General features: G+C 46.4%; 5 protein-coding genes across 5 annotated transcripts; 3 read left to right on the top strand and 2 right to left on the bottom strand.

Moving 5' to 3' along the window:
- Positions 1-6,639: 6,639 nt before the first annotated feature.
- Positions 6,640-7,380, bottom strand: LOC109786444 (putative F-box protein At1g53370). Its single transcript, XM_020345012.1, has one exon. The coding sequence runs from the start codon at positions 7,378-7,380 to the stop codon at positions 6,640-6,642; it is 741 nt and encodes a 246-aa protein (XP_020200601.1).
- Positions 7,381-19,117: 11,737 nt separating this feature from the next.
- On the top strand, positions 19,118-23,368 carry LOC109786450 (uncharacterized). Its single transcript, XM_020345023.4, has 2 exons — positions 19,118-19,394; positions 20,859-23,368. Exon 2 carries the CDS (start codon positions 21,205-21,207, stop codon positions 23,161-23,163), a length of 1,959 nt encoding a protein of 652 aa, XP_020200612.1. The 5' UTR covers positions 19,118-19,394; positions 20,859-21,204; the 3' UTR covers positions 23,164-23,368.
- A 240-nt stretch (positions 23,369-23,608) lies between these two features.
- On the top strand, positions 23,609-24,766 carry LOC109786442 (F-box protein At3g07870). The gene has a single exon (XM_020345011.1). It carries the CDS (start codon positions 23,609-23,611, stop codon positions 24,764-24,766), a length of 1,158 nt encoding a protein of 385 aa, XP_020200600.1.
- Positions 24,767-29,508: 4,742 nt separating this feature from the next.
- Positions 29,509-32,375, bottom strand: LOC109786449 (uncharacterized). The gene is made up of 7 exons (XM_020345021.4): positions 32,104-32,375; positions 31,779-31,862; positions 31,454-31,545; positions 31,022-31,341; positions 30,719-30,947; positions 30,403-30,607; positions 29,509-29,804 (listed from the first exon to the last, which is right to left on the bottom strand). The coding sequence occupies exons 1-7, from the start codon at positions 32,197-32,199 to the stop codon at positions 29,703-29,705; spliced, it is 1,128 nt and encodes a 375-aa protein (XP_020200610.1). The 5' UTR covers positions 32,200-32,375; the 3' UTR covers positions 29,509-29,702.
- An 8,371-nt stretch (positions 32,376-40,746) lies between these two features.
- On the top strand, positions 40,747-47,738 carry LOC109786448 (beta-D-xylosidase 4). Its single transcript, XM_020345020.4, has 7 exons — positions 40,747-41,402; positions 43,468-43,761; positions 44,887-45,056; positions 45,172-45,269; positions 45,875-46,222; positions 46,318-46,734; positions 46,847-47,738. The coding sequence occupies exons 1-7, from the start codon at positions 40,974-40,976 to the stop codon at positions 47,419-47,421; spliced, it is 2,331 nt and encodes a 776-aa protein (XP_020200609.1). The 5' UTR covers positions 40,747-40,973; the 3' UTR covers positions 47,422-47,738.
- Positions 47,739-71,356: the final 23,618 nt, after the last annotated feature.

Genomic DNA, 71,356 nt, shown 5'->3' on the forward strand with positions numbered 1-71,356 from the left:
ACGTCAATTGGACTCCGTTTGGTATTCCTTTTCTGTAAAACTCAAAAACAAGGAAAAAACAGAAACTGGCACTGGGCTCTAGGTTAATAGGTTAGTCCCAAAAATCTTATAAAACAGCATATAAATGTATATAAAACATCCAAGATGGATAATATAATAGCATGAAACAATCAAAAATTATAGATACGTTGGAGACGTATCATTCCTCCAGTATTCGGGAGTTGCATAATCTCATAGTCATAGGAACATGTATATGTCATGAAGAAAGCAATAGCAAATAAACTAAACGATCAAGTGCTAGGCTAACGGAATGGGTCAAGTCAATCACATCATTCTCCAATGATGGGATCCCGTTAATCAAATGACAACTCATGTCTATGGCTAGGAAACTTAACCATCTTTGATTCAACGAGCTAGTCAAGTAGAAGCATACTAGTGACACTCTGTTTGTCTATGTATTCACACATGTACTAAGTTTCCGGTTAATACAATTCTAGCATGAATAATAAACATTTATCATGATATAAGGAAATATAAATAACAACTTTATTATTGCCTCTAGGCCATATTTCCTTCATCTCTTCATTAGCGGCGGTTGTTGTACTGGTGGCTGGTCCTTTGGGACCTTAGCACGATAACTTTTTTTGACTATCTACTATAATAAGGTTTCCCCGCTCCGGTGACGGAGGGGCGATGACAGCGGCACGCCTTCGACTCGCTCCGCTGCTTATAGTCGTTTCTATGTGGTTCACGGACCTCGATGCATTTTTTACTTCTGGTGTTTTTTGTACTACCTTGACAGTTGTGAATAGATCAGAAGTTTTCATCACGAAAAAAACAGAGTACCCCGAGATAAATAAATAAAGAAAAAGGTACCTAAAAGGCCTACTAGAAAATATATTCCCAAAATATAAAAGTAAATCTATATACCTACAAATAAAGTACGGATTGCTTCTAGCCATTCACCGTTGTGGTATTTTTTTGTAAAACCCCTTATGTTTTGAAGAATCAACTCGCAGTACATCTTACTTGAAGCGAATTGTTTTTCTAATCTTACGGAAAACCCACTACAGTTTCGGTTAGGTAACCTGCAGTTCACTTTTAAGCAACAACATGAATCTTTTTTTGTTTTTACAGAAAACCCCTACAATTTCTGGTAATTAACCAGCAATTCAGTTTTAATTACAAAACATGCTTTTTGAAATATTCATATGTTTTATAACTTAACTCCAATTTTAACATGTTATATATAAAATTTGATTGGAAAAATGTTTAGAATGCAAATATGATGTTATTTTACCCATTCTCTATTTTCGAAATGCTATTTGCAGGTGAAACCTTAATCAATAGTGTGCGATCCGTCTTTCCTTCGTACGAGCGTCAGTCTCAATTGCAAATGAACACCTCGACAAACAAAATTGGAGATGAAAGAAACCATCGATAAGCATGCATGCAAGCCTTGGCAAACCTTTTTTTTAGAGAAAAGGCGATCGCCCGACTTTATAGATAAAGCCACCAGGCAGAGTCATAACACCAGCACAAAACACACATAAGTTTAGCAGACTAGGGATAAGAAGTACGAGGACAAGGCATCCAGCCTAACATGGCACACAGGCCAGCATGTCGAGCAGCAGAGACAATTAGGAATCCGTCCTCCTAGAGCACCGCAGCAGGGAAGACGTCGTAGATTTCATTTTAGATAACATGTCGCCGAAAGCCTCTAGGTCCCCTTCCTTAGTCAATGATCTCCACTGCTGCAAAAAGACATTGGCTTTAAATAAGCAACTCACAGGGTTAGCCGGGAAAATGTGTTCGATAGTGAACTTGTTTCTAGTAGTCCATAGTGACCAACAAATCGCAGCCCAGCCCACCAAGAATACCCTCTTAGACCGGCCTGATAGAGGATTAATACAACGCCGCAAATCCTCAAAAGGAGAAGGGTTCCAATTAACACGAAGCCAAAGTCTAATGCAACTCCAAATGAATTTAGCTAGAGAGCAATGGAAAAAATATGTTCGGTATTCTCAAGAGCACCACATAACTCGCATCTATCAGAGCCCGGTCCGTTCCTCTTCTTAATTTGATCAGCCGCAGGGAGTTTACGACGGAAAGCTTGCCATAGGAAGATTTTAATCTTAGGAGGAATACAAGCTGACCAGATATCCTTAAACTTAGCAGTGCGTCCGCCGGAGATAAGTTTTGAGTACGCCGACTTAACAGAGAAACGCCCCGAAGAGGAATGGGGCCAAACAACGGAGTCCTCTTCCTCCGAAAGCAAGGGGAAGCAGGCAGTAAGGCGTTGCCAATCTTCCAACTCCACAGGGGAAAGAGAACGTCGAAAATCTAAAACCCAGTCCTGAACCGAGAGCTCAAAGATAGAGATCTCAGGACCAGCACAGTACGAAAACAAAGTCGGATAGGCCACCGCAAGCGTGGTATCCCCTACCCACCAGTCCAACAAAAAACGAGTAGATTTACCATTCCGGACTACAAATTTAACAAGAGATCGGAAAATCAGTCGAACTTTAACAAGCTGATGCCAAAATTGAGAACCACCAGAAGAAGGGGCGAACATAGGGCTCAAGGAAGGGAAGTATTTAGCTTTGAGAAGAGAGAGCCAAGTAGGACGATCCTCAAGGTACATTATCTTCCACCACCATTTTAACATAAGGCACTTGTTCATGACCAGAGTATTTATGATGCCAAGGCCCCCCATGTTCTTAGGTCTACAAATGAGGTCCCACTTAACCATCCTATATTTGCGTTTATTTTCGGAGGAATTCCAATAAAAAGCACCCCTGTGCTTGTCGAAACCAGAGTGAATCCCTCTGGATAGAAGATAGAAGCCCATTAGAAACATCGGAAGGGAGGAGAGGCACGAGTTTGTAAGGGCAACCTTGCCCGCCTGAGAGTTATAACGGCCTCTCCACGGCAAAACTCTGTTGCCAACTTTAGTCACTGCCGGGGCGAAATCTTTTGCCAGAAGCTTGAGAGGGGAAATAGGTAAGCCCAAATATTTGAGAGGGTAAGACCCAAGAGAACAGTTCAGAAGATGAGCCACCCGCTGAGCTTCCGAATCAGACACCCCAGTAACAATGACCTCGCTCTTAGAGAAGTTAATTTGAAGACCCGAAAGAGCTTCAAAGCATAGAAGAAGAAATTTTAAATTTGTGAGACTGCTCTCATTAAGTTCAACCATAATGATGGTATCATCCGCATACTGGAGGTGAGTGATACCATTAGGGATAAGGTGAGAGCTAACAGGCGAAATGTGTCCAGCAGACGCAGCACGAGATAGGATATGAGATAGAGCATCGGCTACAAAATTAAAAAAGCAACGGGGACGCCGGATCCCCTTGTCTAAGGCCCCTACCATTAGCAAAAAAGTTACTAGTTTGACCATTCACAGCCACAGCCGTGTGCCCACCGGAGACAAGCTGCATCAGGCAGTGCACCACCGAACCTCAAAGCCCTTAGCCAGCAGAACTTGGCGGAGGAAATTCCAACTCACCGAATCATACGCCTTTTCGAAATCAAGCTTAAGGACCACGGCCTTAGTGCCCTTAATCCGCAGATCATGAATTATCTCATGAAGGCAAAGCACCCCATCCAGAATGAATCTCCCCTTTATGAACGCAGATTGGAAAGGGCTAATGACCCGATGGGCGATCGGAGAAACCCTAGTAGCCATGCCCTTAGCGGGAATCTTCGCAAAGTTGTTAATTAAAGCAATGGGCCTAAATTGGGAGATTAGATCAGCACCTTTGACCTTAGGAATGAGGGTGAGAACCGCGTAGTTGAGTCTCGAGATGTCAACAGTTCCCAGCCAAAACCCTTGTGTAATAGCCTTGAGGAGGCCTTTTAACTGAGGCCAGAATTGCCGAAAGAAAGGCATGGAGAAGCCGTCAGGTCCTGAAGCCGCATTATAGTTGGCAGTATGAATCGTCTCGAAGATTTCCTCTTCGGAAGGGGTGATCAGCAGACAATCATTTTCGGCGCTCGAAATCTGATCGAGAGGAGACCAGAAGGACAGTGCTAACCTAAAACCCAGCTCAAGTTTAGCCGCTAACAGGTTAGAAAAGAATTGAACCACATGGCGCAGAATCACCGAAGGGTCAGAGACCCTGACACCGTCAATAAGGAGGCTATCAATCAGGCATCTCCGACGTCTGCCATTAGCAATAGCGAAGAAATAGGCCATGGGCGAATCACCCTTTAATGTCCAGTTGATAGTGCCTCTCTGCCTCCAGTACACTTCCTCCTGCCGATGAATACCCAAGAGAGCCTCTTCTAAGCCATAGCGGATCTGCCATTCGGCCACGGATAGACCAGAAATGTCCGCGCGATCGTCAAGCTCGCCAATTTGAGCAGCCAGCCTAGCTTTGTCTCGCCTTGACTCGGCATAGTGATTTTTGGACCAACCTCTAAGGAATCTACGAAGAAAATAGGAGCATTGATGCCAGTCATCCATCGGGCCAAAAGAGCGTCTATTAGAAGATAGGAAAGCCTAAATCTTTTGCGCCAACAAGTCATTGAAGCCCTCCACTTGTAGCCAGGAAGCATCGAACTGAAACCTCGGGAAACCAACCGAGCGCGAGCCATCGTCAAGAATCAGGGGGGCGTGATCAAAGCCCACAATGGCAAGAGCTCTGAGACTCACACGGGGGAACAGCGAATCCCAACTAGGACATAAAAAAACCCTATCAAGGACAGAACGAATGGGGGAGATTTGGCGGTTAGTCCAAGTGTAACGGGCCCCAACCCTAGGGATTTCACGAATAGCCGTGTCCCTAATGAAAGCATTGAAGGCATCAGCCAGAGGCCAAGAGAATTAGAGGAGCTCTTATCAGAAGGATATCGCATCAAATTAAAATCACCCCCAATCAGGAGAGGCAGCTGACAGGATTCAATTTTATTACTAAGTTCATCCAGAAAAATGTACGACAAAGAGTGGTCAGCCGGACCATAGACCACCATGATTTCTAGTAAAGAGTTGAGAGTTCGATGAGGAACCACCGTGCTAGCCCAAAAGATGCCATGGTCAAAAGCAACAAAATCGAAAACATCTTTTTTGGTACCAAGGAGGATACCACCTGAATGTCCAGCAGAGGCCACAAAGTTCCAATTAAATCTATCTATCCCAGCAACGGCCGAGAGTTCGCTAGGGGAGAAAGAGGATTTGAGAGTCTCGACAAGGCCAATAAAATCAACATTTTCAGACCGCACCAGATCTTTAAGTTGGTCCCTGCGCCCCCTAGCGCCAAAACCTCTAATGTTCCAGAATAAGGCCTTCATCTGAAGGATAAGTTTTTAATTCTAAGACTCGACCTGCTCGGAGCCTTGCAGGGTTTAGCACGTTTCCCAGCCCTACGTTTAGGAACCACCGGGGAAGCCTGACACCTGTCATCTCCCCCCTCATCCCCACCGGCCACAACCAGTGGGGCAATCGTACCCACCCCAGCCTCCTTAGCTTTAGCAATGTCAGCCTGAGCTACTTCATTAGCCCTAATCAACCCAAGTAAAGAAGAGGGGGATCCCAAACTAGAATCTAAGCAAATGCCCACGTCATCTAAAATTTTAAGCAAATGATCATCGGATTGCGACGGAAGAACTAAACGAACAGGGGAGTGAACAGCGGGGAGGGAAGAGGAGGGGACTAGGCGCGAACCTGAAGGGGGCAGATCCCGAGCCGCAGCGCGCCGAGCAGCCCGATCCGCCACCCGCTCGCCGCAATTGGAGACGCGGCCACTCTTGCGAGCAGTGGAGGCAGGCGAACGCACAGGCACAGGGGGAGCACGGCTGGGGGAAGCGGCAGCAGAAGACGGGCCCGAGGCCGTACCCAAGTCAGTATCAAGTCTGCGGCAAAGCCCAGCCTAGCAAGGAAAACATATTCTCATCTTATGTCGAGAGAGACACGACTTAGGATTGACCACATTCAAACCCGTTGTGGTTCTGTAGGCACTAAGATCATCATAGGCGAGGACGGGACGGAAGACAAATGACAACATAAATGGGATTGGATGTTTAAATAAAGAACGTTGGCCTATTGGGGTCTTGACTCATGATTGGGCACGTGCTATATTTTTCTCTCATTGCAACGCACGTGCACGGGCTCTTTGCTAGTAAAAATCTAATTAACAACTAATTAACATGCACAATAGGAGAACAACATGATAGTCAAAAAATGCTGGAAGCCGAGAAGAAAATCATTCGCCTAAAGATAGCACTTCTAAAAGAAAACCAACAGGGCAAGGGGCTCTCTTCCTTCTAGCAGAGAACTAATTCCTCATTAGGCATTAAGAGTCAACGGAATAAATGCTAAGTGGTTCCAACGTCTCAACGTAGGGAAATGTCTGGTACCAGTCACCCTTTATCTTGGCGAGTCGCGTCCCCTGAGCCCTGTGGCTGACCCGCACCGGCACCGCCTTGTTTGATGACCACATGTCTTTCCGTCTATAGTGCCCGCATATCCATCCCTTCTTCTTTGTCAAGATGTATTCGCCACACACGAACTGTGACCCCGGAAGGTCCTGCCGCCTGAGACTGTACCGGCACGTCCACTTCCGCCCCTTATCAAGAATCCACACCTCAGTCGTCATCGAAAGGTCACGGGTCACGAGGCCCAACCTCCCATGCACCTCAGTTAGGTGGTACGTTAGCTATATGCGCAGGTAGCTCCTCGAGGAAGGTGACACGCTCATGCTCGAGATCAAACGCCACGACCAGTGCTATAGCGCCATAACTCAAGACCCAATAAGTAGTGCCATCGACGCTGACGATGCCGGCGCTCAGGTCGCACTTGCACCATCCGTCGTGCTCAGGAACCTCCCGCCACGATGCCTCCCCAAGTGTGAGCACATGTACGGTGTCGAACACGTGCGGCAAGTCGAAGCTGCAGGGAACGTGCACCACCTTATACTGACCGGACGTAGGGTGGTATCCGAAGCTGTACGCCTCGTACCATTTCTCCGGGACACATCTCCTCTTATCTACACACGGCAGCGGCGGTACAGGCAACGTCTCACCGGTGGCCGGGTTGACCAAGGTGACGGCGCCGCCTGGTGTCACCATGTCGCACAAGCAGAGCAGGCCGTTGCACGTACCGACAAGTTGTCCGTATTTGCCCCACTTCCACAACTTTCTGCACTTCCCTGTTGACGACTTGGACAGGTCATCGACGACATAGGCGGTGCGGTCCCAGATGTCCCAGAGAAGGGCCGTGGCGCAGCTGTGCATCTCCGTGGTGCGCTCGTCGATGATGTCGCGCCAGAGCCTGCAAACGAGACGGACCCGGCGCCGGGAGCTCGGGGGCAGCCGCAGCAAAATCTCCACCAGGACGTCCGTGGGCAACTCCCGGCGTCCCGCGTCGTCCATGGCCATGGGCTGCAATCTATTTCCCTTGTTTCCTTTCTCTTTCTCCCGGTTGCTTACCACACGATGCGCTGCCGTTGCACAGTCGTTTTCGTTTGCTTTTAACGTCACCACGATGCGGTTTGATTCCGACTTGGTTACCGACTTCTTCTTTTTTGCTGGAGTTACGGATTTTTTGCTTTATGTTGTACTTGTGCTCCTACTACTGTTTGGAAAGTTTCTTTGGTGGGAATATGAGAACGTGATGAAATCCAAACAGGTTTGATACAACACGGGATCCCGGGCACGGCTGCTGGAGTTCGTGCAGGAGGCAGAGGCGTGGCTGCCTGCGAGCAGCAGAGGGCCGAGGTGGACGTGCAGGGCTGCCAGGGGCGGAGGGGCTCGGTGGGTGGCCGGGCTAGCCGGAGCAGGAGCTGCAAGCGGCGGTTGGTGGCCGAGTACCCATGGACGGCGAGCGGTGCGAGGACAGAGGAGGCCGAGCTGCCGGCGGATGGCAGGGGTGGTGACCACGGCAGATACGGCTCCGATATTCAGCATGCGTCAATTTTTTGCACCTTGCAAAATGACAACACCTGACACTATTCAAAGCATAATTAGTTTTTAAAGTATATACTCCCTCCATCCCGAAATACTTGTCGGGAAATGCATAAAAATGGATGTATCTATAACTAAAATACGTCTAGATACATCCATTCCTCCGACAAGTATTTCCGGACGAAGAGGGTACATGATTAATACACACGACTAAGTGGGTACAGTTGCAATGCTTGTTTTAAGCACTTTAGCTCGATTTCAGTCGACTTTTAGTTTTATGGCCAGTTGATTTTCCAGACGTTGGATTATGCTTTAAGATTTGTGTAGTATTTCTTTTTTTCTGTCATGTTTTGCTGGGGTTTTCTTTTTTGAGGAAATGTCATGTTTTGATGGTGTATTGGGCTGTTTGGATTTGACTGACTCCTATTTTGGGTCAGTCAATTTCCTTCTTGGGCTGGATTTTCGGATGTGCATGCTTTTTTTATGGGATTGCTTTTGTTTTCTGTATGTGTACACTTTTGTTTTTAATTTTTCAGTTGAGTTTTGTTTTTTTTATTTACGTATTTTTGGATGTTGGGTGTGTGTAAACCTATACATGTATAAATTACATTAGAGTACGGCAACTTCATTCTTATATATTTATTTTATATATTATAAAAAGTGCATTTTTTGTGCTAATTGTGTGAAAAATTATGTTTTTTTATTTTCTTTATTCTTTAAGGATAATAACAATGCTATTTTTTTGCTAATTAAATACAGTTTTCTATTATTATGTGTATGTATGCATCAAATTACTATACAATATTTGTGTAAATTATACTAGACTGCTAAAGTTGCATTATTAAATGTATATTCACTGCATATTATAAAAAGTGCTATTTCACTGCAAAGTTGTGTGCAAGTTTTTTTATTTTCTCTCTTCTTAAGAGTAATACCAATCTCACTAATTTACTCTCTCTTAGAAAACTTTATTTGTTTTATTATGTTTAGTTTTTAATTCATTTCTTGTTTTTGAGGACGTTACCAATGCCACTAATTCATTCCTTATTTAAAAACTTTATTTTTATGTAAAATTCACTATTATATGTTTATTCTTACATAACTAAAAAGTGCAATTTATGTGTAAATTGTGTGCAAATTGTATCACTGTTATTTTTACTTTCATTCTTCTTAAAGGGTGGTACAAATGCCACTATACTTGATTTCTTTTTAGAAAAATTTATTTTTATTTTTGTGTTTGTAAGTAAGTATACACGCAAGTATGATACATCATGTGTGTAAATTATAGTAGAGAGCAAAAATTGCACTGCAAATGCTTATTTTTTGCATATTACAAAAATGCAATTTCAGGGCATACTTGTGTGCAAGTTATTTTTTATTTTCTTTCTTCCTAAATGGTTTCATTTTCCTCAAGAAAACTTCATTATTTTGTGTTTATTTTAGTTTTTACTACTAAATGCGCCCGTGCGTTGCAACAGGGAGTAAAAAGATTTATCTAAGCCGTTATCATTTCTGCTCAATTTTGATTCTCACTCGTCATATTGATGGCAAGTACCTACAACCACACTCAGTCAGCACCTTTGTGGTGCCGTTTGACACTAAGGAGGCCGCGTCCATAGATTAAGTTTATTCAAGAAAGCCAACATGTATCACCATCACATGCAATAGATGGAACACAAATTAAGATTGTATTTATCGGTTCAACTATGAACGTGCATGACTATCACATTAATAGTTCGGATATTTTCAAAATAAACATTCATGTACTTCTGATGTTGATGAATTTGATAAGTGTATATACATCCTATAAAAATTGTTTGTGTATTCACTACAAAAAAGTGTAATCCGATGATAAGTACGTGCGTGGATTTTGCAAAGAAAAGGTATGTACGTAAGGTCTTATCTCATGAAACATGTACAAAGAGAGAATCTGGTGCAAGTACAACATGCCCAAGGATTATAATCTTCCCAATTATGAGCGTTCAATTTTACATGTTGCAATATAGATCCGTGTCGGTACGAAATAAAGACGGACCATGCACCATTGATTAACATTGTATCTTAGATATAATTTTAAAAATATTTAACATGTAAGATAACATCATATTCAAATTCTACATATTTTTTAATCAAAATCGAAGTTATGGTTTAAAAGATATGGTTATTTGAAAATATTTATTTATTTTTAATAGACTGCGGGGTGATTACCGTAGAATCTGGTGTGTTTATGTAAAACTGTAAAAAAACATTCGTTTTGACTCAAATCTGACTGTGGGTTAATTAGTGTAAAATTCAGGGGGTTTTGTGTAAATTACAAAAAAAAGGTTCGTTCTGACTTAACGGCAGACTTTGGGTTAATTATCGGAAAATGCAGGTTTTTTTTTGCAAAAGTATGCGACGGACGACCAGAAGCAATCACTGGTTTATTATTAGGGAGAGATATTTTCTTTCTGCTTAAAGGTTTTCATTCTAGCACAGAAAATTCATTATTTTGTTTTTCTTTTTCTTTTTGTATTTCTTTTCTTAAAGGGTTTCAGTATTCCATAGAAAACTTCATTATTCTGTTTTAGCTTTTTATTTTCCTTCTTCATTTCATTCTTCCCTAGAAAACTTCAGTATCTTGTTTTTGTTTTTTATTTTCTTTCTTTTTAAAGTGTTTCATTATTTTGTTTTTATAATATTTCATTAGTGACGTTTGCATTTCATTTTTTTCTTTTTTAAGGGTAATACCAATTCCACTAATTCATCCCTTCTTTGGAAACTTATATTTTGTGTAAATTCCACAATCATATGCTTATTATTGCATATTATAAATGGCGCAATTTTTGTGTAAATTGTGTGCAAATTTTTACATTTCTTGTTTTAGATTATTTTTTATTTGTAAAGGGTAATATAAATGTCACTAATTCATTCTTCGTTGGGAAACATCATATTTTGTTTTTGTTTTTGTGTTTATTTCACTTTCTTTCTTCTTAAAGGGCAGTAGCATTGTCACTTATTCATTCATTCATATAAAATTCATTATTTTGGCTTAGTTTTAGTTTTTTATTTTCTTTCTTCGTCAATGGTAATAGCGCCACTAATTCATTCCTGTTTAGAAAACTTCTTTTTTTGCAAAACTTTCATTATTATATGCTTATTCTTACAAATTATAAAAAAAAATCAATTTATGTGTAAATGGTATGCAAATTTTGTCTTTGCCGGACTAGTTATATATATTTTTTTGAATGGTAATACCAATGCCACTAATTCATTTTTTTAGAATTTTTTGGTTCAATTATTCTATAAGGTGACAACACCAGAAGTATTAGATGCTCAAGAAACCGACCCTTTTACTTCTTTTGGGTTATCATGTAACAGCTCACAATAATTAAATCTATGGTAATTAAAATAATGTGTTCAAGGAATACTTAGAAAATTTTACCCTTCTCGGGGATTGTCTTTTTTGTGAAAATTCCTCTATTACGTGCTTACTATTGCATATTTTAAAAAGTGTATTTTTGTGTATATTGTGTGCAAATTTAATCATTCTTTGTTAAAGATTTATTTTTTTTCATTTTTTTCTTCTTAAATGATAATAGCAATGCCGCTAATTCATTCTTCATTAGAAAACTTCATTATTTAGATTTTGTTTTAGTTTTTATTTTATTTCCTTTCTTCTTGAAGGGTAATACCAAAGCCACTAATTAATCCTTTCCTAGGAATCTTTATTATTTTGATTTTGATTTTGCTTTTATTTCATCTTTTTCCTTCTTAAAGGGTAATATACCAAAGCCACTAATTCATTCTTTCTTATAAAACTTCATTATTTCAATTTTGTTTTAGCTTTTAGTTTATTTCTTTTCTTCGTTAAGGCTACCAATGCCACTAATCCATTTCTTATTAGGAAACATGTTTTGCGAAAAATCCATTGTTATAGCTTATAGTTGCATATTACAAAAATCGCAATTTCTGTCTAAATTGTGTGCAAATCTTTGCTCATTATTTGTTTTTTCTTAAAGTTAATATCAATGCCACTAATTCATTCTTACTTTGAAAAAAATTATTTTAATTGTTTTAGTTATTATTTTATTTTCTTTCTTTTTTAAGGGTAATACAAATGACACTAATTCATTCATTCTTAGCATTTTTAAAAAATATTCCATTATTATATGCTTATTCTTGCATATTGTGAAAGAGCGCAATTTAAGTGTAACTCGTGTGCAAATTTTGCCATTTTTATTTAGTTTTGTTTCATTTTTATTCTTCCTAAAGGGATACAAATGCCACCAATTCATTTTTCCTTAGCAAACTTTTTTCTTTTAATTTTATTTCAGTTTTAGATTTAATTTTATTTCTAGTTTAAGAGTAATGGCAACGCCACTAATTCATTTTTTTTCTTAGCAATCTTCTTTTTGGCAAAACTTCACCATTATATGCTTATTATTGCATATTATAAAAAAGCATAATTATGTGTAAATTGTGTGCATATTTTGTCATTATTAGTGTTTTAGCTTTGCGAGAGACTCATGCCAAACTTCTTCTTAGGTAATTTTCTCTAAATAACACTGCATTTAGACTGCAGGTATACTGTAGCAAGTTGTGGGACAGAAATATTTTGTTTTGGCCGCATTTGAACCGTCACGGTCAAAAAAGAAAATTACCTCACACTTTGACTCCTTCTCTTATTAAATTTCTCTGCCATGCATGCATCTCTCTCTAATTTTTTTCACATGCATGCTCACATCATAAATCTCTCTCAGTATCTCTCTCTTGCATGTCTGTGCACAGCACCATCTCTCACGAGTGCTCTCTCTCTCTCTCTCATGACAGAGTCCAAATCTCGCAGGCATAGTTGCGGCCGGCCTTATTAGGCTTTTTTTTGCTGTGGCTGCGCATGTCCACACCTACACAAAAAAGTGACTGACCGAATACAATTTTTAGTCGATTGACACCTAGCCGGTCCCTGTTTTAAGCTCGCGCGGCTCTTTCCTTTTGAAACAAGCGTTGTCTCTTTCGATCAACAGAGAGCCAGTGCTGCACGCTTGATTCATTCGAGAGTGTGACCTTGGATTCCTTTTCTCGAATGTCGATACCAATCATCCAATGCCGTCCATGCCTGGGAACCTCCTCCAGAACCTTCTCCAGATTAGCTCGGGAGATTTATCAGTAGATGCCGAAGTACCAATATGATTAATTGAAGTACTCCCATTTTTTTTTGTGATACTCATAATCCATGATAAGCTACATAATTTGTCCATCGTACGCATTATTCCCAACTTTACAACCACGCCGACGTCGATGCTGCATGTTTGCTTGTAGTCTGGTCTTTAAAATGCTTATCATGCTATAGTATACCACATGGAAATAAACGACTCCGCCTCTGCAGATAATGGATGATCAATGGTTCTGCCATGTGCTCCCCGTTTGATTAAGATCAGGAGGATCCCTGGGTAGTAGTACGAAAATGCTAGATATATAAGGCCAACTCCACCGTGCGACTCCAAACGGACGTTCGGATTGGCCGGAATTTGTCTCTTTGGGGCGCCGATGGGTTCGCCAGTGTCCGGCTGTGTCCGGTGGGTCGTGCGCGCGGCCGCACCCCAAATCGTGTCCGGGGTGGACGGGAATAAAAAAATTATAAAAACTAGAATGAAATAACTAAAAAAGCAAATAAACGCATTTAAAAAAAAACATAAAACATATATAGGGGCCGGCCACAAAACGGCCCAGTTTCAACGCCACTTAAAGGCCCAGTTTCATAATTAACATAATAACAAAATAAAAAAAACTCCTCCCGTGCGCTCCTGCCGCGCCCGTCGGTGCCGTGGCCGTCGCCGTCTTCACTGGCCGCCGGTGTCGTCGTCGTCGCTGACGAGGTCGACGTAGTCCGGCGGCGTCCAAAGGTGGGGCGGCGGTGCGTGGTAGACGGGGGCGGACTGGACGGCCGGAGGTGCCAACACCACCTCCTCCCGCGGCGACCCCTCCCGCTCCGGTGACCGCGACAGAGTGGGGCACCAATTCACGCCCACGCCGGCGGCCATCTCCGGAGCAGTGCAGGACCAGCCCCACCCCTGGCCCAGCAACTGCTGGAACGCGGCTGGCGGGTCCTCCTCCATCGGCTCCTCCATGACGGCCGCCAGCTGCAGCTCCGGGAAGGCGACGTCCCCGGCGGCAGAGAGGGCCATGGCCTCCTCCAGGCCGTCCCACTGCCGCTCGTCGTGCGTGTTCATGGAGTCGTCCATGACACGCTGCAGGAGACGGGCCTCCTCCTCCGCTGTCATGCGAGGGGGGGGAGGTGGCGACGGAGACGGGGAAGGCGACGACGTGGGCGTCAGGCCGCGCACCCGCGTACGCCCGCGCGCCTCTGCACGTGGCCTCTGCGGTCCCGACAAGGTGCCGGCGAAGTAGGACGCGCGCCGCACGTCGTGCTCGTCCTGGAGCCATGTGTCCCACAGCGGGGAGTCGGGGGCATACCTGTGGTCATAGTACAGGTCGTCGGGGAGGAGGCGGCGGCGGCGCGCGATCTCATCGCGCCGGGCACGGCCGGTCGCCGGCACCGGCGGGATTGGGACCCGATCCGCGGAGAGGTGCCATCCGTTGGGGAGGTGGGCGTCGCTCCACGGGACCGGCGCCCTCGTTTCCCAGTACCTGCGGCACACGTCCGCGCAGATGTGCTGCCGGTCGCGCTCGCCGGCGGGCCTAGGGGCAATGGTGAAGGGGGCCGGCGCGGGGCTCGACGGGAGGAGCGCGACGGTGACGCGGGCTTCTCCTTTTTCACGGATCTGCGGCGGCGGCCGGAGGAGGAGCCGGCCTCGCGGTCGTGCTTTCCCTTGCGGTTCCAGAGACCCATGGCTGCGGCCGGCCGGCGAGCTCGACGACGGGGAGTGGCTAGGGTTTGGGCGTGTCGGCTTTCGAGGGGCAGAGAGGGGCCGGCGTGGGGAAGTGAAGACGATGACCGGTCCACGGGTCCCATTTAAGAAGGACGGCGACCGTTCGATAGCCGGATGACAGATGGGGCCACCAGCCCGTGCGCATTTATGTTGGCGGGTGGGAGGTAGGTGGCCGCCTGCCACGCGGCCCCGACACGTACGTTCGAAGCGTTTGTTCGCTGTCCGCCGCGACCCAAAACCGGCGCAAGTTTACGCTCGAAATGGGTCGGCCAGGACACAAAACGGACCAAATGGGTCCGGGCTGTCGCACGCTGGGCCGCCTCGTTTGTCCGTTTTGCCCCAAACGAACGGGGCCGGACAAGATAGGGTCGCGCGGTGGAGTTGGCCTAAGTACAGCTCACGGTTCACCACCCAATAATCTTGGTACATGTCGGCGAATGCATCCATTCGCTTGTGCTACTAATCTTCAATAGTGTACGTAGTACTGTATTTTTTAGGGAAATCTGTAATAGTGTATTGATGAGGACACGGGGACGAGAAGATGAGTTCACTGTGGGTGAATCAGCGGTTGCCTTGAGCGTTCATCCACTTCTGTATCATCTTTGTCAACGTTTAATCCGAAGGAAACTAGAGAAAGAAGATGTGTGGCGCCACGTACGGTTTCTCCACGTAGAGTACGACTTTAGCCGGTCGATCGAACTGTGGCGCCTCGATGTTCAACCCATCCCCGACGACACGTCGTGGCCGCGCCCGGGTCCTGCATCCACGTACAGTACTCTCGGCGTCGGCGGGGCACAATCTCCAAAGTCACCGCATGGACCAGCTGAGCGGAGGGACGCAGCCAATCGGGCGCGTCCCGCGGGGCGGCGGCAAAGGCAAGGCAAGCGCGCCGAGCCGGCCAGCCGACCGGAGGAGGCAGGGCTTCGTTCGGCTCAGGCTGTAGCTGGACGGAGCAGCCGCCAGCACTGACTGGATTCCCCGGTGCTCCTTCCTTGCTCTCTCCGCGCCCTTTTCCTTTTCCTCCGTCGCGTCGTTTGACTTTGGGGGCCTCCGTCGTGTGCGGCGGCTGCTCGATGGCGGAAGCGGTGGTTCCGTCGCCGGAGCGGCGGCGGGATTCGCGAGGGCAGATAATGTTCCGTCGTTATCCTGCGCATGCACGTGGCCGCCTCCGCGTCCGCGTGCATGGCGGTGCGCGCCAGGACGGCTTCTCTCTTTCTTGTCACTTGTCAGGACAAAGCGTTGCGGCCGGGTTGCGGCGCCTGCGAGAGGGACGCGGGCACGCCGGCGGTCGCTGTCCGCTGAAAAACGCCCGCCAACCGCCGCGGAGCCAGACCGGCTCGTGGTTCGTACGTGTCGAGGCGCCTCTCGTCGCGCGCGATCGGCCCGAGATCGCTCAGGAAACACATCGCATGGTGGTGAAACCTGGACAGGCTTGGAGATATCGATCCCAACAAGAAGATTCTTCCAAAAGAAATATCGCAACAAGAAGCATCGATGTACTCTAGAATGTACCGTGGCATCGGATGTAGTACACTCGTGTACGGTACGCTCTACTTTTTCTTTGTACACAATACAGACGCAAGCGCTCATATAAACACGCATACACTCACCTCTATGAATGCACACATGCACCCCCTATGAGCACCTCCGAGAGATTGAGCCGGCAAATCATCCTCCCACTGAAAGGGTAAGTGCGAGCACCAGGACTTAAACCCTGGTGGGTTGGGAATACCAGTGTCCACCTAACCATCCCAACCACACGTTGGTTCGAAAAACTCTCTACTTCATTATCATCAAAGGTTTGGTTCAACTTTCATACTTTTTTCACACGCAGTGGATTTCTTTGGTGGTCTACATATTTACATGTATTTTTTTTTGTTATTTTTAGTGTTCGTTGTACTGTTATTACGAAAGACGATTAGATCAAAAGTTTTCCTGCAAAAGGTTTGACATATTTCATTGTTAAGATAAGATAGAAAGTATGTATGAGGGTACGCCGACGCGCGAGAATACAACCACTACTTTCCCATCATTAAGGCCCCTAATATTTTGTCCCAGCAATTCTTCATAAACTCGCCACCTGCTTCACGTTGGTGAACATAACAGTAGGCATGGTGGAAATCTTTCGAAAGATCTGTGTTTTGTTCTTCCCAAATTTCACAAGAGACGAACATGGTCAACATCACAGATTCACAGTAGCCTTCATCAATAGCCCGTCTGCGTTCTATTGACAACCTCACACCATCACTGTTTCACAAAGCTGAAATCGAGTCGAGATTTAAGATCATATCCCCCGCACCCTAACCAATCCTTCTATCATACGAAGTGATTGGTTTTTAGTTACTCGGGTTTGAGATTGTCCAACATATGTAAGTAGGATAATCTAAAATATAAAGAAATTTACGCGAAAAATGTGATCAATTATGTCCACACAAAAACAAAACATGTTCAACTTACTCTTTCCTTCATGATGTAGCTGCAACACAGTTATAGCGCTGCATTGCATCCATTGGTCACCCTTGACTTTGGTAGTTCTTTTCTCTAAGGGGGACATCATGGATCAAATTGTTTAGTGTGTGGTTCTGGTATTAAGTTCTAGTTGTGAGTATCTGTGTCTTTTCCGATGTCTCCACTACGCGGGGGGGGGGGGGGGGGGGGGGGGGGGGGGGGGGGCGACAACGTAGAAAATAAGAGTCTCATGTCTGCCTCTGTGCCATCTGTTCGAGCTAGTCGTGTTTCAAGCGGTCTATCTTGTGCCTCTGTCCCGTACTTTGGCTCTTCTCCAATGATGAACGCGATGGATCTATTCGAGTGAATTGTGTTCAGGGTGGCCCGTCTCATCCCGCACTTCGGCTCTTCTTGATGACCAAACATGTTTGGATGTCTTCGGGTGAATCGTGTTTTAGATGGAACGTCCGTCCCACACTCCAGTTCTTCTTGACGATGAAATATGTTGGATCTCTTCTACCGAGTCATGCTCCCACACTTTGGCTCTTCACAACGACAAAACAACTCTTGAACTCTCTGAGTGAGCATGTTTTAGGTGGATCATCTCATCCCACACTTTGGCTCTTCTCAACAACATAAGGGTTAAATCCCTTCGAGCGAGTCATGTGCAGGTGGGCCAATTTGTCCTGCACATCAATTGTTCTCATCGATGATAGATGTATGGATCTCTCCAAGTGACTCATGTCTTAGGTGATCCGTCTCGTCCCACACTCTGATTTTTCTCAACAATGAAATGGTCCGATTTCTTCGAGCAAGTTGTGTTGCATGTGTCTCATCTTGTCCCGCACTTCGCTCTTCTCAGCGACCAAACATGTATGGATCTCTTCGGACAAGTCATGTTTCAGGTGGGCCATCTCGTCCCGCCTATTGGCTATCAACGATGAGATATGTGCGAATCTCTTTGAGTGAGTTGTGTTTGAGGAGGCTCGTCTCATCACACACTTTTGGTCTCCTCCACATGAAAGCGAGAACAAGGTATGTTAAAAGTCAAGCAAGAAGCATTAGATGCTCCCGAGATCTATGTACTACTATTTTCTAACACGCCCGAGATGCTTCTCCAGCAATTTTCAGGAGGAAGCCTGAGATTGTACCTTCTCTAAGCATGGGTGCTCAGTGAGAGCATCTACAACCGGCATACTCAAATCCTCCTCAAACGCCCGCGGACGCAATCGGTCAGTGACCGGACAGGAGAGAGAATAAAAAAATGACCCAACTAGATCCCTCATATCATCTCTATGTATCTGGGCTGTCTGCGAACCCTCATATCGAGGACAAATGTAGGGAGCATATGAGGCTCCCGAACAGTCCGCTACGTAGGACGCGGTTACCCCGAACCACTTTTTTTCTTTATTCTTTTTTTTTCTTCTCCTTCTTCATCTCCACCAATCACGTGCAAGTGAACGACCGAACATATGAGAAAGAAAAATGAGAAGTGTAGCTGCTTGGACGGACAAAATAAGGGCTCAAACGGACACGCCCTATCACTGACCGGGCATGTCCGCGGGGTTAAGGGGTTCGGATTTGGTAATATTGGCTGTAGATGTTCTCTATGGACCTGACCAAACTCGTATTTTTACTCTTCAAAACAAAGTGGGAATATGTTTGTCAAAATAGAAGAATTTCTAGCGTTGTGCTTGCCAAATGATATATCGTTCTCATAGTTTTGTCTAAATCTACAATCGCATGAAAAAGAATCATGATAAACTATTCCATGATCCACCGTGCCGGCCGATCGGACGGCCAGGAGGGCGCTGACAAACGCGGTGAGCGAGGACCTCTGGCTCACCCGACACCGATGTCAGGGCCAAAAAGCCGAGCTGTCGTCCGCGGCTGGGCTGGGGCGGAGCTGAGCCGACCGTCGGGATCCCCCAATCATATGACATGACGAGTCGATTTCATCCGGCTCTCTCCTCTGGAAGCCCCAAGGGCCAAATTCCATGCCCCCATGGCGAAAAGCTCCCACCTTTTCCTCCCCACGCCTCTTTATTTCCCACCTCCCCTCGTCTCTCCGTCTCTTCGCCCCACTGGCCTCGGCCTGCCCCTCCTCCAAGTCCACCCATTCGCCTCGATCGGCGCCGCCGGGTTCTCCAGCCTCCCTCCAGTCCCGCGGTACGGATCTGCCTGCGCCCCTCACTGGTTCTTGCTTTATTGTCCAGCTCTGTAACTATACTTATTTTCCTGTGGTGATGTGAGTGAGGAGTTCAGAGTTTGTTTGTGCTTGGCTGATGGAGTTGTTTTTGGCTCTGTTTGGGCTCTGCTCGATGATAGTCTGAAGCCTGAAGGCGATAGGAACCATGTGTGTGTGTGTGTGTGTGTGTGTGTGTGTGTGTGTGTGTATAGAGCCTTGAAGTTGCAGGATGCTTTATCTTGATTTACTGGCTCTCCTGGCTAAACGAATGGCTTTTAGTGGTAAAATTGGCAGACTGAAACATTTGTGAATTTAGTCGCAAGGTTGGCAGGCAGATTGATGTCTTTGCAGTAAAGCATGTTAGCTTTTGTTCTCCATATAATCCGTGATGCGTACTGTAAGCTGCTTTGTTTGTCTTGTTTCGGCACTTCCTGTACTTCTTATTAGTTGAGGCTTTAAACCAGGAATTTGTTATCATGAAGTCCTTAGAACTCCTAATAAGAAAATTAAAGGAAGTCTGCTGCCGTGCTTAGCTGGAAACAATCGAGTCATGTTGATGTTATCAGGCATGGTAGATTCTGTTTGGCATGGATTTGGATCAAATTTGCATTCTGAGATAGGTTTGTTTCTGGGATTTTGCTGCTGGTGCTGTACACATGATGCTTGTCATTTTTGCCTCTAGAGTCCACTGATTTTTTTTTCCTGTGGCCACTTCATTTGTATTTTTGGGTCGAATAAATCCTAGTATGAGAAGACCGCATGTGGACATATCTACCAACTTATCACCATATGTATCTATATCCTAGTTTCTCAATTCACCTATAGCATACTAATATAATAAATCCTTTGTTTCCCTAAGAAGTCGAAACTGTAGATGTTGTTAAAAAAATTGTCATATGAAGTCTTCTTCCACTTGTCCCACTAACTGTACCAGGAAGTTTTAACATGTATGACTGCAACTCAAATTTACAGTATAGGTAGTGAAATCAGCTGTATTGGTTTTAAAGTAGCACTGTTATATTAGCTACTAAGCACTAATTCATGTTCCTCTCAAGCAAACACCATGTGAACACCATAGTGCTAATTCTAATCATGATTCACCATTTCCTCATGTACAGTAATGGACTGAAAAAACATGCACCGGCTAATCAGATATATGTTTGATGTATTTCTTTAGCATTTCTGTGCAAGCTCATATGAAATGGTACTTGTTATTCTCATACTTCTGGATTTCCTTACAGGCTCTTGAATCACTTTATTGATTTCAACTGTGGTTCTTGTTCTCTTTCAGAAACATTAAGTTGGTTGTGGATGAGTAGGCTTGATATTTAATCTTTTGGGTTCTCCATCATATTTAAGGAACATTAGCTTCAGTCGGTTGTTTTCTTTTGATGAGTTCTTATCTTGTGTAGCTAAATTTTGCCTGCTACCTGACTTTCTTGCAGATCCCAGAGGACATTTAATTGCGTGATATGAAGTCTGTTTGCGGATTCTTTTTTATGCATAAGCTGCAGTGCACATGATTTTTGCCCGTAGTGCTGCAACATCACCGTTTCTCGTTTTGGACCAGTAAGCCTAATGCTCATGGACAGAGCTGATACTTCAGGCTTTCTCGGTAGTGGCTCGCATTGCAAGAACATTGACGTGTACTTCCATTTTGTGTACACTATATACTTTCTCGGTGGTGAAGTTGTTAAACTGGGGTTCTGATTGGTCAGCAGAAGCTATCGGCCACTGGGCAGCGCTCAAGTCATTTTCTGTCCTAATCCTACCTTATATATATTATCTGGGATGGACCTTACTATGACAAATCTTTGTGTTCGTGGGAAGGAACACATAGCTGCTTCATTCTCTCAAGTTGAACCCGCTGCCGCAAATTGCAGGAGTGAAGCCCTAGATGTAGCATCAGTTAAAGTTGGTTGCCTCGGGAGCTCGGAAGCAGCTGAGACTTCTAGAAAATCATTCGAGCAGAGAAGTCGAAGTTTCCCTGTTCCTGATGATGACTGCAGGCTGGTCCTAGGACTTGGACCAATGCCAAATCTGTATTCTGCTGACAGTCAATCATCTGGTGGGAACAGAGTTAAATTATCTGAAACTTTGTTCACTCCACATTGTACCGCAAGTGATTCTGGATTAGTGTTGGCGGCTTCAAGAGGCAGCTCAAGAAATTTGCAGTCCACGATAGTGCCTGGCCGCAAGGAGCATTCACATAAAAGGAAAAATGGTATTGTGTTCCCACTTATTGATGAGGGATCAACTTCAGCCAAAAGGAGATCAGGTGATTATGAGCTGTCACCTCAGTTTGCTCCAAGATCAGATGTTCTTTTTATTGATAGAACAACGGCAGAGCCTGATGTCCAGCAACACCTTGGAACCGGATATGAGGCCGATCGTGATTTATCTCTTGATCAGCACGGGGTCGAGCTTAGCCCCGAGCCTTCAGCAACAACTGGTTGTTCTTTTGCTGCAACGTCAGACACACTAGATAGCACTGATAACGGGGAGCAGAAAAGTCATCAGCGCCATCTCAAGAAGTGTAGGTTCAATGGGTGTTCCAAGGGCGGAAGGGGTGCATCAGGACTCTGCATTTCCCATGGCGGCGGTCACCGGTGCCAGAAGCCAGGTTGCAACAAAGGGGCCGAGAGCCGAACGGCGTACTGCAAATCTCACGGAGGAGGAAAGCGGTGCCAAGAGCTAGGCTGCACCAAAAGCGCCGAGGGGAAGACAGAGTTCTGCATCGCCCACGGCGGCGGGCACCGGTGCGGGGTTCAGGAGTGCTCCAAAGCAGCACGGGGAAGATCAGGGCTTTGCATAAAACACGGCGGTGGGAAGAGGTGCATGACGGAGGGCTGCACCCGGAGCGCCGAAGGGTATCCCGGGGTGTGCATCGCGCACGGAGGTGGTCGCCGGTGTCAGTTCCCGGACTGCAGCAAGGGAGCACAGGGAGGCACCCTGTTCTGCAAGTCCCATGGCGGAGGCAAACGGTGCGTATCCGAAGGTTGCACCAAAGGGGCCGAGGGCAGCACGTTGCTGTGCAAAGGGCATGGCGGTGGGAAGAGGTGCCTCTTCGAGGGAGACGCGGCGTGTCCTAAGAGTGTTCACGGCGGGACCAGCTTCTGCGTGGTGCACGGAGGGGGCAAGCGCTGCGCCGCGCCAGGGTGCACCAAGAGCGCCCGCGGTCGCACCGATTGCTGCGTCAGGCATGGCGGTGGCAAGCGCTGTAAATCTGATGGGTGCGACAAGAGCGCGCAGGGGAGCACCGACTTCTGCAAGGCGCACGGCGGTGGCAAGCGGTGCGCCTGGAGCGCCGGCTGTGAGAAGTTTGCCAGGGGGAGGAGCGGTCTATGCTCTGCTCATGGAAACCTGACGGCCTCAAAGCAGGGCCTAAGCATGGTCGGGCCTGGCCTCTTCAGCGGGATCGTCGTCTCTTCTTCCTCGACGGTGGGCAGCGGCATGGACCGTGTGATCTCTTCTTCTCTCCCCGGCGCCTCGTCAGATTGCTGCGGCGAGTCGTTGGAACACTTGCAGAGTGGCAGGCTCATACCGCCACAGCTGCTGGTTCCTGGCTCCCTGCAGAAACCATCGTCTTCGTTTAACCCGGCGGGCAATGGCCAAGAAGAAGAAGGTGGCGGTATCCGGAACCAGAGCTTCGGGTTCGTCGTGCCGGAGGGAAGGGTGCACGGCGGAGGGCTCATGTCGATGCTCCGAGCAGGACACCTGGGAAGCAACATCAACAACCCGGAATCCTGAAAATAGCACATCTTCTGTGTGTGCTTTAAGGGAGCTTCAGTGTACTTGCTGTATTATATGATTCTGAGGGAGTAGTAAATACTGTGAGCGTGTAGTCCTTGTGTACAGAGCTTCAGTGTACTTGTTCAGCTGTATTTCATTTGAACTGCTCCATAAACGAAATTGCATTATCATAAACGAAATTACAGTCGTTGAAATTCCGAAATCTTCTATACTTGCTGTATTTGTATCAAAAACTGTTCCGATTTCATCACGTTCTCATATATTCCCACCAAAGGAACTTTCCAAATAGCAGTACAATTAAAGAAGAAATTGGTTACCAAGTCGGAATCAAACCACATCGCCGTGATGTTAAATGCAAACGAAAACGACCGTGCAAAGGCAACGCGTCGTGGTGAACAACCGAGAAAACGAGAAAAGCAAGAAGGGAAAGTAGATTGCACCCATGGCCACGGACGACGCGGGACGCTCGGAGTTGCCCACGGACGTCCTGGTGGAGATCATGCTGCTGCTGCCGCCGATCTGCCGGCGCCGAGTCCGCCTCGTCAGCAGGCTCTGGCGCGACGTCATCGACGAGCACACCATGGAGATGCAGAGCCGCGCCACGGCCCTCCTCTGGGATACCCGGGAAGCGGTCGCCTACGTCGTCGGCGACCTGTCCAAGTCGTCGACGACGAGCTACAAAGAGCTGTGGCGTCGGGACAGAGCGGTACCATACATGCGCCCCAGTAGTAGCCTGCAGCTGATCGGCACGTGCAATGGTCTTCTCTGCTTGTGCGACAACAAGACGGCTCCCGGCGGCGCCGTCACCCTGGTCAACCCGGCCACCGACGAGGTGCTGCCCGTCCCGCCGCTGCCTTGCGCACTCTCGTTTTTCCCGCCTGCTGGGAGATACGCCTCCTGGGAGAACTGGCACGAGGCGTACAGCTTCGGGTACCACCCTACGTCCGGGCAGTACAAGGTGGTGCACGTCCCATGCAGCATTAGCAAGGCATACAAGTTCGACGACATGCAGGTGCTCACTCTAGGGGAGGCGTCGTGGCGGAAGGTTCCGGCTGGCCCTGTGGAGGGAGCAAGGTGCAACCTCGGCGCTGGCATGGTCAGCGTTGACGGCGCGACGTACTGGGTCATAGAGAGTGCCAAATCGAGCTGGGTCGTGTCATTTGACCTCGAGAGCGAGGAGGTCACTCGTGTCAAGGGGCTGCCTGCCCAACCGGCCAGGCCTGATCACTGCCACCTGACGGAGGTGAACGGGAGGCTGGGCATTGTTGTCCGTAGCCTTTCGGGAACAATAAAGGTGTGGGTTCTGGACAAGGGGCGGCGAAAGTGGAGCTATCGGTACAACCTTACGCGGTATCGTGTCCCGCGGCCACACTTCGTGTATGGCGAGTGCATTTTGACACTGCAGGAGTGCTCGATATGTGGGCACTACAGACGGAAAGGCATGTGGTCATCATCCAACTACGCGGTGACGGTGCGGGTCAGACACCATGCTCATGGGACGCTGCTCGCGGCGATAATAGCCGGCTGGTGCCGGACATTCTCCTACGTCAAGACGATGGAGCCACTTAGCGTTTATAAGTTGCCAATAGTTAATGCCTAATGAGGATGTTCGTCTCTTCGTGACAAATTAGTTATTCTACTACTAGTCGAAGGAGACGCCCCTTGCCGTGTCGTTTTCCTTTTAGAACTGTTATCTTTAGGCAAATGATTTTCATCTCGGCTTCCACCGTTTTTTTTTACTCTCCTATTTTTTTTTCTCTGTTGCGCATGTTAGTTGTTAGGTTTCTACTTATTTTTATATTTTGGTTAACAAAAATCCTAGACTTAAGGACCATCTTTGGTTAAGTCTATTTGGTTTATAGGGAACCAAAATCGATTTACCAATGAGTGCCAAATGCTATGGTTCTTCCATATGATTTCTGAATTCATTCAGAAGTAATTCATCGAGATCGTGCACCCTTTTCTTGTTTATCCGAAATAGACAACTCGCACACACTCTCTTTCCAAAAAAACCGAAACACCAACGACAGATATATTTCTAGATTTGTTGGTAAAATATTGATATTAAACCTGAAACTATCAGCCGATGGCTAGTGAGCTAAAAAGAAGAAGAAAAATGGACTGCTATTTTTCTTCTCTATTGTGCATGTTAGTTGTTAGGTTTCTACTTATGTTTATATTTTGGTTATCCGCAAAAAAAATGTTTATATTTTGGTTAAAGAAAATCCTAGACTTACGGAAAAGTTCTACTCATCTTCGGTTAAGTCTATTTGGTTTGTAGAGAATCAAAATTAATTTTCCAATGAGTGCCAAATGCTATGGTTCTTCCATATGCTTTCTGAAAGTAGTAATTCGTCGAGATCGTGCACCCTTTTTTATTTATCCAATTTTTTTATAAAGTGCAACTTGATAGATCCAATCTATTCTTGAAATAGATAACTCACACACACTCCCTATCCAGAAAAAAAAAAAGAACACCAACCACAGTTAGATTTTTTAGATTTGTTGGTAAAATATTGATATTAAACCGGAAACTGTCAACGGATGGCCAGTAAGCTAAAAAAAGGAAAAATGTTTATATTTTTCATATGCTCTCCCCTTATAGATAGAACGAACAAAAAGCAAAGTTTTTTTTATCGCTTACTTTGCTCACCCTTGTTTGATCGGTGGTGAGGACTTCCGTGACTCACTGCGGATGGAACTCCGTCTTGAAGACGGTGGCGGCGGGCGTGCCGGTACTCACATGGCCAATGGTGTTCGAGCAGTTCATCACCGAGAGGCTGCTCGCGGAGGTGCTTCGGATCTGGGAGCGTCTGTGGCTGGGCGGCACTGGCATTTGGAGCACCGGATACCTAGGCATTTGGAGCGTCTGTGGCATGGACATTGACAGAGTTCATGCAGCATGGAGGGTCAGGGGACACGGCTAGGGGCAGGGTAATGGGCCTTGCTGCCAAGGCTCAGGTGCCCATGGCGGAAAGGAGGATCCTCCCACCGTGATCTGCATCGCCTGCTCGATGATCTGATGGAAGCAAGAGGAGGACAATGACAGTGCCTTCTACACCTATGAACAAAGTTGAAAGCCCTACTGTTTTGGTTGTTGTGTAGCACAATGGTAGATGGATGTTTCACGGTCTCCTGGATATGCCACTCGCCTATTATTTTTGAATTCAACATTTACTAGAAAATTCACACAACCATGCGGTTACATCGCGAGAAAATTCAGGACGGACTATTATTAACAAGTTTGGTACTTCAGTGGACTTCTACCAAATTCATGCCTGTGCTTTGCTTCCAAGGAGTGCTTCGCCCCCCTTGGCTACCTGTCTCACCACCCAGCAATCTCGATGACTGTGAGTTGGGCCGGTGTTGAGCAGACCAGAGTAGATAGGGCATGGTTTGTCCAGCATGCCGTCAAAGGCGGTCTTGAATCTTGCGATGGGTTTCTTCTTTGTCTGAGGTTGGTCAGTTGATGTGAGCCGGCCAGAGTGCGTGCCTGTCACACTTCATGCTTCCAACGCAGATTAAATCTACTTGATCTTCTTGAGCCAGCCAGGCGTCCTCAATGGTGCAAATTTTTTGACACCAGATCCGACAACTCGAAGAACGTATGGACGCAGCGCCGGGCGAGGGCTTTTAGAATGCCTTTGTCTTTGCAATTATGCTAAAAAGTTGCTATTATATCTGAGTCACGGCAGCCCGGTATTTTGTTCTTAACAAACATGAACCTGGCCCAGAATTGCGTGACTGTTTCGTCAGGTAGTTGTTGCACGTAGGCTAGATCTCAGACATCGGAAGGCCCCGAATTACTTGGGCAGTATTCGATGTGGGAGGTGGATGGGAGTAAAAATCCGATCCCTATTGTTTGCGGGCTTGAAGCTCCAACTTCGTTATCTCGAGAAGGGTGTGTTGATGTCGAATCGGCTGAGTTTCCAACTATGGCCTGACCACAACAATCATAGAGGAAATTTATCTAGGCATAACCAGAAACCTTATAATAAACCATGGCATACAGAGGACAGGAAGCCTAAACCCTAGCATCTCATCCACATCCAAACAAGGGCATTTACCAAAGACCACAGCCCAGAACAATAGCAGCATGACAGAAAGCCCACAAGTAGCTCAGCTCCAATTCTAGTCCATCACTACAAAACTGACCCCAGCTCAATGGCCGAAGCACAACATGACATTACCGGCATACCAAAATTACCACAAAGGCACAAACATCAACATTTGGGCTAGATGGCTAGCACACAGAGTAGCCATAGCTCGAAGTAGAGAGGGGAAACGGAGAATTTACCTTGGGAGTTGTAGCCAATGTCGAACATCACATGACTGGAGCCATAGGCCAACCAGGGGAGCGCGAGAGGCCACCAGCCGGAGACCGAAACGACAGCTATGTCAACAAAACAAAGATATATGTTCTGTTCAGTGACAAAAAAGAAAGAAATTTGGAAAAATTTCAGCATACTTGACTTGATAAGTTCAACAAAATGAACTGCTTGAATGCTGCAATCAATGCCTCATTATGGAAACAAGAGAAACATATATGAGAGAGGGTGGAAACAACAGGAACATGTAGGCAGACCTATCCCGCCAATAATTTTTTTTGGCAGTAAGCAGTTGCAGGTGAGCATTGAAATACTGAAATAGGCTATATCAGTTCTTAGGGTTTTTATACATGTACGCTACAGAAAATTGTACATTTATTAGATCTTTAGAATCTAATTTATCACCATACTAGAAGTAGTCAAGATTTATTTAAACTCTGAATTTTGTATTAATTCAGTTTATAATGCAATATCTAAAGGAAAACAAGAGGTGAAGAATACCCTTTAATTGTTGTACTCATCCTTCACTTTGAGCTTACCTCCCTTCCTTGCCACCCACACGTTCACAGGTCCAATGAATTTCTCAAGGAACTTCCCTAAAAGCTCCTCTGCTCCCTCCCAAGCTCTCGTGCCTCTGCTGCTCGCCACAACAGTAGCCACCGCGATCTGGAGGGGGCACGGAAGGAGGGTCGATCTCTCTCTAGAACACGCCACAACAAAGAACAGAGGACAAACATAAGTGAGAAAGGTCCATCCATGGTTCTAAACATATGTTCAGGGTACATATTCAACACTATGCACCACTCATACACTCAGTAATGAAATAGCAGCAACTACTCCACAATGGTTTAAACAATCATAATAGCAGCAGATCAATGATGGGATAGAGAGGAGTAAGTGTTCATAGAGAATTAATCAAATTGATTTACCAATAAGTGCCAAATGCTATGGTTCTTCCATATGATTTCTAAATTCATTCGGAAGTAATTCATCGAGATCGTGCACTCTTTCTTATTTATCCGAAAAAGTTTATTAGTGCAACTGGACATATCCAATCTATTCTTGAAATAGACAACTGGCACACACTCCCTTTCCCAAAAAAAAAAAAACACACCAACCAGTTACATTTTTTCGATTTGTTGGTAAAATATTGGTATTAAACCGATTTTTTGGTTTTGTTGATAAAATATTGGTATTAAATCCGAAACTGTGAGCGGATGGCCAGTGAGCTAAAAAATGAAAAATGAATTGCTATTTTTCTTCTCTGTTGTGCATGTTAGTTGTTAGGTTTCTACTTATTTTTATACTAATATAAACATGCCCGTGCGTTGCAACGGGAGATAAAAATACACAACGAGAGATAAAAGAAACAGCACACGTCTCTAGCCTTCCTTCCCGACCGCGCCCATGGTGGCTGCGGTTGCTGCGGTGTCCACCTGATCACAAAGCATTCTAACATGAACAATCCCAAGACGATGGGCTCATCCACCACACGCCCTGCTCATCCTGCTCCTCTCCTCTATGTTGACGTTTTCAGCCCGGCGCAATCGAATTCTGAAGCACATCAACTCTTGGAGAGCCTTTAGAGGGATGCACTGTTTATACCATGCGCCAACATAGAGCAGAAACAAACAGGTGCATTCAAACAGTCTCACATACCCAAATTCCTTTCCCTTTCTATTGAAGCTCATTGTGCTCTAATTATACATGAAACCAATGGCAAGCAAATAAAACACTTGCATGATTTAGAATTACAGGACAAACTCATCATATATAGAATCAAAGAGGAGGACAAAGGCCTGCTCAATGATCTGATGGAAGCAAGAGGAGGACAATGACATGCCTTTTGCACCTGTGAACAAGTTGAAAGCCCTGGTGTTTCGCTTAATGTATAGCTCAATGGTATATGGTTGTTTCACGGTCTCCTGGATGTGCCACTTGTGTATTATTTTTAAAACTCAACATTTAGAATTTAACTTCCAATAATGTTCACATAATCATTCCATCCTGATAGTTACACCACGAGAAAATTCGAGACGAACTATTATTAACAAGTTTGGTACTTCGGTGGAGTCCTACAAAACTGACTCGTCAAATTGACAGAGTACAAGAACAATGAAAACACACAAGATTACAGATAGCTTAACGACACGATAAAGGGAAAACAGTATTCAAATATGGTTTGGACTACAGTAGTTACTAAACACATCACGCGTTACATGCTTCATCCTCCTGCATCATTATCTCCTCCTCCACTACTCCCCAGCAGCAATTGCCTGGTTTTCCACCGCAAGACGAAGGGCAGCAACTCTACGCACAGTAGATTATTGTTAGGCATATGGTGTACTCCAAAGTACAACAAAAATAAGCTGACTACATAAAAAATGAAGATAGCCAACCCATTTTCATTTGTAAGTCTTAAGAAAAAAAATGGGGAAAACTTCTAATATGCAACTTCTCACTATACATCTGGAGTTTCATGTGCCTGTTCATTCTGTTCATGTGGATCATACTAAATCAGAAACTACCCCATATGAATTTGGTGTCAATTTGGTATTTGACTGCTGAATAAGCAGGGCCGTCGAGGCTCTAAATTTAGGCTGAATTATTTCCAGGAAGTCTTTTACCTGACATGTATTATTTCTTATCAGTTCATTCTAGCAATGAAAAAGGAACATCAATCTGGATACATGAATCTCTACACATCACAAATTTTAATTGATGGTACAATATTTTAACTTAATAAATGTTTCAGTTATTTATTATCCAAAAGCAGATGTACACTGGACACATTTATCAAGTTTTGAAGCGATATGACTAATTCTAAGGTAAATGTTGCAGAAGCCTCGACAGATCCTTGAACTTCATCATTTAGTTAATATCAATAAGTTGAAAATTAAGATCAGACCTTGGAGCAAGTGTAGATAACAAGAGTCAGCCAAGTCCAGGCATTAGGTGCGCAATTTGAGGAACCATCACCAGCTTGGTCGAGAAAATATGATAATGGGGACATCAGTTGAAGTTCATATTGGCGTTGTGAACCACAAAGCTTACATGTGCCAACATCTTGTGAGTTAGTTGTAGGCAACAGTGGACTACCACCACATGAATACCTGCAGGTAATTAGACACCAAAAATCGAATCAGGTTCTGAAACTAAAATAGGTGTATACTTAGAGAAAAGCATGATATAACAAATAATAGCAAGGACATGATGAGTTCTACCTAAAGCATTGTTGAGGATATGCATCCAACCGTTTCTTAAATTTTAAGAAAGTTCTGTCGGCCCCAGGAGCTTTATCATATTCATACTTTTCTCCTTCCCATTTTTCTTCTTCATCATTACCCATGTCCATCATCTCTTCTGCCAAAAGTTTTTCATAGCTACTAGAACCTACACTGGCTTTTCCCCTCGATTGTTCCTTATCGTAATAGATATAGAAACAAGGAAGAACTGCAGAAAGAAAATTTCATGAGACAAAAACACTTGGATCTTACGGTAATGAGTTCTGCAGAGATTTCCCTCACCTGGTATACTCAGGTCATTTACTTTCTCCTTCACTGCAGCGCATTTTCTAGGGACATTATTAGCACGCTTTGATTTGTATTTCTTCTTTGTGTTGGATGCCACCGTTGCGGCCTGCTCGAGTGCTGCAGCCAAGGCATCTAAATCGAAATCATCATCATTGCTGTTGGAACTCTTGTTTTCTTCTTCATTATGTTTTCCCGCAGAATATGAAGGAGTTGGCTCATTTGAGCAAACCTTTTCTTTACTTCGGACTGACCCGTCCCCATTATCATTTGATTGCATACCACCATGGCACTTCTGAACCCTTAAGACCTTCCAACTTTAAGAAGCAAATAAATCCAAAGGTCAGACAAACAAACCTCAAATCATACCGAATATATGAGTAACATGTAATTGTGCCAAACTACCGATGGTAAGTGACACATACTTGCCTTTGGGGGTTAGGGCTGCATTTTGGCATCGGGCAAACAAGAACATACAGTGTCCGCTCTTCAATGTTAAGCTTCGCAAGAGGAGCATAAACCTGAAGTTACCACACACATATAAGAAAAACATGGCAAAACTACTAGTGCTGGATAGAGGTATTGGGTACCATCATAGAAACAAGCTAGTATGCTACACGAATTTAGGGCACTGTAAGTCTGTAACATAGGTCCAAAGATGATAAATTCATAGCACTCCATTCCCTTATATGGACGTCTATCAGAACATGCTTCAGCTCTTAACATTCTTAGCCAAAAAGTATAAGAAACTCGCCTGAGCAACAAGGCAGAGCCTGGTTCCACACAATTTGCATTGGAGTAATTCAGCTTCAGCCCCCACATCCTCGGTTGGCCAATCCTGCAGAACAAGATTCAAAAAATTACTTAAACATGAGCTAGCAATAGCCTCCCCTTGGGGAAATTGTTCCACCTTTGGGGAGTAACAGGAGATAAAATTGGTCCTAGAACACATTGGAACTTGTAGCATAACAAGAGAGCTTATTTCCAACTTCCCAAGAGAAGGAGCAGCATAGCTTCATCTCTGGTAACGAAATTGAAGAAGAGATGGAGAAGAGAACATCAAGTTGGCAACGACATACAGGGACCCCGCCGATCTTGGTGGTGTAGTGGTCGGCCTTCTCCCGGTAGTCCTCCGCCCAGGGCCCCGGCAGGCCCAGATGCACCTCCTCCGCCATCCCTACCGCGTCCCTGTTATCCCTCGAAAGATGCGAGGTTCGCGGAGCTAGCAGACGGCCGCGGGAGGCAAGAACCGCGGACTCGACGGCCGCCGCCGGCGGCTGGTAGACAGGGGTTAGGCGGCTACTGCGTGTGCTCTCCCTGGGGGAAAGCTATTCAGGCCTGGTTCTGCGAAAGGGTCTGGACCGCCATGGGCGGGGACGAGGCCCAGCAGTGTAAAGAAGGCCTGATGGCCCACGCTGACGAGCTGAATCAAGTGGTGCTGTGTAAACATTGCTCCCTTCAAAAATCTCGTTCACTGTAATTTTGTCAAATTCATGAATACACAATAATAATAATATTTTTCACCGAATTATTTTCGAATCTCATTCAATAAATAATTTTCGAGTCACAACATTTTTCAAATTCGTGAACATTTTTCACGGAATAATTTTTGAAAAAAATTGAATATTTTTCAAAAGCGAAAAGTATTTTAAATCTCGAATTTTCTAAATATTTTTAGCATTTTTTAAACGTGAAATTTTTTAATTTCTGAAGAACTTTGGAAAACATGAAGAAAAAAGTGTGAACATATTTTTCGAAATCCCCATTATTATGTAAATAGCAACATTTTTAAAAATTTCTAACGTTTTTCTGAACATTTTTAAAATTTGTCTATCTATCAAACACCATTTTTAAAATTTGTCTATCTATCAAACACCTAAACCCTAAACCCCAAACACCTTGCATTGTACAGGGCCTAACAAGCGCTCACAAGCACCCCTCGTGATCCGGCCAACACAAGGAGGTGAGTGTTCGATCGGGACCTCCAGTTTTCCCTGTTCTCTGGTCGAGGTTGATCGGTCGTTGTTGGTCGGTCCACAGCTGACCGTTGACTGTTGACTTTTAGAAAATATTCACAAAGAACCATGAAAAGAAAAAATGAAAAAAATGTCATGAATTTGAAAGAAGAAAAACATGACTTCAAAACAATGTTCATGAATTTTAGAAAATTGTGAAATTTGGGGGATTTTTTACAAATTTGAGTAAATTCACCCAGTTTGGATAAGAATTTCATTTTTTTTAAGGTTCATTAAATTTGGAAAAAAATAAGTTCACAAATTTAAGAAAAAATCCTGAATTTGAAAAAAAATCAAGACTTGTAAAAGTCCGCAATTTCAGGGAAGTTCGCAAAAATGAAAAAAAGTGCTGGGGTAACCATACATTGATGGGCTATGCAAGTGGTGCGATACGAGGCCGTGAACAACTCAAAAAGTGGCCTGGCGAGGCGTATGTTATTTTCGAACCGGATAGCATTAAGAAACCCATATACTTGTTCGAGTATTTGAAAAGAAAAATGTTCGAGGGCGAAGTGTTTGCCGCGTCTGGCAAACTAACCGAACCCAACGCGTTCATGTTTCGGTTGATTTTTTGCTGAGAGGATACTTCGACTGATTGAGAGAGCATAACTAACGCCACTCATAGTATCTCATAGTACTTGGCACGCAGATGGCTACAAGAAGTGGAGTTCGAATGCACAAATTTCCTTTAAAAACTGTGGGTGTGGGTGTGCTGTCCATGGCAAAGCAAAGGAACGGACCAACCACCGCCGCCACGAGCACCATAGATGACACGAGTGCAGCCACCACTACGAACACAAAAACCATTAGCCGTTGTTAATCTGTTGTCGTTGCCTTCTCCGGGCGGCCGGGAGCTGAAGCCTGAACCTGAGCTCCGGTGACGCTGCATGACTGATTGCAGCCTGGGGTCATCCTTTTTTCCTGAATGTGCCACCTCATATCAGACGACAGATGCTAAGGACAAGTGCCTGCGGCATGCGTACCTGTGATAGTCTGAAGGAACATGTATGGATTGTTTTGCGTCTATGTTTTACTCCCTCTGTTCGCAAATGTAAGTCTTTTTAGAGATTCCAACAAAGGACTACATACGGAACAAAATGAGTGAATCTAGACTTTAAAATATCTCTATATACATCCGTATGTTATAGTCTATTTGAAATTTCTAAAAAGGCTTATATTTAAGAACGGATGGAGTACAAGGTTTGCGAACGAATTGCTGTCGTCTGCATTTGTTTCTCTCTCGTGAGTTTGGCTCTTGCTTGCTATTGCCTACCCTTCCCATCCCGCGGCAAACATGCGCGTTCTTTAGACATACCAGGGGAAATGTCCCGATCATAATTTGATCAAGGGTGGTGGGCGTGCACAAGTGAGTGCGGCATTTTAGTGTTCGGGCTCCATGGAGCATTTGAAACATTCAAAATCCGCATTTCAAAGTTTCAAAAGGTTCCAAAAAAAAAGAGAAAAGTGTATTTTTGTCCCTCAACTTTTGACGAAGTCTAAATTTCATCCCTCAACTACAAAACCGGATAATTTACACCCCCAACTGTTGAAACCGGACAAGTTTTATCCCTCAAGCAGTATCATGCTGACTGAACGTGGTTTTTACCAGTCCAAAGTGACACGTGACCAAGCTTTTAGGTACAAAGAAGAAAAGAAAACGAAAACACACGTAGCGCTCATGTGAACTCCATTGAGGCAAAACATCGAACAGGTGGTGTACGTGCGCTCGCATGGCCATGCTGCTCTCCTGACCATAACGATGGATCTCCTCCGAGGCTCCGACACCTCCGGCTTCCCCTGCATGCATCGGCGTGGCCAGTAAGGACGAGGACGGTTCGGCACAGCGAGCTTGGACAAGGGACGGATCCGGTGGCGACGGCCAGCAGGGCCAACAATGTCTCGGCACGGCGAGCTTGGTCAAAGGACTCAAGGCGCGGATGGGGTGTTGACGAGCAACGCGGGGCGGACGACAACTGTGCGGCAGCTCGAGCGGTGGCTCGCAGCGGTGCATGCAGCCAACGGACGGTGACCGGCAAGCCGGTGTGTGGCGGTGCACGCGTGGCCATGAGCTCCCGCTCCAGCGCACGCGTTGCTGCTGTCGTCCTGCTCAAGCAACCGAGCTCGTTTTCGACGGCGCGGGCGGCACGCTGGGGGACACCGCAACAGAGCTGCCTTGCGGAGGTCGTCAGGGAGCAATGCCACTTCGCCGGAGGCTTCCGCGCCCACGTTCTCCTCATACTGAGTATTTAACCAAAACCTACCACTTCACGATTTTATGCGAAAAACTATCACTTTATTCCTAAACCGTGACAAAAACTATCAAGTCTGAAAAAAGCCCGACTTGGCTCTTTTAAGCGTGTTTCTGACAGAGTTGGCTCACACATAAGCGGGCTAAAAAAGCAATCGGGTCTTTTTTTTAAAAAAGCAATCCCGTCCTTGCGAGGCCCCCGGCCGGCTGGCTTGCGTGCATGCGCCGCCGCCGCCGCGTGCTGGCGTGCCCGTGCCCGACGTCCTGGTAGAGCGAGCCGCCGCAGGCGACGTTGAGCACCTGCGAGCCGCGGCAGATGCCGAGGAACGGGCCGTTTCGCTCGATGCAGCGGCGCGCGAGGAGGAGCTCGATGGAATCCTTCTCGTGGTCCACGGCGGCGTCGCTCGGGTGGACACGGCCGGGGCGCGGGCAGAGAGCGGGGCGCCCGCGGCGAGCGCGGCGGGGCCGGGCGCGCGGCCACGGGCTGGCGACCATGGGCGCGGCCATGGGCACGGCCAGGGGCGCGGCGGCCAGGCACGCCAGGGGGCTCGGCCAGGGGCGCGACGACGGGCGCGCGGCCAGGGCGGCAAGGCCAGGCATGCGGCCACGGGCGCGCGGCCACTGGGCTCGGCTACGGGCGCCCGGCTAGGTGTCGGCGGCCAAGCGTGCCACGGGGGCTCGACGAGGGGCGCAGCGGCCAAGCGCGTTATAGAGGGAGGGGTCGATGTCCTCGTCCTGGTGGAGGAGCACGCCATGGATGGGCTCGTCGTACTGGGCCTCGCAAGAACTTTATTGCTTTAAAAGAAAACAGGGAGCCGATTGCTTTTTTAGCCCACTTATGTGTGGGCCAACTCTGTCAGAAACGCGCTTAAAAGAGCCAAATCGGGCTCTTTTCAGACTTGGTAGTTTTTTTTGCCACGGTTTAGGAAAAAAGTGGTAGTTTTTCGCACAAAATCGTAAAGTGGTAGTTTTTCGTCACGGTTTCATGAATTGTGGTAGTTTTTGGTTAAATACTCCCTCATACTGCTCGTCACGGTTCCATGAATTGTCCGGTTTCAAGAGTTGAAGATGCAAGTCTCAAAAAAAAAATCCACACATTGACATATGGATGTGTGCTATATGTGTGTAAATTTTCAGGAGAAAAAACCGTTGATTCGCGAGCTACAGAAAAACAAAGTGAAAATTATTTATTTCATATAGTGAACGGTGCACACACTGTTCATTGTAAACTGAAAATCATTTTCGTCCAAGGTAAAACATGCAGTAGGCTCTGTATGTGCGACTGATCGATGCTAGTAAAAAAAAACTCGACTGATCGATGCGAAGCTAGGCAATCTTCCTTGCCGCCGTAGGACCAGCTCAACCCAACCCGTATGTGCGCGGTCCTAGTCCCTACTGCACTGCACGGAGTCATACATACATACAAACATACAGCCTTGTCTTGGCTCGCGGCGCCCGGCGCGCAGTACAACGTACGAACGGCGCGGACAATGCCAAGGCACGCGCCCGTGACCGGCCGGCCGCGGCGATGGACGTATTGGCTCTTGGCTGGCACCGTATCGGCACGCCGCATGTACATACACACTCCTACGGTCCTACCACTACCTAGGACGCGATTGAGCGAGTCACGGGATCTTGGACGAGCAACCGCGCCCAGTTCTGGCTTCCAGGACGGCGCCGTGGGGCACTGGGGCGTGTGGGCATGCATGCATGCACATGCACTCCTCTGCTTTTCTGCTGGCAGCGGTGGTGGTTCCGAGAAATGGCGGTGCCTAGCTAGAACTGGAATCGCGTGTTCTGGTCGTGTCCCTCCCGTCCATCCTGCCGTCCTGGTATCACGTGCGTGCACCCATTGCTGGGCGGGCGCGCGCGCTCTCTTGTCGCGGTGCATCTTTTCTCCATCGGCAGCGTGCCGGCACGATCGGGTCGGGATCCGGATCACCAGATCCAGCGCAATCGAAAACGTTCGGATCGGAGCCTCCGGAACATTTTAGCCGTCCAACATGGTGCCCCATATGTTCATGGACGTGTCCGCACATCGAATTCTTGCAAACCGGATGCAAAGCTGGAAAAGTTTTGTGGGGTTTCCGGACCTCCGTCACATAGGACTACGACAACTCCGACCCATCCAAACCCCTGTCAATAGCCCGTCCATTTGGCCACGCCCGCATTGTTTTAACACCCCCGCCTCTCTAGCCGATCACCGCCGCCCTCCATCCTATTTCCGCCCTTTTCATTGTCGGCCACTGATGGACCCGTTTGGAGTGTCTTCCGAGACAGAGGATGAGGATTCAAAGGTGGTCGCCGCCTGTAAGTTCAACTTTTCAACCCGCAATGCGCGCCGCCGAGTCCAAAGGACCAGGGAGCAAGCAGCTTATCTGGTCGCGGACGTCGGGCGTGGATCACTGCAACTTATCCGGTCGCGGACATCGGGCGTGGATCAACTGGGTGCCCACTCTCTGTTTGCTCACATGTCTCAACCGGGCGCAACAACGACTGATCATGGGCAGATGTTAGTCATCATCCACGACACAGGTGGCTTCAAGGACGGATAAGTGGATGACTCCTAGTCAAGCTGTACACCGAGCAACCGAACATGCACACCTAGCATCCGGAGTCGTCCACTCAGCAGCCGAACTAGTATACCGAGCAGACGGGCCTTGATCCGGACGATCGGTCGATCGGTGCCAACCCAAGGAATAATGGTAGGGGAGAAACTTTCAATTTGAGGGAGGACAAATTGTTTTGTGATGCTTGGTCCGCCACAACTGTTGACCCTTTTCAAGGCATGGAGAGAAGGAGCTCAACCTTTTGCCTCGAATGTTCACACTTGCTTCCATGAGCTCAAGAACTTCAATCCCTACCGCATGAAAGCAATTCAAGATCATACGCCAGAGTCGCTCACCCATTTGATGGTTAACCACCCAAGAATCCTTCAATAAGTATTGCAACCATGTCAATGCACTCATAAAATCGGCGGCAAAGTGGTGCACAAATCACAGAGCAAGTAAAGTTGTTATATGTGTTGATCATTTGGCCAGATATGCTTTATGTGTTGGTTAATTGGCCGAATAGGCAACTTGATAATGTCCTCCTTTGCTAGCGCCGTTGGCCTCTAGGGACGGTGAGGGGAGATGGGGCGGCGGTGGTGGCTAAGGTTAGCGCCCTCGGTCGCCCTGGAGGAGGCGCCGCGAGGGATGAGACTGGTTCCTTTAGTGGACGCGGCCACGGGACACGAGGGACAAGAGGGTTTTTCTTTTCTAGGGAGGGACAAGAGGGGTTGGATGTATAGTGTGTCCGATTTACGACACGGCGTTGGAGATACCTTATATTTGCAGATTTTTCTTATAATGGGCATTCGCTATATGCATGTAGGGTCACACGCTTGCGCCTTTTCAAAAGAGGCACAAAGTTCTTGAGTCCTTCAAGCCACTTCCCGTGGAGATTGTTTTCTTTTTCTCCCCGGGGCCGGTTGTAAACGAAAGCGCATGAATTTCCAGCATACTTTCCGTTGACATTTTCCCATGGCAGCCGCATCCAGCACCCCCGACAACCCCAACGATCCCATCAGCCCCGCCGCACCTGCACGGCAACTGCAATGCCGCACCCTGACGCCTTTCGATCAATCCCGGCATGTCGGCGTCGTACCCACGCAATCTTCCCAACCTGAAGCTCCGTTACGCATTCCCGCTAATGGAAAGCCACTACTCGAGCGCACCCTTCGTGCTCCCGACGCAAGAGATCGTCGACCGATCGGCGTCCAAACCGAGCGTGCAGTGCAGGTAAAACTAGCTAAAAGAGTAGTTTTCCTTCCTTCCCTAAAGTGAAAGGCCACCAAACGTACGTAGCACCACCGTACCGGCATCGCATATTGACCGGCGACGGCGAGATCGACGACGACGGGACCGATCGGGTTGCCGGGGAAAGCAAGGCAGGCATCGCCCCCTGATTCGGCATTCCTCCGTAGGGAAACCACCACCTGCTGCCCGTAATTTCGCCCGGTGTCGTGGACAAAGATCTCTTTGATGAGCATGCAGGTCGCCGGGTAACCTCAGCGTGCCCGGAGCTAATCACAGGAGTTAATTAGCACACGTGATTCCGACATGTGTTGCTATCGAGGTATATGAACATGTATCAATCACGAGATATGGCGATGGATAAGAATGGGATTTGACTTGATCACGACATGTACGTACGCCAGAGATTCAGAAGAGTTAGCACATGGCCCATGCTAATCCCAAGAGTTAGCACACGTTCTGAAGCTCGGTCTGCATTTGTTTCTTGTGAATTTGAAAGAGGGTGGAGAAACGAGTGCTGTGTGTTGGTGGCGGCGATTCGCGTGATCTGAAGGATAGCATGATCTAAATCTCGTGGACGGACGCCGAAGAGGAACGCATCATTGATTGAAGCGCATGCATATCCGTTCAATTTTGTATGAACACGTACGTAGAGCCTGCGGGTGACCGACGAGACGAAAAGGGTATGCGTAACCACCGATGGTCCTGGTGATCAGCCGCCCATCACGCGTGAGGCGACACGAGCATTGGAACGTAGCCCCAGTCCCAGAGGCCAGACCCCCCACCTAACAGAACAAGATCGAGTTTCCTGACCGCCTCTCACTGCATGTGTGATGGTCTGAAACCCTCATCGGATTAGGGCCATGATATGATACATCGGATGAGATGAGATGAGATGAGATCCATCGAACCCCAACAGAGGTGGTGACCCAACCACCGGGCGTACGTACGTGTCGGCGGTATCGTAGGGTACGCACGCACAATGCTCATCCTCATCATGCGTCTTGGTGCCGATCGGTCACCGGTTTTTCGTCGTTTCGTTTCCACGGCAGGCGGGCAACCACCGTCCACCGCACTGCTTCGCCCGAATGGCCGAGACGACCAACCGAATCTCCCGTCGGTCACACTATCCTACGTTGCACGTACCCAGGTTTTCCCATAGACGCGCACTGTATTTTACTTCTGCAAGTATACCTTGCTTTCACCGCTGGGAGTAATTAACCAGATCGCATCTAGAGTACGTACGTTCAAGGCAAAAGCAGCTTTCCAACCCCTGCTTGCTTTCGTTAACCACCGGCACCCATCATCCATCCATCGACCCTCATCCACCACGTTGAGATTCTCAAAGTGGCACCTTTATCCTCTGCCGCTTTACCACATTGTCTCCGGAGGAAGTGTAAAGTGTTTGTACTGGTACTACATCTGAATCAGCGCACCGCCGTTCAAACTCGTTCTAGAAACCAAATTCAAGTCACAAATTCTGGAAACGCGCGGACTTTGTTCGCCACGATAGATGATACACGTTTTTCGTGGCGAAGAAACGGCACCGACTTGTGGGGTTCTGGTTGCTGTGGCAACGTAGGCAGAGGGGGAAGAAGAAGCGAGGCGCGTTGAAACGAATGCATGGACGGATGGCTCCAAGAACGGCATCGCTCACGGGCTGGGTAGAGTACAAACCACAAATTGCGAGAACAGTGGAAGCGGGACGGGGAAAACAAAGCCCTCGCCACCGCCGTCCCCCTCACGGGCCGCTCCAGCTCACGCCCACGCCCACGCCCACGCCCACGCCACGCTCTCGGCGCGCAACCACCAGACCACTCTATATATCGCCACTGCGAGTGCCAGTACTTGGCAGAGGACGGAGAGGAGGCCTAGCTTAGCTATCAGCAATGGCCACGGCGGCGCGTCCTCCGTTCCTGGCCGTGCTGCTGCTGCTCGTGGCGACGGTGATGCTGAGCTGGGGCGGCAATGTGAGGGTGGCGGAGGCGCAGACGCCGGTGTTCGCGTGCGACGCGTCGAACGCGACGCTGGCGGGGTACGGGTTCTGCAACCGGAAGGCGTCGGCGTCGGCGCGCGCCAAGGACCTGGTGTCGCGGCTGACGCTGGCGGAGAAGGTGGGGTTCCTGGTGAACAAGCAGGCGGCGCTGGGGCGGCTGGGCATCCCGGCGTACGAGTGGTGGTCGGAGGCGCTGCACGGGGTGTCCTACGTGGGGCCCGGCACCCGGTTCTCGCCGCTGGTGCCCGGCGCCACCAGCTTCCCGCAGCCCATCCTCACCGCCGCGTCGTTCAACGCCTCCCTCTTCCGCGCCATCGGCGAGGTCAGTCTGTCACCCGGTCCACCTCGCTCCCCTGTTTCGTTTTGTTTTGTTTCGATCGCCATTACTTGCACCGGCGGCGAAAAGGAAGTATACGAATGTTTGCTCCTCCGCCGCCGGCCGCATTGCGGTTGCTTGCACCGGCGAGCTTTCTGGCGGGCGAGTGAGTGCGGGTTGGTGGTGGTGGATTGGGGAGCGGAGATTCGATGGGTGCAGCTGGGGATCAGGGAATGCTGTGCCTTGCTTTTGCGTCTTTCCGTTAGCTCGTGCGATGCCGTTTGGTACTGCATTGGATACGGGTTGTGGATTACAGTATTCCGTCCGGCGGGCCGGCCGTCCGCATGGTGCCTTTCCGCCCGCCCGCCGGCGACTTTTGCTTGCCATTGGCGACGCGCGGCATGCATTTAACGCTGCTGCTAATAACCTACCGTGTTCTGTTGTGAAAAGCAGCGCCGGCGCCGTAGCATGCGATGCGTTTTTCCTACCGGCAGGAATACTTTTGCTCAGTCTAAGCTAGCGTACAGCGGTAAGTATAGTACGGGAACGGGAGGGAGGAGTATGCATGCGTTTTCGCTTCTTCCTTGCCGTGCCATGCCATGCCATGCCATGGAGAGATGCTGGTGCTACTACAGAAGCACGTAGTACATTTTGTGTTGTATCCAAATCAACGGCGGCATGCATGTGGAGAAGAGATGATTGATATGATAGCCACTCGCTCGCAGCAATAGATAGGTAGAGTAGGTTTCAGTAGCGGCAGCGGTATTTTACACGGCACGCACCAGCCATGACGAGATGCACTCCTCTGAGCTGCTCTGCTCCGAGTAACAAAGCGATGCAGATCCAGGAGCGTGCAGCCCTACTAATCAGTACCACCATGGTGCTGCCGCATCATTAGCGCACACGCTGGCACGTTGCACTGACACTAACAGTAGTAACTAAAATTAACACCGGTAGGGTAGGGTAAATCTGAAGTGTTAAAAATGGCAACGCTGCGAGGTCCTGCCGCCGCGCCGCGCCACGCCGTACGTCCGCGAATTACGACGTGATAAGCGTCACGGGAATTTGTACTGTACGCAGCAAAGCAGCAGCGGGCAAGTTGGTCCTGGCGCGGCAGCGAGGACCAGACTGCCGCCCGCCGGGACCCGGCCCCACCACCGGAATTTATCATTCCGGTGCTTTGCCCATGTGAAATCTTCTCTCTCAAATGAACATTCACACTTCGTACTGGACCAGTAATAATACGCGCTGAAGGAATCACACAATTAGGTCCAGTGTATCACGGAGGGCCACACTGCACAGTGCTCCTCCACGACTCTCCATGTGTGCGCACAGTGCAGGGACATGGAGGATTGGGGTCCTCTTGCTGTTTTATCTCCACTCCACCCGAGATGATACTGTCTTTCCGTCCGTGGATTTGCACTGATTGGACGCTAGCGGTGAGCACGTACGTGCCTGTCAGGAAGGAAAATGCCTTTCTCTTGAGATTTTTCTCCGTTCCTTGTTGAGGCGTCGCTGTCCTTGTGGGGATTAATTCAGAAAAGAGTGCCCCATCAATAATATCTGGTAGCAGTAGACGGGAGTTTTTGAGCCTTTGAGGTCCCATATCATGCAGCTTTTTCTTTTCTTTCAAGTGCAAATCACCCTAGACTCCACCACCTAGCTCTTGTCCTCGTCGAGTTTGGGAAAAGTCTCGTTTCAGCATGCTTGTAGGCAGCAGATGCTGGTTCTGTAGCAGATGCCTGGATTTTTTTATGCCGTTTTGGAGATTAACAAGTTGATTAAGCTAAGCTAAGCTAGGCTAGGCTAAGCTAGAATGGACTGATCGGTTTATTTTTCCCACCAAATTAGGGTTCTCACAAGTCGCAAGAAACCAGCAGGCAGTGACTGCTGTCCGTCCGACATTACTCTTTTTTCCTCCATTCGGTTGCACCTACCGTAGCACCATCCACTGCTTCCCAGCTACTACCACTTGAGCGCACCGTGCCGACCTGTGCATGCATGAGTCGTCGTCCGGATTAACTCTGACGGTTTTCTACCATGTGTGATTTGGTTGGGGAATGCAATGCAGGTGGTGTCGACGGAGGCGCGGGCGATGCACAACGTGGGGCTGGCGGGGCTCACCTTCTGGAGCCCCAACATCAACATCTTCCGGGACCCGCGGTGGGGCCGCGGCCAGGAGACGCCCGGCGAGGACCCGCTGCTGGCCAGCAAGTACGCCGTCGGATACGTCAAGGGGCTCCAGGACGCCGGCGCGGCGGGCGTCACCGACGGCGCGCTCAAGGTCGCCGCCTGCTGCAAGCACTACACCGCCTACGACGTCGACAACTGGAAGGGCGTCGAGCGATACACCTTCGACGCCAAGGTACTCCCACTGCTACCATGACCAACTCACTAAGAATAATAATCTCGCTCGCTTCACTTCAGCGTAGCTAGCTTATTTTGGGTTACTTTGCCTGGCTGGATGGCGATGAATGCTTGCCGTTCTGCACCGGATTTTAGTGGACTGCTCTGCGTCTCTCTCTGACGTGCGAGTAAATGAGTGTGCTAGCTTGCTGTACCCAGTAGTACACTACTGACTGACAAAAGCGCGTCGGCAAGGCCTACTTCCCTTTGGTCAATTTATTACTAATCGACCCATCGCCATTTCTTATTGGTAGCTAGCTAGATATAGCTTGAATCAATGCACCGACAAGCAGCATCGTTAGTTTCTCTATTAGCCCCGTTCTTTGTAGTAAAATTACTGCCCTTTTGGTTGACAACAACATGCTGGTTTCTACTGCTAGTTGCAATAGTTTGCACCCTCATCCACTCCACTGCAAATTTAGTAAATTATGCAAGACACTTCTAGCTTAATCATTGTACACTTAACTAAGGAATTAGGGAATGTCTGGACACGTGTAGGTGGACACAGAAAAGCTAGTTGCGAGTTGTTAACACCTCAGATCCTGGTGGTTGCAGTTCCACTGAAAAATGGCAGATCCGGGCAGACAAATACCCATCGCCCAACACCCATAAAACAATGCTGCATTTGCACCTCTCTGGCAGCGTCTGGGAGCCCTTGTCCCAGAATCTAATCCAGTTTACTACTGGAGTAGTAAGTGTGCATCAAGGGTACGGCGGTGCGTGTTCTATAATTCTGAAAGGACATAAACAGTCGCAGAGTCATTTGTTTCTTGTGTGTATTTTAGTTTGTGAACACTAAGAAGATAAAGTTATATAATGGCGCGCGCCTAATCATGGGTGTCGTATTAGATATCGTGCATGTGAGCCTGCTGCCTGCAATCAGTGCTCAAAAGTACTCAAAATATAGTCACTACTCACTTGTATGCGCCCCTCCAGCATAATGTGAGAGCAGCAACATGGCAAGCTTTCTCAAGATCCACACTACAAGCTGTAAACTGACAAGTAGAAAGAAAAACGCAAATTAATGGCAGACAACTGCAAGCCTGTAACAGTTTTTCCTTGTGTGTTTGTTTGTGAAATTCAGGTGTCGCAGCAGGACCTGGACGACACGTTCCAGCCGCCGTTCAAGAGCTGCGTGCTGGACGGCAATGTGGCCAGCGTCATGTGCTCCTACAACAAGGTGAACGGGAAGCCCACCTGCGCCGACAAGGACCTCCTTGAGGGAGTCATCAGAGGAGACTGGAAGCTCAACGGGTACCTCATCTTGCCCTACTCATGTCGCAAAATGGTGCACTGCTAGTTAGTTTCAGTGAAGACCATGTACATTCTGAATCTCTGATGATATATCCATGTTTGGTTCTGGCTGCAGATACATCGTGTCCGACTGCGACTCCGTGGACGTGCTCTACACCCAGCAGCACTACACCAAGACGCCCGAGGAGGCCGCCGCCATCACCATCAAATCAGGTCCGTTCATCTCTCACAATACACATCATCCAACTATGCATATCCAATGCAGTTGTAGTACTACAGACAATGCAGATGTTTGGATGATGATCTGTGACTGTTAGTGCAACGCCTAGCAGCAGTTAGGCAATCAGTACGAGTCGAGGTTAGCGGTAGCCATCGAGTTGTTAGGGCGTCCGGTCCTGCGTAATTGATGGGCTCTTGGCAACAACTTTTTAAAGCTTAAGGGGCCTTGACAACTTGCATCCTGATCGACATGAAGAAATTATTCCCGGCTGTGTCGGTGTGCCCACGCAATTATACATGCTACTGTTCTAGCAGATCTTGCTTGTAAATCATCATCCATGGTCCCTAAACATAAGTGCAATCCAGACATGTTCTAGCTATTATTGTTTCTCTGTTTCATGTCTGTCATTTTGCTTCAATTTTTCTAAACAGTATATAGATGAAGCAGAAACCGAAAGGAAATATAAATTCTTCTACCTGAGGACGAGACATGTCAAATACTTTGAACATTTTCTCGTGAAACTTCAAAAGTTTTGTGTTGAGCAAATTCTGAATTCTGAATTTTTTTATATCTGACATTCCCTGATTGCGTGCGGCAGGGCTGGACCTCAACTGCGGCAACTTCCTGGCGCAGCACACGGTGGCGGCGGTGCAGGCCGGCGAGCTGTCGGAGGAGGATGTCGACCGGGCCATCACCAACAACTTCATCATGCTCATGCGCCTGGGCTTCTTCGACGGCGACCCCCGGGAGCTCGCCTTCGGCAGCCTCGGACCCAAGGACGTGTGCACGTCTTCCAACCGGGAGCTGGCACGCGAGACGGCGCGCCAGGGCATCGTGCTGCTCAAGAACAACGGCGCGCTGCCGCTCTCGGCCAAGTCCATCAAGTCCATGGCCGTCATTGGGCCCAACGCCAATGCCAGCTTCACCATGATCGGCAACTACGAAGGTATCAATCAAATTTCTCACTGCTGTTCACAACTTAATACTATGGTCAGCTTCACCATGTGGACTAAAGTGTTTGTGTACTGACATTGCCATCAGGCACGCCGTGCAAGTACACGACGCCGCTCCAGGGCCTGGGCGCCAGCGTCAACACCGTGTACCAGCCGGGGTGCACCAACGTCGGGTGCAGCGGGAACAGCCTCCAGCTCAGCACCGCCGTGGCGGCCGCGGCCAGTGCCGACGTGACCGTGCTCGTCGTCGGCGCCGACCAGTCCATTGAACGCGAGAGCCTGGACAGGACGAGCCTCCTCTTGCCTGGCCAGCAGACGCAGCTCGTGTCGGCCGTCGCCAACGCCTCCAGGGGCCCTGTCATCCTCGTCGTCATGTCCGGTGGGCCGTTCGACATCTCGTTCGCCAAGGCCAGCGACAAGATCTCCGCCATTCTTTGGGTTGGCTACCCCGGCGAAGCCGGCGGCGCCGCCCTCGCCGACATCATCTTCGGCAGCCACAACCCAAGTAAGTGCCGTTGCGTCGCTGCATCATTTTCTCTCACGTGCTCGTCTGTGGTCACCACGTTATGTCGAGCATTCTCTGACAAGCGAGCGCTCTGTTTTGGTCATGGGCGCAGGTGGGAGGCTGCCGGTGACGTGGTACCCGGCGTCGTACGCCGACACGGTCAAAATGACGGACATGCGAATGCGGCCGGACACGTCGACGGGCTACCCGGGCCGGACGTACCGGTTCTACACGGGCGACACGGTGTTCGCCTTCGGGGACGGGCTGAGCTACACCAAGATGTCCCACCAGCTCGTGTCCGCGCCGCCGTCGTACGTGTCCATGCAGCTGGCCGAGGACCACCCGTGCCGCGCCGAGGAGTGCGCGTCCGTGGAGGCCGCGAGCGACCACTGCGAGGACCTGGCCTTCGACGTGAAGCTCCGGGTGCGGAACGCCGGCGAGGTGGCCGGCGCGCACTCGGTGCTGCTGTTCTCGTCGCCGCCGTCGGCGCACAACGCGCCGGCGAAGCACCTGCTCGGGTTCGAGAAGGTGTCGCTGGCGCCCGGGGAGGCCGGCACGGTGGCGTTCAGGGTGGACGTGTGCAGGGACCTGAGCGTGGTGGACGAGCTGGGCGGCCGCAAGGTGGCGCTCGGCGGCCACACGCTGCACGTCGGCGACCTCAAGCACACCGTGGAACTACGGGTCTGATGGAGTCGAGGGTGATCAAAGAAAATTCCACGTAGGGAGCATCGGTTTCATTTGATAGGGGAAAAAAATGATGGAATTGGATGGGCCGACGGGGGGAATGGGCCGTAGGAATTGATTTAAGGGAGGTGAAATAACCAATGGGCCTCTTGTTGGGACAAGAAAGAATTGGATCCACGGGGGTCTTTGGGAGTTGTTTTGTTGCGGTTGTTAAATTTGATTTGATTCGTTTGGAATTGGAGGGACGATTTGCAACTGTAATCTTGGTGGCGTCTCTCAAATGTTAATTTATTGGGAGGGGAAATACCTCATTTCATCCACTCCATTCGTTCGATTCACTTTACAAAAAAAAAATCAACTCACATTTGTTTCATGTGCTAATCTCGGTGTTTTTTATGGCTGTTTGCACCACTGGATGCAGAGGCTGAGGATCTTTTCCTCTTTTCGGAAAAACCATGGCATCGTTATCTCTCCCTTGGCAGGCAGAAGTTTGGCTCTCGGGTGCATATACATAATTATAAAGAAAGTAAAAAATGTCAAAACTTTTTGGCAACAAACATTATCAAGTGCTATACATGTATAAAAAGTTCTATACCTGTCAGGGTATAGTGGAGAAAAAAAACAAAGTCAACACTATATACAAGTTACTGTTCACACTTTTTATCCTTGGAATTTCTTTTTGCGCAGAATTCAACATGAGTGTTTTTTGGTCAAATTTTTATATGGGTACAACATAAGGTCAAGTTTGTCCCAAAAAAGATTGATTTGTTGACCTTTTTGTAATTAATAAAAAAAGGAAAACACTAACCTTCAGCCGGCTGATGCACGCACTACGTCCGCCGCTTGCATAGCCGTCGGTTCAATCCTGATCGAGCGCTCACGCTGGCCATAAGTCCCACATAGCCAGTTTATTGTCCGGCAACAAGGTGATGTTTCAGTAGATTTCTGCAACACATGACTAGTTTCAGAAAGAATAGAACGATTCGGTGGTGAAGGTTTTTTTTCCTGCAACGGGAGTCTTGTTTCAAAAGATTTCTGCAATAGACGCCTTGTTTCAGAAAAAAAACATTTTGTGGTGAAGGTTTTTCTTTTGCAACGGGAGTCTTGTTTCGAAAGGTTTCTGCAATAGACGTTTTGTTTTTAGAAAAAAAAAACATTTGGTGGTGAAGGTTTTATTTCCGCAACAAGGGTCTTGTTTCAGAAACATAGCGCCAGTTGCAGAAAGCGCCTTAGGATCGCCCGAAGTTAGAGAGCGAGAGATCAGACATTGCAACATGAGGCATGTTTCAGAAATATAACTCCAGTTGCAGAAAACACCGAAGGAGTGCCCGACATGAGAGGCCATCGCCATCGTGCTAGAGTGGAGCTGGCAGCTGCTCGCGGGGCTAAGATGGAGGAGGAGCAGCAACTCCGGCGAGCGGCGGCGCTCCATGGCCGAGACGCACGGGCCACGGTGGGGCGGCGGCCCGGTGGCTACACTCTAGCCTAGGGTGTGGCCTGTCTTGGCCAACTGTTGTCTCAGAGGACCTTTGCAACGAGGTCCTTGTTGCAAAGCCCCTAAGAGCAACAAGGTAGTTGTTGCAAAAGTCCTCGACTAGCTGGGGCGGTAGATCAGACGACTGTTTTGGACGACATCTTACGGTTGTCGAGGCGGCCGATCTAATTGATTTAGGGAAACATTCTATTTAGACCGGCTGATCCCACAGATTTCGTAAGCCGCGTCCATTGCTTTCCACGTGGCATGCGGCCCACGTCTCCCTCTCCAGAAGCGTCACGGTCCCTCCCATCTCCCCTGATTTCTGTTTCCTTCCCCGTCTCTCTTATCTCTTTTCGCTCTCTCTCTCTCCTGTGGTTCTCTCGTCACCGGCGACCACTGCTGTACAAGCTGCGACTCGCCATGTTCGGCTGTAGGCCGCCGACAGCTGCTTCAACCATGCCACCACCACCTCCGCTACTACTGCAACCAACTTTGTCTTTCTTTCCCCCAGCTTCTGTCCTCCCTAGATGTGCGGAGGTTCCAACGGCTCCAACCGTGGATCTCGCCGGCGGCGGGTTTGCTTCTATGCAACGGACACGTTGCAACGTCCTTGTGGATCTCGTCCCCGGCGGAGCTTCAATGCAACGACCATGCTGCTACGACCCGGATCTCGCGGGCGCCCGGCGGCAGAGCTGCATGCAACGCCTGTTGTGCTGCGACCAGGGTCTCGCCGTCGGCGGAGCTGCATAGAAACACACATAGTGCTGCGACCTAGGTGTTGCCGCCGGATCTCGTCGGCGGCATCAAGGGCCGCTGCATCGGAGCTTTGACGACCGTTGCATCACAGCTCTGGCACCACTGCATCGCAGCACCAGCGGCGTCGGCGACCACTACATCACAGCTCCAGCACCACTGCATCGCAGCTCCGGCGGCGTCGATGGCCGCTGCATCGCAGCTCCAGCGACCGCTGAAGGAAATATGCCCTAGAGGCAATAATAAAGTTATTATTTATTTCCTTATTTCATGATAAATGTTTATTATTCATGCTAGAATTGTATTAACCGGAAACTTAGTACATGTGTGAATACATAGACAAAGAGAGTGTCACTAGTATGCCTCTACTTGACTAGCTCGTTGAATCAAAGATGGTTAAGTTTCCTAGCCATAGACATGAGTTGTCATTTGATTAACGGGATCACATCATTAGAGAATGATGTGATTGACTTGACCCATTCCATTAGCTTAGCACGATGATCGTTTAGTTTGTTGCTATTGCTTTCTTCATGACTTATACATGTTCCTATGACTATGAGATTATGCAACTCCCGAGTACCGGAGGAACACTTTGTGTGCTACCAAATGTCACAACATAACTGGGTGATTATGAAGATGCTCTACAGGTGTCTCCGATGGTGCTTGTTGAGTTGGCATAGATCGAGATTAGGATTTGTCACTCCGATTGTCGGAGAGGTATCTCTGGGCCCTCTCGGTAATGCACATCACTATAAGCCTTGCAAGCAATGTAACTAATGAGTTAGTTGCGGGATGATGCATTACAGAACGAGTAAAGAGACTTGCCGGTAACGAGATTGAGCTAGGTATTGAGATACCGACGATCGAACGGGCAAGTAACATACCGATGACAAAGGGAACAACGTATGTTGTTATGCGGTTTAATCGATAAAGATCTTCGTAGAATATGTAGGAACCAATATGAGCATCCAGGTTCCGCTATTGGTTATTGACCGGAGACGTGTCTCGGTCATGTCTACATAGTTCTCGAACCCGTAGGGTCCGCACGCTTAAATTCTGTGACGATCGGTATTATGAGTTTATGTGATTTGATGTACCGAAGGTATTTCGGAGTCCCGGATGAGATAGGGGACATGACAAGGAGTCTCGAAATGGTCGAGACGTAAAGATCGATATATTGGACGACTATATTTGGACATCGGAAAGGTTCCGAGTGATTCGGGTATTTTTTGAAGTACCGGGGAGTTACGGGAATACGGGGAAGAAGTATTGGGCCTCATGGGCCAAGTGGTGGAAGAGAATGAAGGAAATATGCCCTAGAGGCAATAATAAAGTCATTATTTATTTCCTTATATCATGATAAATGTTTATTATTCATGCTAGAATTGTATTAACCGGAAACTTAGTACATGTGTGAATACATAGACAAACAGAGTGTCACTAGTATGCCTCTACTTGACTAGCTCGTTGATCAAAGATGGTTATGTTTCCCAGCCATTGACATGAGTTGTCATTTGATTAACGGGATCACATCATTAGAAGAATGATGTGATTGACTTGACCCATTCCGTTAGTTTAGCACACGATCGTTTAGTATGTTGCTATTGCTTTCTTCATGACTTATACATGTTCCTATGACTATGAGATTATGCAACTCCCGTTTACCGGAGGAACACTTTGTGTGCTACCAAACGTCACAATGTAACTGGGTGATTATAAAGGTGCTCTACAGGTGTCTCCGAAGGTACTTGTTGGGTTGGCGTATTTCGAGATTAGGATTTGTCACTCCGATTGTCGGAGAGGTATCTCTGGGCCCACTCGGTAATGCACATCACTTAAGCCTTGCAAGCAATGCAACTAATGAGTTGGTTGTGGGATAATGTATTACGGAACGAGTAAAGAGACTTGCCGGTAACGAGATTGAACTAGGTATTGAGATACCGACGATAGAATCTCGGGCAAGTAACATACCGATGACAAAAGGAACAACGTATGTTGTTATGCGGTCTGACCGATAAAGATCTTCGTAGAATATGTGGGAGCCAATATGAGCATCCAGGTTCCGCTATTGGTTATTGACCGGAGACGTGTCTCGGTCATGTCTACATAGTTCTCAAACCCGTAGGGTCCGCACGCTTAAAGTTTCGATGACGGTTATATTATGAGTTTATGAGTTTTGATGTACCGAAGGTTGTTCGGAGTCCCGGATGTGATCACGGACATGACGAGGAGTCTATGATATGGTCGAGACATGACGATTGATATATTGGAAGCCTATATTTGGATATCGGAAGTGTTCCGGGTGAAATCGGGATTTTACCGCAGTACCGAAGGGGTTACCGGAACCCCCCGGGGGTTTAATGGGCCATAGTGGGCCTTAGTGGAGAAGAGGAGGGGCGGCCAGGGCAGGCCGCGCCCCCCTCCCCCGCTAGTCCGAATAGGACAAGGAGGGGGGGGGCGCCCCCCTTTCCTTCTTCTCCTCTTCCTCCTTCCCCCTTCTCCTAATCTAATAAGGAAGGGAGGGAGTCCTACTCCCGGTGGGAGTAGGACTCCTCCTCGCGCGCCCCTCCTGGCCGGCCGCACCTCCCCCCTTGCTCCTTTATATACGGGGGCAGGGGGGTACCCCATAGACACAACAATTGATCAGTTGATCTTTTAGCCGTGTGCGGTGCCCCCCTCCACCACAGTCCACCTCGATAATACTGTAGCGGTGCTTAGGCGAAGCCCTGCGTCGGTAGAACATCATCATCGTCACCACACCGTCGTGCTGACGAAACTCTACCTCAACACTCGGCTGGATCGGAGTTCGAGGGACGTCATCGGGCTGAACGTGTGCTGAACTCGGAGGTGCCGTGCGTTTGGTACTTGATCGGTCGGATCGTGAAGACGTATGACTACATCAACCGTGTTGTGCTAACGCTTCCGCTTTCGGTCTACGAGGGTACGTGGACAACACTCTCCCCTCTCGTTGCTATGCATCACCATGATCTTGCGTGTGCGCAGGAAAATTTTGAAATTACTACGTTCCCCAACAGTGGCATCCGAGCCTGGTTTTATGCGTAGATGTCATATGCACGAGTAGAACACAAGTGAGTTGTGGGCGATAAGTCATACTGCTTACCAGCATGTCATACTTTGGTTCGGCGGTATTGTTGGATGAAGCGGCCCGGACCGACATTACGCGTACGCTTACGCGAGACTGGTTCTATGACGTGCTTTGCACACAGGTGGCTGGCGGGTGTCAGTTTCTCCAACTTTAGTTGAACCGAGTGTGGCTACGCCCGGTCCTTGCGAAGGTTAAAACAGCACCAACTTGACAAACTATCGTGGTGGTTTTGATGCGTAGGTAAGAACGGTTCTTGCTCAGCCCGTAGCAGCCACGTAAAACTTGCAACAACAAAGTAGAGGACGTCTAACTTCTTTTGCAGGGCATGTTGTGATGTGATATGGTCAAAGCATGATGCTAAATTTTATTGTATGAGATGATCATGTTTCGTAACCGAGTTATCGGCAACTGGCAGGAGCCATATGGTTGTCGCTTTATTGTATGCAATGCAATCGCCCTGTATAGCTTTACTTTATCACTAAGCGGTAGCGATAGTCGTAGAAGCATAAGATTGGCGAGACGACAACGATGCTACGATGGAGATCAAGGTGTCGCGCCGATAACGATGGTGATCATGACGGTGCTTCGGAGATGGAGATCACAAGCACAAGATGATGATGGCCATATCATATCACTTATATTGATTGCATGTGATGTTTATCTTTTATGCATCTTATCTTGCTTTGATTGACGGTAGCATTATAAGATGATCTCTCACTAAATTTCAAGATAAAAGTGTTCTCCCTGAGTAGGCACCGTTGCCAAAGTTCGTCGTGCCCAGACACCACGTGATGATCGGGTGTGATAAGCTCTACGTCCATCTACAACGGGTGCAAACCAGTTTTGCACACGCAGAATACTCAGGTTAAACTTGACGAGCCTAGCATATGCAGATATGGCCTCGGAACACTGAGACCGAAAGGTCGAGCGTGAATCATATAGTAGATATGATCAACATAGTGATGTTCACCATTGAAAGCTACTCCATTTCACGTGATGATCGGTTATGGTTTAGTTGATATGGATCACGTGATCACTTAGAGGATTAGAGGGATGTCTATCTAAGTGGGAGTTCTTAAGTAATATGAATAATTGAACTTAAAATTATCATGAACTTAGTACCTGATAGTATCTTGCTTGTCTATGTTGATTGTAGATTGATGGCCCGTGCTGTTGTTCCGTTGAATTTTAATGCGTTCCTTGAGAAAGCAAAGTTGAAAGATGATGGTAGCAATTACACGGACTGGGTCCGTAACTTGAGGATTATCCTCATTGCTGCATAGAAGAATTATGTCCTGGAAGCACCGCTAGGTGCCAAACCTGCTGCAGGAGCAACACCAGATGTTATGAACGTCTGGCACAGCAAAGCTGATGACTACTCGATAGTTCAGTGTGCCATGCTTTACGGCTTAGAACCGGGACTTCAACGACGTTTTGAACATCATGGAGCATATGAGATGTTCCAGGAGTTGAAGTTAATATTTCAAGCAAAATGCCCGGATTGAGAGATATGAAGTCTCCAATATGTTCTACAGCTGCAAGATGGAGGAGAATAGTTCTGTCAGTGAGCATATACTCAAAATGTCTGGGTATAACAATCACTTGATTCAACTGGGAGTTAATCTTCCGGATGATAGCGTCATTGACAGAATACTTCAATCACTGCCACCAAGCTACAAGAGAGCTTCGTGATGAACTATAATATGCAAGGGATGGATAAGACGATTCCCGAGCTCTTCGCAATGCTAAAAGCTGCGGAGGTAGAAATCAAGAAGGAGCATCAAGTGTTTATGGTTAATAAGACCACCAGTTTCAAGAAAAAGGGCAAAGGGAAGAAGAAGGGGAACTTCAAGAAGAACAACAAGCAAGTTGCTGCTCAAGAGAAGAAACCCAAGTCTGGACCTAAGCCTGAGACTGAGTGCTTCTACTGCAAGCAGACTAGTCACTGGAAGCGGAACTGCCCCAAGTATTTGGCGGATAAGAAGGATGGCAAGGTGAACAAAGGTATATGTGATATACATGTTATTGATGTGTACCTTACCAGAGCTCGCAGTAGCACCTGGGTATTTGATACTGGTTCTGTTTCTATTATTTGCAACTCAAAACAGGGACTATGGATTAAGCGAACACTGGCCAAGGACGAGGTGACGATGCGCGTGGGAAACGGTTCCAAAGTCGATGTGATCGCCGTCGGCACGCTACCGCAACATCTACCTTCGGGATTAGTATTAGACCTAAATAATTGTTATTTGGTGCCAGCGTTGAGCATGAACATTATATCTGGATCTTGTTTGATGCGAGACGGTTATTCATTTAAATCAGAGAATAATGGTTGTTCTATTTATATGAGTAATATCTTTTATGGTCATGCACCCTTGAAGAGTGGTCTATTTTTGATGAATCTCGATAGTAGTGTACATATTCATAATGTTGAAGCCAAAAGATGCAGAGTTGATAATGACAGTGCAACTTATTTGTGGCACTGCCGTTTGGGTCATATTGGTGTAAAGCGCATGAAGAAACTCCATACTGATGGACTTTTGGAATCACTTGATTATGAATCACTTGGTACTTGCGAACCATGCCTCATGGGCAAGATGACTAAAATGCCGTTCTCCGGAACTATGGAGCGAGCAACTGATTTATTTGGAGATCATACATACTGATGTATGTGGACCAATGAATATTGAGGCTCGCGGCGGGTATCATTATTTTCTCACCTTCACAGATGATTTAAGCAGATATGGGTATATCTACTTAATGAAACATAAGTCTGAAACATTTGAAAAGTTCAAAGAATTTCAGAGTGAAGTTGAAAATCATCGTAACAAGAAAATAAAGTTTCTACGATCTGATCGTGGAGGAGAATATTTGAGTTACGAGTTTGGTCTACATTTGAAACAATGCGGAATAGTTTCGCAACTCACGCCACCCGGAACACCACAGCGTAATGGTGTGTCCGAACGTCGTAATCGTACTTTACTAGATATAGTGCGATCTATGATGTCTCTTACTGATTTACCGCTATCGTTTTGGGGTTATGCTTTAGAGACGGCCGCATTCACGTTAAATAGGACACCATCAAAATCCGTTGAGACGACGCCTTATGAACTGTGGTTTGGCAAGAAACCAAAGTTGTCGTTTCTTAAAGTTTGGGGCTGCGATGCTTATGTGAAAAAGCTTCAACCTGATAAGCTCGAACCCAAATCGGAGAAATGTGTCTTCATAGGATACCCAAAGGAGACTGTTGGGTACACCTTCTATCACAGATCCGAAGGCAAGACATTCGTTGCTAAGAATGGATCCTTTCTAGAGAAGGAGTTTCTCTCGAAAGAAGTGAGTGGGAGGAAAGTAGAACTTGATGAGGTAACCGCACCTGCTCCCTTATTGGAAAGTAGTTCATCACAGAAACCGGTTCTTGTGACGTCTATACCAATTTGTGAGGAAGTTAATGATGATGATCATGGAACTTCAGATCAAGTTGTTACTGAACCTCGTAGGTCAACCAAAGTAAGATCCGCAGCAGAGTGGTACGGTAATCGTGTTCTGGAAGTTATGTTACTAGACCATGACGAACCTACGAACTATGAAGAAGTGATGGTGAGCCCAGATTCCGCAAAATGGCTTGAGGCCATGAAATCTGAGATGGGATCCATGTATGAGAACAAAGTGTGGACTTTGGTTGACTTGCCCGATGATCGGCAAGCCATTGAGAATAAATGGATCTTCAAGAAGAAGACTGACGCTGACGGTAATGTTACTGTCTATAAAGCTCGACTTGTTGCGAAAGGTTTTCGACAAGTTCAAGGGATTGACTACGATGAGACTTTCTCACCCGTAGCGATGCTTAAGTCTGTCCGAATCATGTTAGCAATTGACGCATTTTATGATTATGAAATTCAGCAAATGGATGTCAAAACTGCATTCTTGAATGGATTTCTGGAAGAAGAGTTGTATATGATGCAGCCAGAAGGTTTTGTCGATCCAAAGGGAGCTAACAAAGTGTGCAAGCTCCAGCGATCCATTTATGGACTGGTGCAAGCCTCTCGGAGTTGGAATAAACGCTTTGATAGTGTGATCAAAGCATTTGGTTTTATACAGACTTTTGGAGAAGCCTGTATTTACAAGAAAGTGAGTGGGAGCTGTGTAGCATTTCTGATATTATATGTGGATGACATATTGTTGATTGGAAATGATATAGAATTTCTGGATAGCATAAAGGGATACTTAAATAAGAGTTTTTCAATGAAAGACCTCGGTGAAGCTGCTTATATATTGGGCATCAAGATCTATAGAGATAGATCAAGACGCTTAATTGGACTTTCACAAAGCACATACCTTGACAAAGTTTTGAAGAAGTTCAAAATGGATCAAGCAAAGCAAGGGTTCTTGCCTGTGTTACAAGGTGTGAAGTTGAGTAAGACTCAATGCCCAACCACTGCAGAAGATAGAGAGAAGATGAAAGATGTTCCCTATGCTTCAGCCATAGGCTCTATCATGTATGCAATGCTGTGTACGAGACCTGATGTGTGCCTTGCTATAAGTTTGGCAGGGAGGTACCAAAGTAATCCAGGAGTGGATCACTGGACAGCGGTCAAGAACATCCTAAAATACCTGAAAAGGACTAAGGATATGTTTCTTGTTTATGGAGGTGACAAAGAGCTAGTCGTAAATGGTTACGTCGATGCAAGCTTTGATACTGATCCAGACGATTCTAAATCGCAAACCGGATACGTGCTTACATTGAACGGTGGAGCTGTCAGTTGGTGCAGTTCTAAACAAAGCGTTGTGGCGGGATCTACGTGTGAAGCAGAGTACATAGCTGCTTCGGAAGCAGCAAATGAAGGAGTCTGGATGAAGGAGTTCATATCCGATCTAGGTGTCATACCTAGTGCATCGGGTCCAATGAAAATCTTTTGTGACAATACTGGTGCAATTGCCTTGGTGAAGGAATCCAGATTTCACAAGAGAACCAAGCACATCAAGAGACGCTTCAATTCCATCCGGGATTTAGTCTAGGTGGGAGACATAGAAATTTGCAAGATACATACAGATCTGAATGTTGCAGACCCGTTGACTAAGCCTCTTCCACGAGCAAAACATGATCAACACCAAGGCTCCATGGGTGTTAGAATCATTACTGTGTAATCTAGATTATTGACTCTAGTGCAAGTGGGAGACTGAAGGAAATATGCCCTAGAGGCAATAATAAAGTCATTATTTATTTCCTTATATCATGATAAATGTTTATTATTCATGCTAGAATTGTATTAACCGGAAACATGATACATGTGTGAATACATAGACAAACAGAGTGTCACTAGTATGCCTCTACTTGACTAGCTCGTTGATCAAAGATGGTTATGTTCCCAGCCATTGACATGAGTTGTCATTTGATTAACGGGATCACATCATTAGAAGAATGATGTGATTGACTTGACCCATTCCGTTAGCTTAGCACACGATCGTTTAGTATGTTGCTATTGCTTTCTTCATGACTTATACATGTTCCTATGACTATGAGATTATGCAACTCCCGTTTACCGGAGAAACACTTTGGGTGCTACCAAACGTCACAACGTAACTGGGTGATTATAAAGGTGCTCTACAGGTGTCTCCGAAGGTACTTGTTGGGTTGGCGTATTTCGAGATTAGGATTTGTCACTCCGATTGTCGGAGAGGTATCCATGGGCCCACTCGGTAATGCACATCACTTAAGCCTTGCAAGCAATGCAACTAATGAGTTGGTTGCGGGATAATGTATTACGGAACGAGTAAAGAGACTTGCCGGTAACGAGATTGAACTAGGTATTGAGATACCGACGATCGAATCTCGGGAAAGTAACATACCGATGACAAAAGGAACAACATATGTTGTTATGCGGTCTGACCGATAAAGATCTTCGTAGAATATGCGGGAGCCAATATGAGCATCCAGGTTCCGCTATTGGTTATTGACCGGAGACGTGTCTCGGTCATGTCTACATAGTTCTCGAACCCGTAGGGTTCGCATGCTTAAAGTTTCGATGACGGTTATATTATGAGTTTATGAGTTTTGATGTACCGAAGGTTGTTCGGAGTCCCGGATGTGGTCACGGACATGACGAGGAGTCTCGATATGGTCGAGACATGAAGATTGATATATTGGAAGCCTATATTTGGATATCGGAAGTGTTCCGGGTGAAATCGGGATTTTACCGGAGTACCGGAGAGGTTACCGGAACCTCCCGGGGGTTTAATGGGCCATAGTGGGCCTTAGTGGAGAAGAGGAGGGGCGGCTAGGGCAGGCCGCGCGCCCCCTCCCCTTCTAGTCCGAATAGGACAAGGACGGGGGGGGGGGGGGCGACGCCCCCCCTTTCCTTCTCCTCCTCTTCCTCCTTCCCCCCTTCTCCTAATCCAACAAGGAAGGGAGGGAGTCCTACTCCCGGTGGGAGTACCGGGAGTAGGACTCCTCCTGGCGCGCCCCTCCTGGCCGGCCGCACCTCCCCCCTTTGCTCCTTTATATACGGGGGCAGGGGGCACCCCATAGACACAACAATTGATCAGTTGATCTTTTAGCCGTGTGCGGTGCCCCCCTCCACCATAGTCCACCTCGATAATACTGTAGCGGTGCTTAGGCGAAGCCCTGCGTCGGTAGAGCATCATCATCGTCACCACACCGTCGTGCTGACGAAACTCTGCCTCAACACTGGCTGGATCGGAGTTCGAGGGACGTCATTGGGCTGAACGGGTGCTGAACTCGGAGGTGTCGTGCGTTCGGTACTTGATCGGTCGGATCGTGAAGACGTACGACTACATCAACCGCGTTGTGCTAATGCTTCCGCTTTCGGTCTACGAGGGTACGTGGACAACACTCTCCCCTCTCGTTGCTATGCATCACCATGATCTTGCGTGTGCGTAGGAAAATTTTGAAATTACTACGTTCCCCAACAGAGAGGAGGCAGGGCGCGCGGCCCCCCTAGCCCAAACCGAATTGGACTAGGGGGGCGGCCCCCCTTTCCCTCCTTTCCTCCCTCTCCTTCCTTCTTCCTCTCCTCCTTCCTTTCCTCCTCCTACTAGGAGGAGGACTCCTCCTCCCGGCGTGCCCTACAGGGGCCGGCCGGCCTCCCCCCTTGCTCCTTTATATATGGGGGCAGGGGGGCACCTTAGAACACACAAGTTGATCATTGATCTCTCACAGCCGTGTGCGGTGGCCCCCTCCACCATAATCCACCTCGGTCATATCATAGCGGTGCTTAGGCAAAGCCCTGCGACGGTAGCTTCATCAACATCGTCACCGCGCCGTCGTGCTGACAAAACTCTCCCTCGAGCTCTACTGGATCGTGAGTTCGCGGGACGTCACCGAGCTGAACGTGTGCTGAACGGGGAGGTGCCATATGTTCGGTACCGAGGATCGGTCGATCGTGAAGACGTACGACTACATCAACCGCGTTGTCATAACGCTTCCGCTTAACGGTCTACAATGGTATGTGGACGACACTCTCCACGTCTTGTTGCTATGCATCACCATGATCTTGCATGTGCGTAGGAATTTTTTTGAAATTACTACGTTCCCCAACAGTGGCATCCGAGCCAGGTTTATGCGTAGATGTTATATGCACGAGTAGAACACAAGTGAGTTGTGGGCGATACAAGTCATACTGCTTACCAGCATGTCATTCTTTGGTTTGGCGGTATTGTTGGATGAAGCGGCCCGGACTGACATTACGCGTACGCTTACGCAAGACTGGTTCTACCGACGTGCTTTGCACACAGGTGGCTGGCGGGTGTCAGTTTCTCCAACTTTAGTTGAACCGAGTGTGGCTACGCCCGGTCCTTGAGAAGGTTAAAACAGCACTAACTTGACGAACTATCGTTGTGGTTTTGATGCGTAGGTAAGAACGGTTCTTGCTCAGCCCGTAGCAGCCATGTAAAAGTTGCAACAACAAAGTAGAGGACGTCTTACTTGTTTTTGCAGGGCATGTTGTGATGTGATATGGTCAAGACATGATGCTAAATTTTATTGTATGAGATGATCATGTTTTGTAACGGAGTTATCGGCAACTGGCAGGAGCCATATGGTTGTCGCTTTATTATATGCAATGCAATCGCCCTGTAATGCTTTACTTTATCACTAAGCGGTAGCGATAGTCGTAGAAGCAATAGTTGGCGAGACGACAATGATACTATGATGGAGATCAAGGTGTCGCGCCGGTGACGATGGTGATCATGATAGTGCTTTGAAGATGGAGATCAAAGGCACAAGATGATGATGGCCATATCATATCACTTATATTGATTGCATGTGATGTTTATCCTTTATGCATCTTATTCTGCTTTGATTGATGATAGCATTATAAGATGATCTCTCACTAAATTTCAAGATAAAAGTGTTCTCCCTGAGTATGCACTGTTGCGAAAGTTCATCGTGCCGAGACACCACATGATGATCGGGTGTGATAAGCTCTACATTCAAATACAACGGGTGTAAGCCAGTTTTGCACACGCAGAATACTCGGGTTAAACTTGACGAGCCTAGCATATGCAGATATGGCCTCGGAACACTGAGACCGAAAGGTCGAGCGTGAATCATATAGTAGATATGATCAACATAGTGATGTTCACCATTGAAAACTACTCCATCTCACGTGATGATCGGACATGGTTTAGTTGATATGGATCACGTGATCACTTAGATGATTAGAGGGATGTCTATCTAAGTGGGAGTTCTTAAGTAATATGATTAATTGAACTTTAATTTATCATGAACTTAGTCCTGATAGTATTTGCATATCTATGTTGTAGATCAATAGCTTGCGATGTAGCTCCCCGTTTATTTTTGATATGTTCCTAGAGAAAAACTATGTTGAAAGATGATAGTAGCAATGATGCGGACTAGATCCGAGATATGAGGATTATCCTCATTGCTGCACAGAAGAATTATGTCCTTGATGCACCGCTAGGTGACAGACCTATTGCAGGAGCAGATACAGACGTTATGAACGTTTGGTAAAGCTCGATATGATGACTACTTGATAATTTAGTGCACCATGCTTCATGGCTTAGAACCGGGACTTCAAAAACGTTTTGAACGCCACAGAGCATATTAGATGTTCTAAGAGTTGAAATTGGTATTTGATACTCATGCCCGTGTCAAGAGGTAGAAGACCTCTGACAAGCACTTTGCCTACAAGATGGAGGAGAATAGCTCAGCTAGTGAGCATGTGCTTAGAATGTCTGAGTACTACAATTGCTTGAATCAAGTGGGAGTTAATCTTCCAGATAAGATAGTAATTGACAAAGTTCTCTAGTCACTATCACCAAGTTACTAGAACTTCGTGATGAACTATAATATGCAAGGGATGACAAAAACAATTCCCGAGCTCTTCGCGATGCTAAGATCGGCGAAGGTAGAAATCAAGAAAAACATCAAGTGTTGATGGTTGACAAGACCACTCGTTTCAAGAAAAAGGGCAAAGGGAAGAAGGGGAACTTCAAGAAGAACGGCAAGCAATTTGCTGCTCAAGTGAAGAAGCCCAAGTCTGGACCTAAGCCTGAGACTAAGTGCTTCTACTGCAAAGGGACTGGTCACTGGAAGCGGAACTACCCCAAGTATTTGGCGGATAAGAAGGATGGCAAAGTGAACAAGCTATATTTTATATACATGTTATTGATGTGTACTTTACTAGTGTTTATAGCAACCCCTCGGTATTTGATACTGGTTCAGTTGCTAAGAGAAGTAACTCGAAACGGGAGTTGCAGAATGAACAGAGACTAGTTAAGGGTGAAGTGACGATGTGTATTGGAAGTGGTTCCAAGATTGATATGATCATCATCGCACATTACCTATACTTTCGGGATTAGTGTTGAACCTAAATAAATGTTATTTGGTGTTTGCGTTAAGCATGAATATGATTTGATCATGTTTATTGCAATATGTTTATTCATTTAAAATCAGAGAATAATTGTTATTCTGTTTACATGAATAAAACCTTCGATGGTCATACACCCAATGAAAATAGTTTGTTGGATCTCGATCGTAGTGATACACATATTCATAATATTGAAGCCAAAAGATGCAAAGTTAATAATGATAGTGCAACTTATTTGTGGCACTGCCGTTTAGGTCATATTGGTGTAATGCGCATGAAGAAACTCCATGCTGATGGGCTTTTGGAATCACTTGATGCTTGCGAACCATGCCTCATGGGCCTAAGGCTCCGTTCTCCGGAACAATGGAGCAAGCAACAAACTTGTTGGAAATAATACATACTGATGTATACGGTCCGATGAGTGTTGAGGCTCGCAGCGGGTATCGTTATTTTCTGACCTTCACAGATGATTTGAGCAGATATGGGTATATCTACTTGATGAAACATAAGTCTGAAACATTTGAAAAGTTCAAAGAATTTCAGAGTGAAGTGGAAAATCATCATGACAAGAAAATAAAGTTTCTACTATCTGATCACGGAGACGAATATTTGAGTTACGAGTTTGGTCTTCAATTAAAACAATGTGGAATAGTTTCACAAATTCGTGCCACGTGGAACACCACAGCATAATGGTGTGTCCGAACGTCATAACCGTACTTTATTGGATATAGTGCAATCTATGATGTTTCTTACCGATTTACCACTATCGTTTTGGGGTTATGCATTAGAGACAACTGCATTCACGTTAAAAAGGGCACCATCTAAATCCGTTGAGACGACACCGTATGAACTGTGGTTTAGCAAGAAACCTAAGCTGTCGTTTCTTAAAGTTTGGGGTTGCGATGCTTATGTGAAATAAAAAGTTTTCTTCCTGATAAGCTCAAACCCAAATCGGAGAATTGTGTCTTCATAGGATACCCAAAGGAGACAGTTGGGTACACCTTCTATCACAGATCCGAAGGCAAGATATTTATTGCTAAGAATGGATCCTTTCTAGAGAAGGAGTTTCTATCGAAAGAAGTGACTGGGAGGAAAGTAGAACTTGATGAGGTAACTGTACCTGCTCCCTTATTGGAAAGTAGTTCATCACAGAAATCTGTTCCTGTGACTCCTACACCAATTAGAGAGGAAGCTAATGATGATGATCATGTAACTTCAGACCAAGTTACTACTGAACCTCGTAGGTCAAACAGAGTGAGATCCGCACCAGAGTGGTACGGTAATCCTGTTCTGGAGGTCATGTTACTTGACCATGACGAACCTACGAACTACGAGGAAGCGATGATGAGCCCAGATTCCGTGAAATGGCTTGAGGCCATGAAATCTGAGATGGGATCCATGTATGAGAACAAAGTGTGGACTTTGGTTGACTTGCCCGATGATCGGCAAGCCATAGAAAATAAATGGATCTTCAAGAGGAAGACGGACGCTGATAGTAGTGTTACTATCTACAAAGCTAGACTTGTCAGAAAAAAAGTTTTTGACAAAGTTCAAGGTGTTGACTACGATGAGATTTTCTCACTCGTAGCGATGTTTAAGTATGTCCGAATCATGTTAGCAAATTGCCACATTTTATGAAATCTGGCAAATGGATGTCAAAACTACATTCTTTAATGGATTTCTTAAAGAAGAGTTGTATATGATGCAACAAGAAGGGTTTGTCAATCCTAAAGGTGCTAACAAAGTGTACAAGCTCCAGCGATCCATCTATGGACTGGTGCAAGCATCTCGGAGTTGGAATATATACTTTGATAAAGTGATCAAAGCATATGGTTTTATACAGACTTGCGGTGAAGCCTGTATTTACAAGAAAGTGAGTGGGAGCACTACAACATTTTTGATAAGTATATGTGAATGACATATTATTGATCAGAAATAATGTAGAATTTTCTGGAAAGCATAAAGGAGTGTTTGAAAAGAGTTTTTCAAAGAAAGACCTCGATGAAGCTGCTTACACATTGAGCATCAAGATCTATAGAGATAGATCAAGAAGCTTGATAAGTTTTTTCAATGAATACATACCTTGACAAGATTTTGAAGTAGTTCAAAATGGAACAATCAAAGAAGGAGTTCTTGCCTGTGTTGCAAGGTGTGAAGTTGAGTAAAGACTCAAAACCCGACCACTGCAGAAAATAGAAAGAGAATAAAAAAATCATTCCCTATGCCTCAGTCATAGGTTCTATAAAGTATGCCATGCTATGTACCAGACCTATTGTATACCTTGCCCTGAGTTTGGCAAAGGAGTATGATACGTCTCCGTCGTATCTACTTTTCCAAACACTTTTGCCCTTGTTTTGGACTCTAACTTGCATGATTTGAATGGAACTAACCCGGACTGACGCTGTTTTCAGCAGAATTGCCATGGTGTTATCTTTGTGCAGAAACAAAAGTTCTCGGAATTACCTAAAACTTCGTGGAGATTATTTTTGGAATAATAAAAAATACTGGCGAAAGAATCAAGGCCAGGGGGCCCACACCCTGTCCACGAGGGTGGGAGGCGCGCCTGCCCCCCTGGGCGCGCCCCTGCCTCGTGGGCCCCCTGGTGCTCCACCGACCTCAACTCCAACTCTATATATTCACGTTCGGGGAGAAAAAAATCAGAGAGAAGGATTCATCACGTTTTACGATACGGAGCCGCCGCCAAGCCCTAATCTCTCTCGGGAGGGCTGATCTGGAGTCCGTTCGGGGCTCCGGAGAGGGGAATCCATCGCCGTCGTCGTCATCAACCTTCCTCCATCACCAATTTCATGATGCTCACCACACATGCATGAGTAATTCCATCGTAGGCTTGCTGGACGGTGATGGGTTGGATGAGATTTATCATGTAATCGAGTTAGTTTTGTTAGGGTTTGATCCCTAGTATCCACTATGTTCTGAGATTGATGTTGCTATGACTTTGCTATGCTTAATGCTTGTCACTAGGGCCCGAGTGCCATGATTTCAGATCTGAACCTATTATGTTTTCATGAATATATGTGAGTTCTTGATCCTATCTTGCAAGTCTATAGTCACCTACTATGTGTTATGATCCGGCAACCCGAAGTGACAATAATCGGGACCACTTCCGGTGATGACCATAGTTTGAGGAGTTCATGTATTCACTATGTGTTAATGCTTTGGTCCGGTACTCTATTAAAAGGAGGCCTTAATATACCTTAGTTTCCAATAGGACCCCGCGGCCACGGGAGGGTAGGACAAAAGATGTCATGCAAGTTCTTTTCCATAAGCACGTATGACTATATTCGGAATACTTGCCTACAGTACATTGATGAATTGGAACTAGTTTTGTGTCACCCTATGTTATAATTGTTACATGAATAATCGCATCCGGCATAATTCTCCATCACCAATCCAATGCCTACAAGCTTTTCACATATTGTTCTTCGCTTAGTTACTTTACCGCTGCTACTGTTACAATCACTACAAAACTGCTACTTTTACCTTAGCTACTGTTACTGTTACTTCCATACTATTTTGCTACTAAATACTTTGCTGCAGATATTAAGTTATCCAAGTGTGGTTGAATTGACAACTCAATTGCTAATACTTGAGAATATTCTTTGGCTCCCCTTGTGTCGAATCAATAAATTTGGGTTGAATACTCTACCCTCGAAAACTGTTGCGATCCCCTATACTTGTGGGTTATCAAGACTATTTTCTGGCGCCGTTGCCGGGGAGCATAGCTCTCTTCTTTGAGTCACTTGGGATTTATATCTGCTGGTCACTATGAAGAACTTGAAAGACGAGAAAACCAAAATCTATCCCTCAACTACGAGGGGAGGTAAGGAACTGCCATCTAGCTCTGCACTTGATTCGCCTTCTGTTTTGAGTAAACTTGCGACACCTAAATCTGCTTCTGCTATTAATTCTGATATGTCGCATGTTATTGATGATGGCACTTCTGCTATGCATGATACTTATGATGGAACTACTTCTATGCTTGATACTACTGTGCCACTTGGTGAATTTCTTGATGAACAACTTGCTAGGGCTAGAGAGAATGAAATTATTGAAACTGATAATATTGATGAAAGTGATGATGAAGACTCCCCCCTAGATATGAATTTCCTGTTGTGCCTGAGGGTTATGTTATGGATGAAGAAACTGCTAGAGATTTTCTTGCTTGCAATGATAGAAGTGATCTTAAGAAACTATTAGTAAAGCTGAAAGAAAAATCTCTGAATGCTATAATGAAATATGACCCTGCTTATGCTACTTCACCTATCTTTATTACTGATAAGGATTATGATTTCTCTGTCGATCCTGAGATAATTACTTTGGTTGAATCTGATCCTTTCTATGGCTATGAATCTGAAACTGTTGTGGCACATCTTACTAAATTAAATGATATAGCCACCCTATTCACTAATGATGAGAAAACTCGCTACTATTATATCCTTAAATTATTTCCGTTCTCATTAAAGGGTGATGCTAAGATATGGTTTAATTCTCTTGATCCTGGTTGTGTGCGTAGTCCCCAGGATATGATTTACTACTTCTCTGCTAAATATTTCCCTGCTCATAAGAAACAAGCTGCTTTAAGGGAAATATATAATTTTGTGCAAATTGAACAAGAGAGTCTCCCACAAGCTTGGGGAGGCTTCTCCAATTACTTAATGCTTTGCCTGATCATCCTCTCAAGAAAAATGAAATACTTGATATCTTTTATAATGGACTAGCCGATGCTTCCAGAGACCACCTGGATAGTTGTGCTAGTTGTGTTTTCAGGGAAAGAACAACTGATGAAGCTGAAATTCTATTGAATAATATGTTGACAAATGAAAATAATTGGACACTTCCTGAACCAACTCCTAAGCCAACTCCGAAGAAAAGGGGTGTTCTATTTCTCAGTCCTGAAGATATGCAAGAGGCAAAGAAATCTATGAAAGAAAAAGGTAGTAAAGCTGAAGATGTTAAGAATTTACCTCTTGTTGAAGAAATACATGGCCTTAATTTACCGCCCGTTGAAGAAACACATGGTCTTGATAACCCGGCACAGGTAGTAATGGTAAATTATCTCTATAGATATGATAAAGCTGAAATCCCTCCTACTAAGTTTGCTAGCCAATGTTTGGATGAGTTTGATAACTTTATGGTTAAGCAAGAAAACTTCAATGCTTATTTTGGTAGAGAATTAAAACGCAATGCTTATATGATTGAACACTTGAGTGATTATATGTCTAGAGTTAAAGGTGAACTTAAACTCATTAGTAAACATGCTTCCATGGTTACCACTCAAGTGGAACAAGTACTTAAAGCTCAGAATGATTTGCTCAATGAATTGAATAGTAAGAATAATGACTTTGCTGTTAGAGTTGCAACTAGAGGGGGTAAAGTGACTCAGGAACCTTTGTATCCTGAGGGCCACCCTAAGAGAATTGAGCAGGATTCTCAGAGAAATAATGTTGATGCACCTAGTTCTTCTAAGAAGAAGAAAAATAAGAATGATAGGACTTTGCATGCTTCTAGTGAACCTGTTGTTGACACACCTGAGAATCCCAATGATATTTCTATTTCTGATACTAAAACACAATCTCGTAATGAACATGAACCTAGTGATAATGTTAATGATGATGTTAATGCTAATGCTCAACCTAGCAATGATGATGATGTAGAGATTGAACCTGCTGTTGATCTTGATAACCCACAATCAAAGAATCAACGTTACGATAAGAGAGACTTTGTTGCTAGGAAGCACGGTAAAGAAAGAGAGCCATGGGTTCAGAAACCCATGCCTTTTCCTCCTAAACCATCCAAGAAAAAGGATGATGAGGATTTTGAGCGCTTTGCTGAAATGATTAGACCTATCTTCTTGCGTATGCGTTTGACTGATATGCTCAAAATGAATCATTATGCTAAGTACATGAAAGAAATTGTTACTAATAAAAGAAAGATATCGGAAGCTGAAATTTCCACCATGCTTGCTAATTATACTTTCAAGGGTGGAATACCAAAGAAACTTGGAGATACAGGAGTACCCACTATACCATGCTCCATTAAAAGAAACTATGTTAAAACTGCCTTATGTGATCTTGGAGCCGGTGTCAGTGTTATGCCTCTCTCTTTATACCGTAGACTTGATTTGAATAAGTTGACACCTACTGAAATATCTTTGCAAATGGCTCATAAATCAACTGCTATACCTGTTGGCATTTGTGAGGATGTGCCTGTTGTTGTTGCAAACGTTACTATCTTAACGGACTTTGTTATTCTTGATATTCCCGAGGACGATAGTATGTCTATTATTCTTGGAAGACCCTTTTTGAATACTGCAGGGGCTGTTATTGATTGCAACAAAGGCAATGTCACTTTTCATGTTAATGGTAATGAGCATATGGTACACTTTCCGAGGAAACAACCTCAAGTTCATAGCATAAACTCTATTGGAAAAATTCCATCGATTATTTTTGGAGGTTTCGAATTTCCTCTTCCTACTGTCAAAAAGAGATATGATATTCTTATTATTGGGGACGTGCATATCCCCGCTGAGGTAACCTAGTGCTATTCGAAAATTCTCTGGTTTCATGCAATTCGGAATGAGTTTGTTAACAAGACCTGATCAACCCTGTTAGTGGATTCCTGTTGATGAGCATGAGATGGATGAAGTTAGAAAGCACAACCTTCTGTACCCTCCTTTTACTTTCTGTTATTTAGATTAAATAAAGTAAAAATAGTATTTTCTGTCTGTTTTCTGGATTATCCATGCAATAAAAAAATACCCCGAAAATAAAAGTTCTCCAAATGCCCCGAAATTGAAATATGATTTTTTATGGAATATTTGAGAATATCTGGCACTGAGAACACATCAGAGGGGAGGCACCTGGCCACGAGGGTCCAGGGTGCGCCCACCCCCTGGGCGCGCCCCTGCCTCGGGGGCCCATGGTGGCTCCCCTCCACTTATTCCATCCACCACACACTCCTTCTTCCTCCCAAAAAAATCACTAACCAGCTCAAGCACGAGTTCTTGCTCATTTTGCTGCGATTTTCGATCTCCTTGCTCAAAGCTCCACTCACAAAACTGCTTTGGGAGGTTGTTCCTTGGTATGTGACTCCTCCAATGGTCCAATTAGTTTTTGTTCTCGTGCTTTATTCATTGCAAATTTTTGCTGCCGAGGTGACCATGTTCTTGAGCTTGCATGTCAAATTTATTTGGTCCCAAGTAGTTCTAATGCATGATATAGGCTCTAGGCACTTGTAGGAGTAGTGGCTATCAATTTTGTTGAGTTTGGTTCACTTTTATTTGAAGTTACTAAAATTTTCAGAAATTTTTTAGAGGAAGAAATATGTTTAGGAAAATGTACCAAGGTGGTCCTTCACGGAAGCAAGGACCCAGGCTCGCAATACGCGATGCGGACGATGAACCACCGAGGGAAGCTCAAGTGCGGGCTTGTGAATGGCCGTCAGAGGACTTTATGGATCGAGCAGGAATCAAGGAAGAATTTAACGCATATGTGCGTAACGCTGATCTTGAGAGCTTCGAGGCAGATAAGTGCTGTCAGTACCACTATCTCACTGATTCCTTTGTGAGAAGGTTTGAATTTTCATCATCACGCAATTCTCAAACTGTCCTGTTTGATCTTTATGAAAATTCTTATACTATGGACTTAGAGGATTTTAATACTGCTTGCAAACTTCCACAATGGGGTAGCACTAGTGAGTCTCGCAAGTGTGAGTTTAGAGATTTTCTTGCTAGTATAACTGTGGGGGAATCTAGAGATATAACACAAGCTACCATAGGGAGCATTCATTTTCCCGCTATACATTATTTTGCTCTCTTCATAGGTAGGTGCATCAATGGTAAGGATGAAGCATGTCACATGTGTGTCCCTGATCTGAGCGTTCTCAGGAGTGCTGTATTAGGAGACAAGCATTATAATTTGGGAGCCATTGTTACACGTAGGTTGCATAATAATAGAATTAATGGAGATTTCTTTGGTGGAATTTATGCAATCCGTCTAGCTAATTTTCTTGATATACCCATACATGAGTATGATATTGAGTTGCCTCCTGTTTATTTAGATTATGAGGCTATGGTTCGTCATCAGTTTGTTGAGAGGAACGATCAGTTCCTCCAATACCGACTAATCTTTGACAGACGACGCACCTATCACTTCGCTCTCCCTGCTCCTACTTTCTTTGGCTTTCAGGCAAAGGGGAGATAGGTCAGAACCACGGAGGAGGCAAATGAGTACAAGAGGAGGACGAGGGCAGCTCGCCTCCAAGCTGCAGCCCATGATGCAATAGCCGCTGCTTCTCAATACGACCCCAGTTACAACTTCGGATATCCGCCAGGCCAGCCGTGGCAATAGACCAACTTAGGCCAAAAGCCTAAGCTTGGGGGGAGTACGTATTTCTCACCGACATTACATTCATATTCACACATTCATGCTAGTTGTCGGTGCTCATACTTTTTCATTGTACTATCCATGCTAGTTTATTTTCCTTTTTATGCTTTCTTCTTGTGTGTTTGAAAAACCTTAAGAAAAACCAAAAAAATTAGTTGTAGCTTTTAGCTAGTTTACTTTCCATGCCTGTAGTAGTAATTAAAAGAAAACCCAAAAAGATTTATTGTTCTTCTTTTTGCTTGTTGGGAGCTTTCCCGTGTAAATAGTTTTATTTCTTTTCTTTGGGGGTCGATAGGAGAAGACCATTATGAAAATGGTAAAGTGGCTCTTATATGCATTATTGTTG

The sequence above is a fragment of the Aegilops tauschii genome, chromosome 2 (assembly GCF_002575655.3).
Source record: "Aegilops tauschii subsp. strangulata cultivar AL8/78 chromosome 2, Aet v6.0, whole genome shotgun sequence".
Classification (NCBI taxonomy): Eukaryota; Viridiplantae; Streptophyta; class Magnoliopsida; order Poales; family Poaceae; genus Aegilops; species Aegilops tauschii.

Bases quoted from the DNA above. Each gene is read 5' to 3' on its own strand.
- LOC109786448 (XM_020345020.4), top strand. From the start codon at position 40,974: ATGGCCACGGCGGCGCGTCCTCCGTTCCTGGCCGTGCTGCTGCTGCTC. The intron at 46,223-46,317 runs GTATCAATCAAA...CATTGCCATCAG, and splicing joins CATGATCGGCAACTACGAAG to GCACGCCGTGCAAGTACACG. The intron at 46,735-46,846 runs GTAAGTGCCGTT...TCATGGGCGCAG, and splicing joins CTTCGGCAGCCACAACCCAA to GTGGGAGGCTGCCGGTGACG.
- LOC109786449 (XM_020345021.4), bottom strand. From the start codon at position 32,199: ATGGCGGAGGAGGTGCATCTGGGCCTGCCGGGGCCCTGGGCGGAGGAC. The intron at 31,546-31,778 runs GCGAGTTTCTTA...TGGTAACTTCAG, and splicing joins GGCTCTGCCTTGTTGCTCAG to GTTTATGCTCCTCTTGCGAA. The intron at 30,608-30,718 runs GTAGAACTCATC...AATTACCTGCAG, and splicing joins TATCCTCAACAATGCTTTAG to GTATTCATGTGGTGGTAGTC.
- LOC109786442 (XM_020345011.1), top strand. From the start codon at position 23,609: ATGGCCACGGACGACGCGGGACGCTCGGAGTTGCCCACGGACGTCCTG.
- LOC109786450 (XM_020345023.4), top strand. From the start codon at position 21,205: ATGGACCTTACTATGACAAATCTTTGTGTTCGTGGGAAGGAACACATA.
- LOC109786444 (XM_020345012.1), bottom strand. From the start codon at position 7,380: ATGGCCATGGACGACGCGGGACGCCGGGAGTTGCCCACGGACGTCCTG.